This window comes from Myotis myotis, unplaced genomic scaffold (assembly GCF_014108235.1).
Source record: "Myotis myotis isolate mMyoMyo1 unplaced genomic scaffold, mMyoMyo1.p scaffold_m19_p_2, whole genome shotgun sequence".
Taxonomy (NCBI): Eukaryota; Metazoa; Chordata; class Mammalia; order Chiroptera; family Vespertilionidae; genus Myotis; species Myotis myotis.
In genome coordinates this window covers 120,549,489-120,621,577 of record NW_023416324.1, presented here as the reverse complement: position 1 = coordinate 120,621,577, position 72,089 = coordinate 120,549,489, and the positions used below count along the sequence as shown (strand labels likewise).

Sequence of the window (72,089 nt, the reverse complement as noted above, 5' to 3'; positions counted from 1 at the left end):
TTAAGTAAGTTTATAATATGAACAAAATTATTTATTTTCCACAATGGATTTTTTTTAGGTTTTATAATTAAACTCCAAACTGAAAAAAGAAAAAGAAAAGATTCTTTCTTATTGAATATTTTAACAGATTGTTGTTGATGACCATGGCTATTTTCTCCCCTATCCATTAATTTTCACTGTAATTTTAGAGAAAGCCTATACCAATCATAGCTATTTTTTAAAACATTAGATAGTAAAGCACTTATCACCAAAATGACCTTTCAATGCCAAAAGTCTATATTACTAGTAACAAAAATATACACAATAAGCTGAACAGCCAGGCAGTAGTCATGAATGGATGGAATGGCTTTTTTGAGGAATTTCTGATCATTTGTAGTTGAAGTTTGTCCCTTGTCTTTTGAACCTATGATCTAATTATCTATCTCATTTTTATGAACATTCACCCATAGTGCCAATTTTATACTTTTCAGTACAAGATCAGGTTTGCTTGATGCAAGTAGAAGGGAATTACAATAAAACAAAATAGGCTATACCAGAAACAAAAGGGTATGAAATGTAGGGGCACAGTGCTTTTGCTCATAGATGACCACACTGACACTAAGCACAGCAATTCACTTTAGCTACACATGTATCCCAGGGGTAACTCGCTGAAGCCAGATACCACATACTGATTTCATAAATTGGACACTGGGAAGGCAATCTCAAACACTTTTCAATCTCTGTTATTGTTACAGTGAATTTCTTCAAATATGTCAAAGTCTCTTTTTTTACTTTATCACCAATCTGCTTCAAATATTTGTCAATAAACTATTTGAGGTACATTGAAAGGTCAAAAACCACTGGAGGTTTGGGTTTGTTTGTTTGAACTCTCTTGAAATGAATATCACCTTGTTTTAGTATGAAAACTTTAATGAAAATTTGGGAATATTAAATTACCTATTATTTTGAAAATAAAGAAAAATAAATTTGGCAAGTTAAGAATAACCAGTTTAGTAATCTGTTGAAACAGCATGTTGTTGTGCTGATTTTGGTTACATGTAATTACTATTTAATTCAACTGAGTCTTCATTGAGTTTTTGTGTTCCTTACCTCAGGAAAACATTTATCTAGAATTAAGTTTGTTGTCTTAGATGTATTATAACCTAACATTACTTGAACATTAAGAGAAAGTCACAGTATCCTTTGACAGATGATCTTTAAATGATCCACACAAAGAAATAATAGTATTCAATTTTTTTATGTTTTGACTGTGCCATTTCTTCTGTTTGGGGGAGTTGTGCATATATAAGTATGTGGAATGTTTGCCATATAAAATATGGAAATTATTTTAGGTAAAACAAAATAGCCAAGTTTTACTTCTAGTTAAGTGATATCTTATGACAATAGTGCATGATATAATTCATAGACTACCATATTCAGAACATTTCCGCCTCTGACCTTTGTCATTGAACATCCTGACAAGAAGTAGCCCTTTGTCAATGGCTAAAGATTAATTGCTGAGTTTATCTATGGAGGCCACATGTATAAAGCTTTAGATTGGGAAGTAAAGAAGTAAATCCAGTTGTCACCTAGGGGTTATTAATTCTAATCATGCGGAAATGATGTCTGTCCTCAGGAGATCAACAAATAACCCTGAGATGATAAGAGTCATTTTTGTGCTTTCTCTCTCAGCTCTTTCTTCTCACCTCAGGCATCTTATGTCTAAAACAGTAGAGTTACTTCTAAACCCAAGAATTTTATCATGCTGCCTCACTGCAGTCTTCACTTAGCTATTGTTGAATATAATGACTATATGTCCAAATCTTTTTGTCCACAGTGCTGTTGATTTGCTATGGTCTTCCATCATTTCTTACTTGGAATGTGCAGCAACCCACTAGTCATCTTGCTTAACTTCAACCTATTTTCCAAACAACATCTCAGGTAGTCTTTTAAAATGTAAATCTGATCAAGTTACTTTCCTGTTTACTGGTAAAAGTGCCTACTGGCATCTCAGAACCTTAGGGATGCAATCTAGAATCCATAACATGGTTTACAACGTCCTTTATGATCAGAGCCATATTTAAACCTACATCCTTACTCTTTACTCTTCCCTTCAATCTAAGCTCAAACAGTTGGTGAAAGCCCTCAACTTTCTATCTTCTTACAACTTTGTTTCTTACCAAGTATATGCTTATATGTTGCCTAGAAAATTTGCTTATGCCCACAATGTCACAGGACTCAGCCCAAACATCTTTTACTGTAGGATACCTTACTTCTAGCTTTATCTCTCCTTTTAAGAGGCCCACTATTCTTTTTTTAAAATATATTTTTATTGATTTCAGAAAGGAAGGGTGAGGGAGAGAGAAAAATAAACATCAATGATAAGAGAGAATCATTGATCAGCTGCCTCCTGCATGTCCCACTCTGGGGATGGAGCTCACAGCCCAGACATGTGCCCTGACCTGGAATCAAACTGCCACCTCCCGGTTCGTAGGTTGACATTCAACCACTGAGTAACACTGGCCAGGCTAGCAGACCCACTATCTATCAAAAGTCTGCTTTTCTCTTCTTTATGGAGATATAATTGACATATAAGATTGTGTATATTTAATATGTTTATTGATACATTTATACATTGCATACATGATTATTACCTTAGCATTAGGTGACAATATCATGTCATAATTATATATTTTTTATTTGTGGTGAGAACATTTTACATCTACTCTCTTAGCAATTTTACATATATTATACAGAATTATTAACTATAACCACATTCAAAACTTCTTGAGAGCAAGGATCATTTTTCACTTCTCAGTAACGTAGTAAGTACTTCAGTGGAAAAGCTGAGGAGAAATTAAAAGGCAGAGTCAAGAAATGGGTGGGGAAAACATTGTTTCCTTTCCTAGTGGAGAAATCTTATGAACTCTGGCAAGAGGACTATGGCCACATTGCAAAATCTAACAGTCACCCGAGGAGAAAACAACAACAACAAACACACACACATCAGATTGGCTAATTGTGAACTCCTGCTTTATCACAAAATACCCGGATATCAGTCAAATATCAGTTCGAAAAAATGTAGATGAAAAGTAATTGCTGAACAATGTTGAAAGCATTTGGAAGCACAAAGCAGAGACATCGTCTGATACATACAGGTCATAGCAATTGTTGACATTTTTCCTTGCATGGCAATTGAGACCACAGGCTAATATTCATTTCTAGAGTCCACAGGATACAAATAAATTTCTTCAAAATGTGTTTCTTCAAAAAGACACATTGGAGACATGATATTCTTTGCTATATTTCTTGCTCATGATATAGGCAATATGTGATTTTACAGTGCTCAGCCCTAACTTTGTGCAATCGTGGTGTGAGGATGAGGGGGGCCACTAGTACCAGAATAACTGATTGAGGGCCACTCTCTACTGGTGTAACTGTGCCAAACATCTCTGAGTCTTTTCCTATTGCTCCAGGAAGCAGTAGGAATCACCTGACATTAGCAGTAAAGATAGAAGCTGCTTGCTATTTCCAAAAAGACTAGTTGCATTCTATTTGACATAAATATATATGTTATATATGAAAGTATATTCTTATCTGAGTATCTTAGAGTATGTTAATATCAGTGTGCATTTTTGACCTATTGAACAATTAATGTGAGATTTTATGTTAATTATGTCAGCAAATTTTTTTTAAAAAACTTGCAGTGTACAAGGGGGTCTAATGGGAAATATGTTTATACTAAAAAAACATAGCTCTTGACTTTTGATTTTCACAAGACACTATAATAGGAAGAAAAAATGTTTCTATCACAAATAACTGATTACAGACTGTAGTACAGTGAGAATTGACTTAGGTCCTCTGAATCCTAATCTGAAAGTATTTTAATTCAAATTCTTTCTACCATGTAGCAAGTTTTTACACAAGATTTATTAAATTCTTTGGAATGCTAATATTTATAATATAATATGACCAACAGGTATATTGATGGTCCATGATTAGATATAAAATTCCTGTGTTAGCTGACAAACAAATGTTTCACTAAAGGGGGAAATTTTTCAATATATATTATTTAGTTGTACTAAGAAATTGCTATGTGTTATGTTCTTCTGAAGATGCTATGCTAATGTAATCACATTTTATCTTAAAATTATACTTAAGTAACTATATTTTAGAGTTTTAATTTAACCCAAGACAATGTAACAAAAAAGCTAGGTTATGTAATTCAAAGCAATATTATTTTAATATACTTAATGCAGTTCACATCTTAAAATCTAACATTATCGACAAGTACCAGTTTACTTAGAGATAACACTGAAATACATTAGTTACAAATTTACTAAAATATTTTACAAATTAACAGGCCTCTCTATTCAGGCTTATTATTTCACAATAATTAAATAACAATGAATCAAACATTGGTTCCATGCTTGAATGCAGCATTTGAAGTCTGTTAAACTTTATGGATTCAAAGCATAAGCCCCATGGACTGCTTATCAGAGATGAGATTTAACAGACCTGTGTATCCTCCCCTCATTTGTCATGCTGTCACTGGCTTGAAGGCTCTGGAAAGCAACTTTTCATAGAAAAAAAGAAAATACCACTGTCTCTCCAAGCCTCATGGGAAATATAGAAAAAGTAACAAAAATAATTCTTTTTTATAGTCTTTAACTCATCCTATATAATAAAACCCTAATATGCAAATTGACCAAACAGCAAAACTACTGGTTGCTGATACACGCTGACCACCAGAGGGCAGACATTCAACACAGGAGCTGCCCCCTGGTGGTCAGTGCACTCCCACAAGGGGGAGTGCCGCTCAGCCAGAAGCCGGGCTCAAAGCTGGTGAGCTCAGTGGCAGTGGCGGGAGCCTCTCCTGCCTCTGCAGCAGTGCTAAGGAGCAGCAAGTCAAGTGGTAAGGAGCAGCAAGCAGGCAGGCAGTAAGGAGTGAGGGGTCCCGGACTGCGAAAGGGTGCGGGGCAGGCTGAGACCCACCCCCCGCCCGCCATGCACGAATTTCATGCACCAGGCCTCTAGTATCTGAATGAAAATATAAAGCTGAGGTGCATGAAGATGTGAGTGAATATTCACTTTTTAAATCTACATGGTTTTCTCTTTGTATCCACAGATAATCAAATTGCTTTATAAATTTGTTTTTAAAAGCGCCGCTTGAAAATTAATGTTATTTATTTAATTAAATATCTTCTGACATTAAAGCCTAAGTACTCTCATTTCAGAATTTAAAATTTTCAGAATAAAAATTATTTTTCATTTCTTTGGATAAAAATTACTATTTAAATCTGTGTTTCTCTTTTTAATTGTTGAAACTTAAAGTTGAATGAAGCTGAAATTCCTTGACCAAAGTTATTAATATCATAGAGATATAATAACATGTTTCAAGGCAGGCAAAAACTCTACAGAGTTTTAAATTCTTTTTATGGAATAAAATAGCTTTAATTCAAATATACAAACTGCACACATTCTCTAAAAGTACATAGGAAATATATCATTGGAACACTTTAAGTTAAAGGTCATAAACAGTGATGAAAAACTTATGGGCATGGCTAAGTAAAAAAAAATATATTTTTATAATAAAGATAAATTCTCTATAAAAGACAATGATAACAAAAAGCCCATGGTAACACAAAAATGAGCTAATGATATCCTAGATTATTTAGTTTTCTAAGGTAGATATTAGAGTGAAACTAATTTTCAAATTCATTGGTAGAAAATGAGATAACCATTATTATTTATCTATGCATCTAAAAGTGCTAGGAGATACTGAGTTTATGTTTTTAGCACTAATCAATTCACTATTTATTAGCTCCACATAAAATTTTATAAGAAATGATGTGGAATCAATCCTTTTTTTTTTTTTTTTTTTTGCTTTGTAATTTTATGCAGTAAGAACTAATTTATATTAAAATAGCCAAAAAGCAACATTCTTTGTCTTTCTCAACACAGAGAAAGAACAATAATTAGTAATCTATTTCATATGTAAGTCCTGCATTGTTTGAGATCTTTATTGGAAGTAAAATTATAATATATAAAATTATGTTAAGTATATAATATATTACCATGAGGGTATAGTTCTTTAATGTTTTTTTTCCTTTTTATTGAATTTATTGGGGTGACACTGGCTAATAAAATTATACAAGATTCAGATGCACAGTTCTTTAGCACATCATCTGTACACTGTATTGTGTGTTCACCACCCCAAGTCAAGTATCCATCCATCACCACTTATCCCCTGTATGCCCTTCTCCACTCCTCCCACCCCCTGCAATGACTACATTTTTGCTCTTGTCCATGAGTTTTTTCTTTCTTTCTTTTTCTTTTTTGCTTAATCTCCCCTCAGAGAGAAATTATATGAAATTATAAACCTGTTGCTTTGTATTTATGTGGCATTATATACATTTATTATCCGTGATCAAAATGTGAAAATGTGATCAAAGAGTATAATTATTAAAAGATGGTGTTTTAGAAGTGGGACTTTTGTTATGACACGTCTAGACATGACTGAAATGATCCTCACATGCTGTGGAATAAGCCCAGTTAGAGTTTGTTCACATTTAAAACCCACTCCATGACAACAAATAAATGGAGGTGTCCAAACTCATTTCTATCACATTCAGTAATGACCTTGAGTGCATGCAAATGTGAGATTTTCTCCATGGGGCTCTGTGACAACTCTTAAGATTCAACTGTGAAATTAGAGTAGCTTGTACCTAAAGTGGAATTTCACACATACTGAACGAGCAGTATGTTTCTTTAGTTCTGGTGGTTAAAAAAATAAAGCAGAGACTTGTATTTCCATTTGTTTATGTGAGCCATATCGTTGGAAGTAACAAATGTTCAATATATGTGTTTAAATCCCAAATCAGTTATTATGTCCTAATAACTATGTATGGACTGAAGTAGTAATAAATACCTGAGCCCGTAGGAACTGCAATAATATGAAAGCCATATATATATATATATATATATATATATATATATATTTATTTATTTATTTATTTATTTTTCTGTTACATTATATAACACTGCTCCATATTCTTGAGATTTAACTCTTCCAGGCAGGAACTGAAATCTAACAAACAGAAATAATCTCCCTCTTATTCCCTCTATAAACTTCCAACTATCTTCCAATGCCAAGCTAATGATTGGGTAACTTTAACTATTAAATTGGTAAATAATTTTTATTGGTTCAGAGAATTCAATTAGGAATCAGCATAGGAGTGTTTCACTTGGTTCTACTTTACATATTTGAAATGCATGCATGCTTTTTTATTTCTTAAATTTGTGACTTTACCATTCTGTAAGAGAATTGAGGTGACTTCTATAAAACTCTGTATCATAATAGTTCTTTTTTATGTCCACATTCAATTTAAAATGATAAAGTGTATTAGAACTACTCTCAGAGTAAGGAGATGAATGCTTTTATTGCACAAGTCATAGGAAGGAAAAACCCCTACCTTAATCTACACGAATGCTGCATTGATGTTGCACATGAAACTGAAAATATCTTAAATAAAGTAAGAAAATATTTGCATATTTTTGCATCGTTACCATGTTAATTTTCACAATGCATATTCATGAAACAGTATGTATTGCTGTTCAAGTATAATTGTCTAGAGTCTAGTGTATGTATGGGTATGGGATTCTTGTTCTGCAGAACATGTTTTGAGCAATGCTGTCTAATAACTTTTATTGCAGCAGGTTGCCTTTGAAGTCAGAGTACAGTTTTAAGATGAAAGAAAGCTCTTTATCACCACTCTTAGTCTATGGAGTGATCACAAGACATAGGATAAAGAGATCCTCCGTTATCCTATATTGCGGTCTTAAAGTAACATGAGTGCAAAAATAAGACAAAAAAAATTCCTGAGTTCTTTCAATGTATTCACCTATAATATGGAGTGATTCCATCTTATGTCCCTGAAGAGAGAAGCTTGAGGAAATCATCCTTTGAAAGGTCTTATTCCTAGTTCACATATAATTCTACATTTATTTTGTCCCACAGATGACATGATGTTGAAGTTTAGTTCTGGTAGTTAAAAAAATAAAGCAGAGATTTGTATTTCCAAGGATGCCATAGTGACCAGGAACTGGCTGTTCTGCCCATAGCTTGGAACCACAAGAATGGGGGCATACATTTTGTATAGCTAAGCGCTTTGCTTTGCCTAAATTAATGTATTTATTTTTTATTTTTATTTTATTTTTTAAATGTATTTTTATTGATTTCAGAGAGAAAGGGAGAGGGAGGGAGAGAGAGAGAGAAACATCAATGATGACAGAGAATCATTGAATGGCTGCCTCCTGCACGCCCCCTACTGGGGATCGAGCCTACAACCTGGGCATGTTCCCTTGACTGGAATCAAACTTGGGACCCTTCAGTCCACAGGTGGACACTCTATCCACTGAGGCAAACCAGGTAGGGCTAATGCTTTTATTTTTACATAACTAATAATAGTATGCTAGTAAACCCAAGAATAGCCTTTACTCTTTAATTACAAAGTGAATCCACTTCTTATTAAGTGGATTTCCTTTTTGCCACCTTATCTCCAAATTTCAGTTCCTGGATATAAGTTACTTGTATACTGTCAACATATTTGGAAAGATTTTCTTGTGTTACATTAATTCTTATTCTAAAAGTCATTGTTCCTTTCTTTATTGATACTGGGAACTATTTATCCCGAATATTTCAGCATTGTTTAAGAAACTATTTAAACTTTCTAAACATAACCTAAGTCATAATATTAGGAATAAGGTGGTTTCCACTCACTATTTTTTTTTTTTTTAAAGCATCTGTTTATAAGGTGTGGATTCAACTCGGCTATTGAAAGGAAGTTGTTTTGTGTTCTGAATGGCATCATATGGCTTTCCTGGATCCATTAACTAAAGTGCTTATCAATCGCTTCAGATTGTGGGAGAGCTCTGTAAAAGCCATGCTTAGTATACACTTTGACTTAATAACCCTGCTGATTCAGAGACCAGTGGCTTTTCAGTGAGTTAGGTCACCATTAAAAGGATGTTAGTGTTAACAGAGGACTGAGGAATAGTACTTATTATACATAAAAGGCAAGGAGGAAAAATGCTCCCACTTCTTAACTTTGAGATCCTGTATTTATAAAGATAAAGAATGAGGAAACTAAAGAAGTTGCATGTTTCCTGGGGAACTACTTCCCAGCTCTCCATGGTATGTGTTGGATGTGTTTTGAAAGTGTTTTCATTCCATACCGTTCTCTCATTTATATATGTCTTATTGTGTGTTCATCATACATCATACATCAGATTTCAAAAAATTACATAGGACAGATCGCAGGCTTCTTGATGGAAATATGATTTGCCTATTACACCTCCACTTTTAATGTCTCATGTATAAATGGTGCTCAGTAAATGTTCAATGAATTCATGAATTTAATACTAGTAAAATTACTCTGCTCAAAATTACTTTGCTTGAAATATAGATTTCTTTGCCCCTGAACATTTATTTTGATAGAACCTGATTGTTTTTATAGGATCTCTCAGCCAATGCAAGAACTAATCCTTTCTTAAGCAAACTACCCCTTGAAGGACAAATTCAGTCACTAGCACTGAAGACAAAAAGCCTGTCTCTTCATCCACTGGCAATGCCCCCAGATGCTCTACCAAACAGAGAAGGAGAGACTCACAAGAGCCCTTCACAGACATTTCCTTCCACTCATACCGGTGCTCTCAATGTGCTGATTGCTTGACTCTAAGAGTGGAAGCAGCAAAAATCCAAAACCCTGCTGTTGCCAAGAGTATTGGCATCTAACTCGACTCACTAATTCCAGAGAGTAACACAAAATGATACTTAGGAATGACCACATTGGAATTGGAAAGTATACCTTTCCTTTTCACAGAATCCACTGCCAATAGGTGCATCTGTATATAACACAGTCCTGGCTGCATCAAATGAATCTTGAACCTGGGCCAACTGTAAAGTTTGACTTATATCTCTTTCTTTTATTGTGTATACACACTATGTCAAAGGGAATACCTATTTTGATGTGCTGTTACTAGATGGATATGCCCATGTTTATAACCAAAAAGTTTTGTTCTACTCAGATCAGTGCTATGATCCTCGCCTTTAAAGTCCACTTCACAGTGCGGGTCCACCTTAATCTTCTGATGTTATGTAAACCATATTGGTGGATTTCTTTGACCCATGGCAACTCTTATTTTAAATTTAAATTATTTAATGTTTAAAGTATTACATATGTCTTCTTCCCCCGCCCCCACTTGACCTTTCCCCAGCTGTTCGCACCTCTCAGCACATTCCCTCACCCCCCCTAGTGTCTGTGTTCATGGGTTGTGCTTATATGCAGGCATACAAGTCCTTTGGTTGATATTTTACCTCTTCCCTCCCCTATATTCCCTCTGAGGTTGGACAGTTTGTTCTATGCTATTATGTCTTTGGATCTATTTTTGTTCAACAGTTTATGTTGTTCATTGTGGAGAGCGGCTACACTGTTTGGACAGGATCAAGCCTCGGTCTGACTTGTGCAAAGCCACATACAAGTCCCAGCTTGGAGGGCAAAGCCCTCCCAGCATAATTATAGCCAAAAGGCTATGGTTTAAGCTTGACGTTATAATCTGACCCTGCAGTCCTAGGTAGCTAAGGGATGTGGGCTGCAGGGGGGTGATGCAAGTGCTGCCTAAACAAAGCTTTATAGAGTTCAGAGAATGGCAACAACAGGAAAGAAGCAGATTTGAAACTGGCAAAAACATTGTAAACATCTTGCCCTTCTTTTGCTGTGTGATCTGACTATAAAATAAAGCTTCAGCTTACAGGCTGTGTCACTGTTTCCTCATCCAGGCACAGTGATCCACCTGGTCCTAACTGTATTCTCTTGTCTGTCTTCCTTAATCCTTCACCACCCCTCAGCAGGTTCACCCCTGGCCATGCTGGATGTGGTTCAGTTCATTATATTCCACAATCTAGTGAGATAATGTGATATTTATCTTTCTCTGACTGGCTTATTTCGCTTAGGCTAATGCTCCCCAGATCCATTCATGCTGTTGCAAATGGTAAGCGTTCCTACTTTTTTTTACAGCCGTGTAGTATTCCATGATGTAGATGTACCACCATTTTTTAATCCACTCATCTGTTGATGGGCACTTAGGCTGTTTCTAAATTTTAGCTATTGTAAATTGTGCTGCTATGAACATAGATGTTCGTATATCCTTTCTGATCGGTGTTTTTGATTTCTTGAGATATATTCCTAGAAGTGGAATTACTGGGTCAAATTGAAGTTCCATTTTTAATTTTTTGAGGAAACTTCATACTGTCTTCCACAGTGGCTGCACCAGTTTGCATTCCCACCAGCAGTGCAAGAGGGTTCCTTTTGCTTTGTTTTGACATTTGTTGATTTGTTGATGATATCCATTCTGACAGGTGTGAGATGGTACCACATTGTCGTTTTGATTTGCATCTCTCATGGATAATTAGTGACTTTAAGCATGTTTTCATATGTCTCTTGGCCTTCTGCATGTCTTCTTTTGAAAAGTCTATGTAGGTCCTTTGCCCAATTTTCATTGGATTGTTTATCTTCCTTTTGTTAATTTGTATGAGTTCCCTATAAATGTTGGAGATTAAACCCTATCAGAGATAACATTGGCAAATATGTTCTCCCATGCAGTGGGTTTTTTGTTGTTTTGTTGAAGGTTTCCTTTTGCTGTGCAGAAGTTTTTATTTTGATGTAGTCCCATTTGTTTATTTTCTCCTTGGTCTCCATGGCCTTAGGAGCTGTATCAGTAAAGATATTGATATGACATATGTCTGATATTTGCTGCCTGTGTATTCTTCTAAGATTTTTATGGTTTCCCATTTTACGTTTAAGTCCTTCATTTTGATTTTATTTTTGTGTGTGGTGTAAGTTGGTGGTCTAATTTCATTTTTTTTGCATGTATCTGTCCAATTTTCCCAACACCATTTATTGAAGAGCCTATATTGACTCCATTGAATGCTCTTGCCTTCTTTGTCAAATATTAATTGAGCATAATGGCTTGGGTCAATTTCTGGGCTCTGTGTTCTGTTCCATTGGTCTATATGTCTGTTCTTGTGCCAGTACCAGGCAGTTTTGAGAATAGTGAATTTGTAATATAGCTTGATATCTAGTATTGTGATCTCTCCAACTTTGTTCCTCTTTCTCAGGATTGCTGAGGCTTTTTTTATTCAATATGAATTTTTTGGAGAGTTTGTTCTAAGTTTATGAAATATGCCATTGTTATTTTAATGGGGATTGCATTGAATCTATAGATTGCTTTTGGTAATATGGACATTTTAATGATATTGATTCTACCAATCCATGAACAGGGTATATTCTTCCATTTGTTTATGTCTTCCAATATATCTTTTTATAAGGTACTATAGTTTTCTGAGTACAGGTCTTTTACTTCCTTAGTTAAGTTTACTCCTAGGTATCTTAGTTATTTTTGGTGCAATGGGATTTTTTTTTTAAGTTTCTCTTCCTGTGAGTTCATTATTGATGTATAAAAAGCAATAGATTTATGGGTGTTATTTTGTATCCTGGTATATTACAGAATTAATTTATTAAGTTTAGTAGTATTTTATGGATTCTTAGGGCTTTCTATGTACAATATCATGTCATCTGCAAATAATGACAATTTTACCTCTTCTTTTCCAATTTGGATGCTTTTTATTTGTTCTTCTTGTCTGATCGCTATGGCTAGTACTTCCAGTACTATGTTGAACAGGAGTGGTGAGAGTGGGCATCCCTGTCTTGTTCCTGTTCTTAGAGGAAATGAATTTAATTTTTCCCATTGAGTATGATGCTGGCTGTCAGTTTGTCATATAAGGCTTTTATTATGTTGAGGTATGATCCCTCTATTCCCACTTTGCTGAGAGGTTTTGTCAAGAAAGGGTTTTGGATTTTGTCAAATGCTTTTTCTGCATCAATTGATATGATTATGTGATTTTTGTCTCTCAGTTTGTTTATGTGATGTATCACATGTATTGATTTGTGGATATTATTCCAGCCTTGCATTCCCGGAATAAATCCCACTTGCTCGTGGTGTATGATTCTTTCTAATGTAATACTGGATCTGATTTGATAGAATTTTGTTGAGGATTTTAGCATCTATGTTCATCAGGGATACTGACCTGTAATTTTCTTCTGTATAGTGTTTTTATATGTTTTGGGGATTAGGGTAATGCTGGCTTCATAGAAAGAAGATGGAAGTGTGCCTTCCTCTTGAATTTTTTGGAATAGTCTGAGGAGTATAGGTTTTAGTTCTTCTTTGAATGTTTGGCAAAACTTTCCTGTGAAGCTGTCTGGACCAGGGGTTTTATTTGCTAGAAATTCTTATTATTTATTTATTTATTTATTTATTTATTTATTTATTTATTTTTCTGATTCAATTTCATTAATAGTGACCGGCCTATTCAGGTTCTTTTTTTTTCTTCCTAATTGAATTTTGGAAGGCTGTATATTTCTGGGAATATGTCCTTTTCGTCGAGATTGTCCAGTTTGTTGGAGTAGCGTTGTTCATAGTATTTTTTATAATCCTTTGCATGTCTGTAGGGTCAGTAGTTACTTCACCTCTTTGATTTCTGACTTTGTTTATTTGGGTCCTCTCTCTTTGTTTCTTGCTGAGCCTGGCTAGAGGTTCATCAACCTTATTTATCCTTTCAAAGAACCAGATCTTGGTTTCATTGATCTTTAGTGTTTTTTGTTGTTGTTGTTTTTTGTGTTGTTTTTTTTTTCTCTTCTAGTCTTTAGTATTTCCTTCATTCTGCTTACTCTGGATTTTTCTTATTGTTCTCTTTCTAATCCTTTAAGTTGTACAGTTAGATAATTTATTACCATTTTTTCCTGTTTTTTTTTAGCTATGAAGTTCCCTGTCAGGACTGCTTTCATTGTGTCTCATAGATTTTGGATTGTTGTGTTTTCATTGTCATTTGTTTTCAAGATGCTTTTTATTTCTTTTTTGATCTGATTGGTAACCCAGTAATTGTTTAATAGCATGCTATTTAGCCTCTAAGTGCTTGATTTTTTTCATTGTTTTTATTGTAATTGATTTCTAATTTTATGCCACTGTAATCTGAGAAGAAGTTTGATATGATTTTTGTCTTCCTGAATTTGAGTACCCATGGCAACTCTTCATTATTCATTTATTTATTTATTTATTTGATATATTTTATTGATTTTTTACAGACAGGAAGGGAGAGGGATAGAGAGGTAGAAACATCGATGAGAGAGAAACATAGATCAGCTGTCTCCTGCACACCTCCTACTGGGAATGTGCCCACAACCAAGGTACATGCTCTTGACCGGAATCAAACCTGGGACCTTTCAGTTTGCAGGCCGATGCTCTATCCACTGAGCCAAACCGATTAGGGCCACGGCAACTCTTTAACACTTGCTCTAAGATGAGTATTCACACTTCATGGGGCATGGAGACCCATAGTACATTGCCTGTCTTCTTTCTTATAACTGCTCAGCCCAGCAATTGCTAAAGAACTTTAATGAAAGGAAAATAGATGAACAACAACAAAAATAGATCAGTGGTGGACCTGACAACTGAGTCTCACTTTCAGCATGACAGGCTCGTGGACTTGTATAATGAAGACCAGCACAGAGAAGACAGGCAAATCTTTTTCTTCATGAGCGAGAAATCTATCTGCTACTATCTCTTCCTGAGCGCTTTTCTCTAAGATGATTTGTTGGACAACTTTGGGCATTTTGCTAGTTATTCAACTAAGAGTGGCAATGAGTATTTGAAACTGTTCCTATGTACACCCTAAACCCGAGATGAGGCAGCCTCACCCATACGTCCTCAACATTTATGAATTCACTATACTTTTTTCTCTAGAAATCTCCATCACACTGTGAAAGCACATGCTAAGAAATATGTTGCACCATGGAGAATTTATTTTCCTGAACTTTAGGTATTAGTCCTTCATACTGAATTCCACCTCCATTAAAACAGCTGTGCATTCTGGGCATTCCATATTCATTTAAAAGCATTCATTTTGGGAAGAGAGCAAAAAGACAAATTTTGGTTTCCTTGGACCCCACCATGCTCAAATGGACTTCTTTTCTAGAAATTTTAATAAGATCATGGAGTATTCCAGGATCCTCCAAAGTCATTAAGGATTATATGATGTCTTCAATATGTGCCATCCTCTCTATACCCAGGTCTGAAGAAATACCATGTACTTTCCCTCATCTAAATATCTTATCATATTTAACTTAGCACGAGCTTATAAATAGCACAGTATAGAAAAAGATATCCGCTGTCTGGCTACATTATCTCTACCTGGAAAATTCCTAACACTTTGTCATTTCACTTTCACTTTTACTTTACATTTGCAAAGTAAAATTAAACATTACTACGTCAGAATTAAAAGAAATTAAATATGAGACTCTGTAGAAGAATCTAGATTGAGGCTCAATAAACTTAGTTCTTATTTTCCTCCGCATGTTTTTATAAACTCTGCGAAGTCCTCTATATGCAGTCCAAATTTTATATCACTGCTTGTTCACAGCTTTTTGAAAATACATTAGTATCTTCCATCATTAACTGCTTGTGTTTCTTACCTTAAATTCTAACTAAACAGCTTTAGTGTTAGTCATAATCAATTTAGTATTTTCTGCCTTGCGCAATAAAATCTTGCCAAGGTTACAGTTAGTTCAATTATTTTGCTTTAAGAATCAGCACTTTCCTGTTTTAATTGCCCTTGATAAGTATTTCCAAACACAATTGTTCTAAATAGAGCATAACTTGTTCACCTGATCAAGGCCACCACTAAATGGCCTGCTACAGTGATCTGCTACCGATAAGAGTGGGGCAGCCTGCTGAGTGGACATGTTCTGTAATGCTTGTCTTCGGACTTCCTTTCAGAGAAACGTTCCCAAATATCAGCAAGATTTTTAGTCACCTTTTCCTTCCTGAGAAAAGTGTGGTGTGCCCTGTGCAGCCACAAAAATCCTGTTCTGTATCCATAAATTATATAAATGTTAAAAATAATAACCACACATTGAATTCTACAAAGCATGGGGCTTAAAATTCATTAAGACAGTCCCCAAGATAAACCTCCATTTCACATATGAAGACATTTCCTCAGGAAGATTAAGTGACACCCAGTCACACAGCTGGCAAATGGCTGAGCTGGGACTGAAGCCTGTGCCTCTGGGCTTCGGAGCCATAATCCCTCCCTGGTGTCTTGTGGCTTCTTCTGCTCAGGGCAGCAAGAGTGGCCTCGTTGAGGTGCAGGGACTAAGCCATCTGCCACCTTCCTCCCAGTCCAAGGGGTTAATCTTTGTCACTCACTTTTTTCTTCTCAGGTGGGAGAGCCTTCAGTCCAGACCAATCCATGCTAATCATTCCAGCACCAAGAGAGTGGTCCTTCATCCCTCCATTTTCAGTTTATTTTTCTTTACTACATGTCACATATCACTTCTCTCATTCTTTTCAACTTTCACAAAAAAAAAATGCTTAATTTAAAAGTATCTACTAACAAAAGTAGATTTCCTTTTGCCTAGTGAATAAGCTCTCACAGTTTACTGGATGTAATTTTATTATTTTTAAACCTTTTTCTTTTATTGCCATGATTGCTGAGGCTGAGCGCATAGGAGCTGCTGTATCATTACTTTTTTTTTTTTTTAAGAGGAGATGGAAGAGAAATTACTTTTAATTCTGGGGTCAATTTAAAATTCTGAGATCCAGGACATTGTTACTGTTTCTTTTTTTAATTCATAAGCCTATTATTCACTTATTAACTCACTCAGTAAATATTGAATGGTTATTATATGCCAGACATTGGGGAAAAGCTGAGGACAAGGCAGATGAATAGATTGTTCTCATGGAATTTACATGCTGTGAGAGAAATAGACAGAAACTCAGTAAGCCATTGTACAAGCTAGCTAGTTTTAGATATCGGTAACTTCCATAAAGAAACCAAATCTGGCCCTAACCAGTTTGGCTCAGTGGATAGAGCATCGGCCTGCTCTAAGACTGAAGGGTCCTGGGTTTGATTCCAATCAAGGGCACAAGCCCAGGCTGCAGGCTCAATCCCCAGGGTGGAACGTGCAGGAGGCAGCTGATCAATGATTCTCTCTTGTTATTGATGGTTTTTTTTCTCTCTCCCTCTCCCTTCTCTGTAATAAATAAAAGTATATATATAAAAAGAAACCAAATCTGTACAGTATTGTATGAAAGAGGCTGGAGGATGCTGGGAGTCAGCAAATCTTACAGAGGAGGCTGTTTTCGTAGAGAACCAAATAAATGAAGAGGAAGGACCATTCAAACACAAGCCTGGGGGTGTTCAGGAATCAAAGACAGACCAATAAGGGGCTGGAATCTACTAACAAAAAGTGAGAGTAATGCATGAAGAGAAAGTTGGGTCCAAATCTTATAGGAGTACCATTGACTGAATTGTGCCCACCTCAAATTCATATGTGGAAACCCTAACCCACAATAGAATAGTGTTTGGAAAGGAAGTCTTCGGGTTCTAATTCAGTTCAGATGAGGTCATTAGGTTGGAGCCCTAGTGGTGGGCTTGTAAGAGAAGAGTAAATATCAGAGCCCCTTCTCTCTATATGAGGACACAGTGAGAAGATAGACATCTGCGAGCAAGGAAGAGGTCTATCCCCAAGTATGTTGGCAGCCTGATTTGGACTTCCCGCTTCTGGAATTGTGAAAAATAAATTTCTATTGATTAGGCCACCCAGTCTATAGAACCACAAGACAAGGGCCTTAGATATTATAATAATGTCATTTGTATTTTATTAAAAGTAGCAAAGAAGGCAGTGAATAGATTCTCCCTGAAAAGCTACAGACTTAATAACCTGCATACATTCTATCAGTTCTAAGCAAAGGGGAAGCATAGATGGAGACACAGACAAATCTAAGATTGAATCTCTACATTTTCAATCAAAGTTCAACAGCACATATCATCGTTGTGTTATTATTAATATTCTCAGATACTTGCTGGGAAAGTGTTTTAGTCTCATTCATAAAAAAATGCATCACTGTATTTGTTAAACTAAAGCAATATTACTTAGTGCTTAATTTACATTGCAAATTACAAACTATTCCAAAAGATATAATAATTGCAGAATATGAAAATGAACACTTTTGGAAATTTAGCATTATGCCATGAGTCCTTCTAAGCCAAGTATGCCACTCACAGTTCAGATTGAATTTTCTGTCCCTTAGTAATCAACCCCGTGGACTTGTGAGAAAGTTGTGTCGTTAAGCACATAAAAATAAAATAATTTAGTGGATACCTCGGCATTGTTTTGATTGTGAAAAAATATATAAGTATTTTCAAAGTCATGTGTGCTAGGAAAAAAATCATCATTGAATATAATTTTCATAAGTAGAACTTTTTATTAGTGCATTAAGCTTTATGAGTTCTCCTATTTCAAATCTAAAGCCTTATCTCTAACTACCAACTGGACATGTTTAGGTTATTTTCCCATTTTTACCTCATTCTCAGTATCTATAATTTAAAATCTTTTTTTTCTTCATTTATTTTCTTCTTCCTCCATCCCCCAAAGCTAGGGTGGCACTAGGGTATTCAAAAACCAGACAAATATTCATTGATTCCTATCTCAAATATAAAGTACTCATGAAATCAGGTTAAAGTTACATGATAAGGAGACTTGGAAGAAAAATACTAACAACAAGGGAAAAGGTAAGATGGCATCTATTCGATGCCCAATAGGTGCAGGCCAGGTATTCGTCGAGAAATAGCAAAAGGCATTTCCATGCAGACTGCTTCAGTGACTGAGAAGGTAGTTACAGACTGGGAGAGTATATGTATATGACTTTTAGGATCTGAGAACTTTTATTTGGTGAATGCTTCTCCCCATCCATCACTTTTTTTTTTCAGTTATCACTGAGGTACCAATAAGCTAAGTTTACACAAGCAATTTCTATGGGATTTTGTAGTTGTTTTTTTAAAAAATTTCTGGTCACATGCTGCTTATTGAGTAATACTTTCCTTACCCATTTCTACAGAGATGGTATTTAGATATCTATGTGAGGCAGGAAATGATTAAGTATCAATTTCTAATAAATTATTATTAAACAGCTTTTAGTGTTAGAAAATGCATTAACATGTATGATATCATTACTTTTGAGTTTCCTTTGTGTTTCAGAAAAAGCCTGTTAAGTAAATTGGACAGATATTATATCATTTTACAGGTAAAAAGAAACATAAATTTCATGCTAATTAACAGTATGAAGCCCAAGAATAAGTAATTAGGACATGATTCCCCCCTTAATGTTTATTCTGTACCTTGATGTGATTGGTTATCTAGATGAATGTTTTCTGATCAGTAAAATGTAACTTGCAGTATTCAAGAGATGAGCATTTTAGGTTAATATTTCCAAAAACTAAGAAAGTATATTTTATCAAAAAATACAAAAATTTAGCCGAAACCGGTTTGGCTCAGTGGATAGAGCGTCGGCCTGTGGACTGAACGGTCCCGGGTTCGATTCTGGTCAGGGGCATGTACCTGGGTTGCGGGCATATCCTCAGTGGGAGATGTGCAGGAAGCAGCTGATCGGTGTTTCTCTCTCATCGATGTTTCTGACTCTCTATCTCTTTCCCTTCCTCTCTGTAAAAAATCAATAAAATATACTTTTTTAAAAAAATACAAAAATTTAGAAAGCATATAGCCTATAATTTCTATCTAACATCAAGCAATGTATTGTATTTCAAAATTTACCCAGGACAGGTACTATAGGTTTGTGAATATGCACATCTCTGAACTTTTATTATCTGCAATATCATTCAAAAGTAAAATACTTTGTTACTTTAAACACCTCATCTAATTAATTAGTTTCAAATCAATTTTGAAATCATATTAATTCAGATGGATATACTAAAAATGGTCTAAATTTTAATAATTATTACCTATGGATTGAGTATTCAAATTATCACTGTAAATATTAAGACTTAATAAAGACTGCACTATCTAAATGACTAAACACATAAAAATAAAAAGTTATAGATTAAACCACAAAACAAGACACAAAATAGTCATCCAGAAAAATGTATAGTATTCATTTAGGTAAAGGGTTCTGAAAGAGAATATGATAAAACATTGCTTTATTCTTCATCACTTAAAAGTAGACTTTAAATAGGCTAAGAAAGTTTTTAGATAAATGTGAAAATCTTTGCTTTACTCTGTGAATTACTAATATTGCTTATATTTCAGTCTTCAGTTGGTAAGCCTAATACTGAGAACCCAGCTGAATACTGTGCCATGCTTATTTATTCTTCAATGCAGTCTTTCATCCAGGTGTCATTTATTGAGCGAAATTCCCAAGCTTTCTGGAATTGTTTCTTGTTCTTTCAGTCTACAAATTTTTGCTTATTCCTGCTTCCATGATGCTTAAGAGGCAAGACAACAGACATACAGAAGGAATAGGTTATGAAATTGTAAAATACACCAACACATTTGCATACACATGACTACCTGGAATCCTAGAATCTATTTCCACAAATGCATTTAGAAAATCTCATGAGGACACCAAAGGAACAGAATAGAAACTAGATGAGTTCTCTCTTTGAATCATGAATTGTTTACAGTGAAGGATTTCATAAGTCAGAGCTGAACAAAGCTAATAAAAAGGCTTGCTTCTGTTGGGGGACAAAATATATATGTGTGGGTTTGTATGGATTAAGTTCAGATTTATTATTCTGAACTATTCACCCAGCATTAATCATAAATCAATTTAGTGACAACTTTAAAATATGAGAAAATTTTGTATGCAGCTCAAATAATCCATTTAACAGGTTAAATCAATGTTTTTGCTCTGTGCTTTCTTTCAATTGGGTTCTCCAGTGAGGTACTTTCTCTGTGCCAATTTTATTCTCCCAGGCATTCAAGGGCAGTGGGTACTCCACATTAATTTGATGCCCCTGTGTCAGGGAAGGAAAATCAACTTGAAAGGAGGGGCATGTCTAGTTTCATGTCATATTTTATGCAGAACAAGAACAATGGCAATTCCTGAGACTAAAATTAAAGCCTTGAAAAATAGCCCCCTTTAGGATTGTTTAGTTGTTACATTGGTCTATTTTTCCCCTAGAAAAGTATTTCCCAGAGTGATTCCAAGCATTCTCTAGTTTATAATTATTTGGGAAGATGACAGCTAATGAACAGCTTCTCTGACTCCTGCAAGTGGGATGAGAAAATGCTTTTCAAGCAAGTCAGACACATTACTCAGCTCATTGTATGAAATAAATACACAGAGGTTGGCATTTTAATGGAAGAAATATCAAAAACTCTTTAATTCCATTTTACATCATTCTCATTTGCAATCTGTTATGAATTGCCATACTCTATAATGAAACAAGTTCCTTGAAATCCCATTAGGTTTAAATTATTTTATTTATTAAAGTATATTGATACTAGAGGCCTGGTGCACAAAATTCGTGAATGGGTAGGTTCCCTAGGCCTGGCCAGTGATCAGAGCCTTTTGGCGGCCTTCCGGCTGCCTGCTGGGGCCTTCCTTCATTCTGCGCCGCCCCCTGGTGGTCAGTGCACATCATAGTGGGCGATAGAACTCCCACTATGTCTCCCTGTCCAACTCCTGCCAGTACACTTTGCATATTAGCTTTTTATATATATAGATATTTAAGGAAAATATAGGGTGATGATTTGACAGGTAGTACTATCTAAACTCTTGCACCTGCCTGTCTTCTGCAAAATAAAGCAGAGATAAAGAGACAGCTGTAGAACTAGAACGATGTCTGAATCTTGGCTCATCAGTGGACTAGTTGAGTGATTAACAAGGCAATTACTTTAAATCTCAGTTACCTCACTCATTAAATGCAAGTAATAGAGGTTTTGTGAAGATTCAATGAGACATTCCATTTAATTGAGAAGTATCTTAATTTTATTATCATGCATTATTGCTACTAATGTTGTTTATTTCTAAAACAGGAACTCACTGCAAACCTCCAAATATATGCTACATGTTGAAGACGTGGGCAACTTTAAAATAATTTTTGTTAATATTAATTTGCTCTAGTTAGCTTAGAAATCATGTTTTAAAATTTCAGTGTTTTCTAGTGCATTTCTGATGAGAAGCTTTATTCACAAACTTACAGTGAGACTTGTTCTTGCTTAATTTTGTAACCTAAAAAAGCAGATTAAAAATATGTGATAGTACATTTGCCATGAAAATGAATAAATACTTCAAGTTTGGGTATATTTAAAACTTCAAAATTATGTAAATTTGTGAGCAAATATAATAGTACACACTCATACACTGAAGCAGAACATTTGAATCTGTGACTTTAGACACTTTAATAATAAATCCCATTAATTGCTACTAACAGTGCCTCAGAGATGAAAAATCATTGTATTTTCAGATTTGGCCTGATGGCTGTGGAAAAATATTATTCCTTACCAGTGGATAATCTAATTTAACTTTCCTTAAATTAATACTATATGTCTCTCTTGAAACTGAGAGGTAATTAATATGCTCTCATCCTTACCACCACCACCATTCCCAAATAAATCATCTTCTGAATTCCTACTCTGCTCTGCCAAAGACAACACTGGGTAGGAAATCATGTTAATATAGTGTCAAAGCATTGGTTGTAGTGGGTAATTTCAATCAAAATCAAGTAGGAGAAACAAGGTCAAGTCAGTTGGTTGAATTGACCTGTCACTTCACTTAAATTACAAGAGCAGTCCAATAACCCTATGAACCAAATAGTCAAGTGTGAGTCAATCTGCATGGATTAAAATTAGAATTTGTACCTGATGTAACTTTTAGAATTAGTATAATTTCCAAACATGTACTTTGATTTAAAGTGAGACTAATATATATATGATTATCTATGTATTTTTATAATCAATATAAAATTGGTACTGTTTCAGACTTTTATTTTAGCAATGATATTTAGATGAAAAATAATAACATTTATCAGAAATTTACTTAAATAAGGGTATATTTCATCCCTTACATGTAAAGGATAAATGTAGTAGAAAAATGTGATATATATATTATATGCAAATGTATTAAATACTGTATTATTAAAGATTTGTATTCATTCAAACACATTTGAGCTCTATGAGTTATTCACAAAATGTAAAAACATTAAAAAGATAATCTTCATGACCTTAACTAAGGGCTACCTAGGAAGAGTATGTAAGTTGATGCAAAAGTACATTCAAAAAATAATGGAAAACTTCAAAATGCTGTGGAGGCAGATTAAGAAAGAACTTGATTTTCAGGTCACACTTCTCAAAGAAGATAAAAGTGAAATAAGACTGTGAAGGAGTTGGCTGAGCTGTAAATAAAGAAATGAGATGTGAGAAGCACTTCGGGCAGGGAAATTAATGTGAGGAAAGGTTGATATGCATAACTTTATCAAAAGGAGAGCAAACTGCTATGCCTGGAGCATGGTGTGGGATGGAGTGGTAGATTATGAACTGATCCTCATTAATGGTGGGTGATGAATGCATGAGGGTTTATAGTATAGTCCTCTTAACTGTTTGACATTTTAATATTACAAACAAAACATACTCACACATTCAGAAGGACCAGGGAAATACAGTGGGTATTGTCTATGTTGTCTAGCTGATGCACAATTACTACAGTGACACATATTAGTAATAGACTCAGCTGAGAGACAAATCAGACACAAATACCTCATTGATAACTCAAACTACATTCACTCATGAAAAAGGTACATTCAAGAAATGCATTCAATAGTCATATCAACACACTGTTGCAGACCAGAACTTCCAAAAGTACAACTATCCCTCATACCCAAGCCAAAACTTATGTAGGCATGTCTGGATGTGTGCTGAGGCCCCTATATCCTGCATCAGGTGCAGCTCATCAGCATTGGTAAGGATCTTAAATGCAATGTGAACACAGAATTCAGTAGATTACAATTGGTGAGGAATGAATTCTTCATTGTTGACCCTCAGCCTTCTGAGGTCAACCTGGTCCAAGACCTAAGCAAACTAGCTAAGTCCAAAACCTAGCTGATTTTACTATTGAAGAACCAGAAAAAAAAAGAGTACTGACCTGACATGGATATTCTAGAAGTCATGCTGACAGGCATTTATATTATCAGTAGGGTCTGGAGCTGATATTGAAGTAAGAAAATGCAGACAATTACATAATCAGAAAGGATAGAAGATACCAAAGACTCTGAAAAACCTTTAGGGTCAAATAGTTCAAATGTAACCTGTAAACATAAAATTCAATTAATGGTTATTTTATCAATTGAACCTGTATGGCATTCTTTGGACCACTTTTTGAATTTATAGTCAGTGAGAATGTAACACTCTCTAAATTCTGGGATATAAACTAAGTGATGGACATGGACAATAGAGTGGACGAGGGTAGAACAATTCCAATTATAAAACTTGTGAAATGTGCAATTTTTTGAAAGATTGCATGATAGAAAATATATCGGTAGTCAGCTGTAACGGATGTTTCAGTTGATAAAGAATTTGGTTGCCCTGATTTACAAGTTACGCTAAACTATTTGCCAAATTATGGGGAGCAGGGGTTCTGAGGAAAATCGTTGCAGCCACAGACTATTGGAGCACACTCCTCACCAGCACGCCACCATTGTCATCTGGTAGGGTCTTTTTTCATTCTGATGAGTATGGTCTGTGCACAAACACTAGCCTTTGCTATTTGATATGCACAAAAATTCAATCAGATGTTTAATTACCTTTTAGCATGAGTAGCAAACAGCTGGCTAATTTCCTTGTTTCTGATAAAATAGTTTACCAATAAATAAAATTAAATGTGGCATTTACATACAAATGTAAAAAGAAACATTATTAATAAGTTTTAGGCATGTAAGAGGTGCAAGATATTTTATTTATTTTATTTTTTAGCACTGTAAAAACAGTTTCTAAAACAATGAGGCACTTTAATCAAATGTCTGGGAGAGGGACACAATCATTTGAAATGTTAGCAGTTTGAAAGGGCAGATCCTAGAAAACTCAGAAAAACACTTGCTAATACAGTGTATATATAGCCTTGTCACCTTGATGTGCCGGGGTCAGTAAGTACATTGTGGGCTGCAATGCACCAAAATGAACATTTGGGAAACATGGAGGCGGCTGCCCAAGTTGAGCATAGCTGACCCACCTTGATAATTTGGGAAATAATTTTTGTGATAGTATAAATTATAATGTGCCCTACATTTTCCATATAGACAAAATCATCTTTGGGTTTTTATTTTTGTACTGTCAAATTAAACATCAAAATTATTAATTTTTTTATTTAAGAATAGTTGATTTAAAGTATTTATATTAGTTATATTTCCTTCAAGTGTACAACATAGTGATTTGACATTTGTATATCTTTCAATGTGTGCACCCTACTAATTCTAGTAATCATTTGTAACCATGCAAACGTCTTTTCAAATCTCCTTATAATGTTTCAGTGAAGTATATTTTTATAGCTTTAAACTTTAACTTCTTCAAATTAAATGAATTCTTTGGAAAGTAAACCAGCCACTCTTGGTTAGTGTGCTGTATCTATCTTATGAATTAGATAGATACATTACATTTGTATTAACTCTTTCAGACACAAAGATGTTAAGTATAAGTGTCCAAAGGCTATCAAACAAAATGTAGAATGTGTAATCACTGAATCCTAGTTTTTGGTGATAATATTCATGGAACTTGCTCTATCAGAAACATTCTGTAAAGCTAAAGTGCATGGCACTGACCAAAGACTAGACAAATAGACAAATAAGACTTTTAGTGTGTGTTTGTGTATGTGTGTAGGGGTATGTTCATGGATATTTGTGTGTGTGTATATACAAACATTAATTTGGAAAGATCTCTGGAATATATAGCTAAAATATGAAAAGCATTTAAGAAAAATCCAGATAGAAAGAAATCTCTCACCTATAAGAAAGTTGTTTTCTTGCATATTTACATTTATTTCAAGTTATTTTGAAATATTTGGTAGCAATTGAATACATTTAGAAAGTGTGTGTGTGTGTGTGTGTGTGTGTGTGTGTGTGTGTGTGTTTGTGTGTGTGTGTGTGTGTGTAGATCGTCAGGGTATATTGTTAATGGGAAAAGCAAGGCAGAGAGCCAGGGTATGACAGGAGTTAATTTGATCTCAATATATTATACTAGAGGCCCAGTGCACGAATTTTCTTGCACTGGTAGGGTCCCTAGCCACTACTGGCTGCTGGCGGGGGCCTCCCTCCCTTCCCCAGCCACCTGCTGCCTCTGAGGCCTCCCTCCCTTCCCCCTGCTGGCCCTACCTCCTGGTCGAACTCCTAGATGAACTCTTGGTCCAGGGGACAATTTACACACTATGCTTTTATTATATAGGATTTCTACATACTATATAATATTGCATACAAATATGGACAAAAGCTAAGGGGGGAACTCTCTGTTTTAGATCACTATGGTTGTTATGGTTCTATAGTCTATAGAATATGTGACTTATAAAAAATGGAAATTTATTTCTCACATTTCCACTAGCTTGGCAGTCCAAGATCAAGTCTCTGGCAGATTTCTCTGCCTTGCCCACATCCTGGTTCATACACGGCCTTCTTCTCTCTGTGACTCTCGGGAGTCTCTTTTATAAAGGCTTTAATCTCATTCATCAGTGATTCATCCTTACGACCTAACATCTCCCAAAAGTCCCATATCCTAATACTATTTCTTTGGGGGTTAGGATTTCAATGTATAAATTTTGAGGGATGCAAACAGTCTGTAGCAGCTCCAAACTGGTAAAAGGAGTGGAATTGAGAGAAGAGAGGAAAGGAAGTCAAGGTCTGAGGATCTTCTTTGGCCTCATGACTTTCCTTCGAGGTCACAGATGACTGCTGTAGCTCCAGCTACCATCATTATGTCCTTACATGCCAACATACTTATTTTTAAAAAGACAGGGAATAAATATCTTGAATATCTCTCATTACAGGGAAAATGTATACATTTCTGAAACATCTTCACAATTTTCCTAAAATCTCATTGAATAGGGTTTGTATCATACCTGTGACTTTGCTGAAAATAAAGAATAGGAAGGCAAGTAACTAGGAATTTCAATCTCCATCACCACAGGCATCAAGAAAGGAGAAGTGAAGAATAGTGATCTCATAAGCCACCAGCGATGTCTGACACATCTTCATTACTATTTCCCACAAGTTGTGAGGAAGAAGTGCCACAATTACCTTTCCTCTGTATGACTGAACTCAGTAGCTCACACTGAATCACGGTGTTCTAAGTAACAGTGGTACATACACTATTAGTGGGGGTGGGATATCTTGTAGCTTACTGTATGAAATCTGACATAAAGATCTAAAATAGTATTCATTTTATTTCTCATAGGAAAGTGCTCTAAACTTCATAAATAGACTTCTAAAGTGGATAGCAAATAGGTTCCCACTGAATCCCTAAGAGTTTGGTTCCTGAAAGTGGGCATTTCCCTAAATATTCTGAAAGAGAATTGAAGACTTCTGGATAAACTTTCTTAAATTCTGGAAAATATTAGCGATCTTCATAAGTTAGGCGATTTGGGAGTTAGTCCTCCAAAGTGTTTCCCAGAAGAGATTGTTGTAAAAGATAATCTATCTTAACGTTGAAATAAAGAAAGCATAAACAACCATTGCAGTGGATCATAAGAACTGAAAAACAAATCAGGCGGAGAAGGTACTAAACCTGTACATCAGAGGTAAAGCTGCACTGATTAGTACGCATCCTTAGGGAGTCAAATGCAAGGAGAATAAGAAGGCCCTGATAGCAGTTCAAGGCAAGGTCAGGTGAATGCCTTCAGGATCAGATTCAAATTCAATTTGGAGGCAGGAAATCTAGGAGGCTTAATTTTTAGAATAGCCTTAATAAACCTGTCAATAGATGGATGGGCTGTTGGATGAGGGAACGGCAGCCCCCAAGGCTGAGGGCTGAACATTGAATGAGCTTCACATTAGGTCTTTTGAAAACCATCCAAAAGAAAAGCACGGGTGTTAAAAGAAAGATGAAAATATCCTATATTGGAGAAAAGCACCAAGAGGCAACATATATTATTCCTTTCTCTAAAACAGTTACAGAGACTTTCAGGCTCTACCCAAGGACAGAATGTAGCAACATACTCATTAGGACTCAGATCAGCTGATACTATTTGAGAAGTGGAGCAATTGCTGTTAGAACCATGAAAATCATAACCCAGAGAGAAAACTATGAAGGACATTTAGGAACAACTGCAATATACAGGCTAGTCGGTGACAGCTAAAGAAGACACTAGAATTCATTTAAGCATTACTTAGAGACTATGGCACATTAGTTTACTATTACTGCTGTCACAAATTACCAAAAACGCATTGGATTAGGGCAACACAAATTTATTATCTCACAGTTCTTTGGGTTGGAATCCAACAGGGCTCTCATTGGGCTAATATCAAGGTAATAGTAGAGCTGTATTCATTTCTGGACAATCCATTTTCTTGTCTTTTCCATCTTCCAGAGAATGTCCACAAGCCCAAATTTCATCTTTAAATCCAGTAATGCTTGTTTGAGTCTTTTTCACATCACATCACTCTACCATTCAGTTTTCTGCTTCCTTCCACATTTAAGGACCCTTGTGAATATATTGGACTCACCCTGATAATTCAGGTTAATAGCCCCTGTGTTAAAGTCAACTCAACATCAACCTTAATTCCATCTGATACTTTAATTCCCATTTGTCCTAGGTTTTAGGAATTAGGAGAAGGATGTATTTCTGCCTATGGTAGTGGAAAAACTCAAAATCTTGAAGGTATTTATGACAAACTATTTTGAAGCCTTAATAGAAGACAGTAAATTTAGTAAAGTCCTGACACTTAAAACACATTTCTGTATTTCAAAGGAGCTTCAAAGTGGATTAAAATATGTTAATTAGGCTCAGAGGCAAAATATATTAAGTTAATATATACTGAGGTCTACTGTATCTTTAGAATTATGCTATGTGCTTACTGGGAAGAAAGGAAGTTCAGATTTGACCCAATCCTTACCCTCACTTTCTGGAGCTTACAAAAGTATTATATGCTTCCAGTTATCTATTGCGATCCAATATAAATAGAGTAGTTACTATTAATTTGATATCATTTCAAGATACTAGTATACAAGAGAACATTTTTAAATAAGTAAATTAAATAATCTTATCCCACCAACTCATCATATTGAATTATGAATTATATGGAATGTGAAATAATTATAAGACAAATGTTTAAAAATATTTTTACAAAGCAAGGGAGAAAGATTCTACAATATGTTTATAACTAATGATGAAATGGATGGCATAGAAAATGTTTTAAGTATTCACAGGATAAATAATCACTGCAGTCCCTAAACACAGATTTAAATTTAGAGTTCATATTTTATTCCCTTTCCTTTCTTTTTTTTTATTTTATTTTATTTTTTTATTTTATTATTTTTTTAATTGCTTAAAGTATTACAAAGGGTATTACATATGTGTCTTTTTTTTTTTCCCTGCCCTTGACTATCCCCTGGCCTCCCCCACCCCCCAGCATCCCATGTCCATTGGTTATGCATATATGCATGCATACAAGTCCTTCAGTTGATCTCTTATACCCCTCCCTCCTGCCCCCCAACTTTCCCCGGCCTTCCCGCTGCAGTTTGACAATCTGTTTGAGGAAGCTCTGCCTCTGTATCTATTACTGTTCAAAAGTTTATAATGGTCTCTATTATCCATGAATGAGTGAGATCATGTGGTATTTTTCCTTCATTGACTGGCTTATTTCACTTAGCATAATGCTCTCCAGTTCCATCCATGCCGTTGCAAATGGTAGGAGTTCCTTCTTTTTTACAGCAGCATAGTATTCCATCGTGTAGATGTACCACAGTTTTCTAATCCATTCATCTACTGATGGGCACTTAGGCTGTTTCCAGATCTTAGCTATGGTGAATTGTGCTGCTATGAACATATGGGTGCATATATCCTTTCTGATTGGTGTTTCTGGTTTCCTGGGATATATTCCTAGAAGTGGGATCACAGGGTCAAATGGTAGTTCCATTTGTAGTTTTTTGAGGAAACTCCATACTGTCTTCCATAGTGGTTGCACCAGTCTTCAGTCCCACCAGCAGTGCACAAGTGTTCCTTTTTCTCCACATCCTCTCCAGCACTTGTCTGTTGATTTGTTGATGATAGCCAGTCTGACAGGTGTGAGATGATACCTCATTGTTGTTTTGATTTGCATCTCTCAGATGATTAGTGACTTTGAGCATGTTTTCATATGTCTCTTGGCTTTCTGAATGTCCTCTTTTGAAAGGTGTCTATTTAGGTCCTTTGCCCATTTTTTGATTGGATTGTTTATCTTCCTTTTGTTAAGTTGTATGAGTTCCCTATAAATTTTGGAGATTAGGCTCTTATCAGATATGACATTGGCAAATATGTTTTCCCACGCAGTGGGTTTTCTTGTTGTTTTGTTGATGGTTTCTTTTGCTGTGCAGAAGCTTTTTATTTTAAGTAGTCCCATTTGTTCATTTTCTCTTTAGTTTCAAGTGCCCTAGGAGCTGTGTCAGTGAAGAAATTGCTTCGGCATATGTCTGAGATTTTGTTGCCTTTGGATTCTTCTAGAATTTTTATGGTTTCCTGTCGTACATTTAAGTCCTTTATCCATTTTGAGTTTATTTTTGTGTATGGTGTAAGTTGGTGGTCTAGTTTCATTTTCTTGCATGTATCTGTCCAATTTTACCAACACCATTTATTGAAGAGACTATCCTGGCTCCATTGTATGTTCTTGCCTCCTTTGTCAAATATTAACTGAGCATATTGGTTCGGGCCAATTCCTGGGCTCTCTATTCTATTCCATTGATCTATATGTCTGTTCTTGTGCCAGTACCAGGCAGTTTTGAGAACAGTGGCTTTGTAATACAGCTTGATATCTGGTATTGAGATCCCACCTACTTTGTTCTTTCTCAGGATTGCTGCAGCTATTCGGGGTCTTTTTTTATTCCAGATGAATTTTTGGAGAGTTCGTTCTAGATCTGTGAAGTATGCCGTTGGTGTTTTAATGGGAAGTGCGTTGAATTTATAGATTGCTTTGGGTAGTATGGACATTTTAATGATGTTGATCCTTCCAATCCATGAACACGGAATGTTCTTCCATTTGTTTATGTCTTCCTCTATCTCTTTTTTCAAAGTCCTGTAGTTTTCTGAGTAGAGGTCTTTTACCTCTTTAGTTAAGTTTATTCCTAGGTAGCTTAATTTCTTTGGTGCGATGGTAAATGGGATTGTTTTTGTAATCTCTCTTTCTGAAAGTTCACTATTGGTGTATAGAAATGCCTCAGATTTCTTGGGGTTAATTTTGTATCCTGCTACATTGCCAAATTCATGTATTAAGTCTAGTAGTTTTTTGATGGAGTCTCTAGGGTTTTGTATGTATAATTTCATGTCGTCTGCAAATAAGGACAGTTTTACTTCCTCTTTTCCAATTTGGATGCCTTTTATTTCTTCCTCTTGCCTAATTGCAATGGCTAACACTTCCAGTACTATGTTGAACAGGAGTGGTGAGAGCGGGCATCCCTGTCTTGTTCCTGTTCTTAGGGGAAATGGTGTTAGTTTTTGTCCATTGAGTATGATGTTGGCTGTGGGCCTGACATATATGGCTTTTATTATGTTGAGGTATGATCCTTCTCCTCCCACCTTGCTGAGAGCTTTTATCAAAAATGGGTGTTGGATTTTGTCAAATGCTTTTTCTGCATCAATTGATATGACCATGTGGTTTTTTTCTTTCAATTTGTTTATGTGATGTATCACGTTTATTGATTTGCGGATATTGTACCATCCTTGCATCCCTGGGATGAATCCTATTTGGTCATGGTGTATGATCTTTCTGATGTACTGCTGGATCAGATTTGCTAAGATTTTTTTTTTTAAATATATTTTATTGATTTTTTACAGAGAGGAAGGGAGAGAGATAGAGAGCTAGAAACATCGATGAGAGAGAAACATCGATCAGCTGCCTCCTGCACATCTCCCACTGGGGATATGCCCGCAACCCAGGTACATGCCCTTGACCGGAATCGAACCCAGGACCTTTCAGTCCGCAGGCCGACGCTCTATCCACTGAGCCAAACCGGTTTTGGCAGATTTGCTAAGATTTTGTTGAGGATTTTGGCATCTATGTTCATGAGCGATATTGGCCTGTAATTCTCTTTCATTGTGTTGTCTTTACCGGGTTTTGGTATTAGGGTGATGCTGGCTTCATAGAATGAGCTTGGAAGTGTTCCTTCCTCCGGAATTTTTTGTAGCAGTCTGAGGAGCATAGATTTTAGTTCTTCCTTGAATGTTTGGTAAAATTCCCCTGTGAAGCCGTCTGGTCCTGGGCTTTTGTTTGCTGGAAGCTTTTTGATGACTGCTTCAATTTCTTCCATGGTTATTGGCCTATTGAGATTTTTAGATTCTTCCTGATTGAGTTTTGGAATGTTGTATTTTTCTAGGAATTTGTCCATTTCTTCCAGGTTGTCTAGTTTGTTGGAGTAGAGCTGTCCATAGTATTTTTTAACAATCATTTGTATTTCTGTGGGGTCTGTTGTTATTTCGCCCCTATCGTTTCTGATTTTGTTTATTTGGGTCCTCTCTCTTTGCTTCTTGGTGAGCATGGCTAGAGGTTTGTCAATCTTGTTTATCCTTTCGAAGAACCAGCTCTTGGTTTCATTGATTTTCTGTATTATTTTTTTGGTCTCTATGTCATTTATTTCTGCTTTAATCTTTATTATCTCCTTCCTTCTGCTCATTCTGCGGTTTCTTTGTTGCTCTCTTTCTAATTCTTTGAGTTGTAGAGTTAGATGATTTACTACCATTTTTTCTTGTTTGTTGAGATAGGCCTGTAGAGCTATAAACTTCCCTCTCAGGACTGCTTTCATTGTGTCCCATAGGTTTTGGATTGTTGTGTTTTCATTGTCATTAGTTTCCAGGATGTTTTTAATTTCTTCTTTGATCTCATTGGTAACCCAATCAATATTTAATAACATGCTTTTCAGCTTCCAAGTGTTTGAGTATTTTGGGTTGTTTTTATTGTAGTTTATTTCTAATATTATGCCATTGTGGTCTGAGAAGATGCTTGGTATGATTTCAATCTTCTTGAATTTGGGAAGACTTTGTTTGTGACCCAATATGTGGTCTATTTTTGAATCTGTCCTATGAGCACTTGAGAAGAATGTATATTCCGTGGCTGTGGGGTGAAGTGTTCTGAAGATGTCAATTAAGTCCATCTGATCTAGTGAGTCATTTAGGATTGCTGTTTCTTTGCTGATTGTTTGTCTAGAGGATTTATCCAGTGATGACAGTGGTGTATTAAAGTCCCCTACTATGATTGTATTGTTGTCGATCTCTCCTTGATATCTTCCAGGAGATTTTTTATGTATTTGGGTGCTCCTGCATTGGGTGCATATATGTTTATCAGGGTTATATCTTCTTGTTGTATTGATCCCTTTAGTATTATGAAGTGGCCCTCCGTATCTCTTGTTATGGCCTTCACTTTGAGGTCTATTTTGTCCGATATAAGTATTGCTACCCCAGCTTTCTTTTCTTTTCCATTAGCCTGAAAGATATTTTTCCATCCCTTCACTTTCAGTCTGTGTGAGTCCTTTCTAATGAGGTGGGTCTCTTGTAGACAGCAAAAGTATGGGTCATGATTTTTTATCCATTCAGCCACTCGATATCTTTTGGTTGGAGCATTTAGCCCTTTTACATTTAAAGTTATTATTGAAAGGTACTTGTTTGTAGCCATTTCTTTTTTTTGTGTGGCTGTTTTCTTTCTGGGATTTTTATTTCTTCTTTTTACACCAGTCCCTTTAGCATTTCTTGCATTGCTGGCTTGATGGTGATAAACTCCCTTAGCCTTTTTTTGTCTGTGAAGCTTCTTATTTCCCCTTCAATTTTGAATGATAGCCTTGCTGGATAGAGTATTCTTGGATTCAGTCCTTTGCTTTGCATCACTTTGTAAATTTCCGTCCATTCTTTTCTGGCCTGATGTGTTTCTGTTGAGAAATCATTTGATAATCTAATGGGAGATCCCTTGTATGTAACTTTCCATCTCTCTCTTACAGCCTGTAAGATTCTCTCTTTGTCCTGAATATTTGCCATGGTAATTATGATGTGTCTTGGTGTGGGTCTTTTCGGGTTCACCTTGCTTGGGACACCCTGGGCTTGTGTGACTTTTTTCTTCCCCACCTCAGGGAAGTTTTCTGATATTATTTCTTCCAATAGGTTTTCTAATCCTTGTTCCTCTTTCTGTTGTTCTGGCACCCCTATTATTCATATGTTGTTTCGTTTCATGTTGTTCCAAAGCTCCCTTAGGCTCTCCTCCTGTCTTTTAATTTTTTTCTGAAGTACAGTTTGGGTGTGTTTTGCTTCCCTGTCTTCTAATTCACTAATTCGGTCTTCCGCTTCTCCTAGTCTACTGTTGATACTTTCAGTGGTGTTCTTTATTGCAGCTATATCGCACTTCATTTCTTCTTGGGTCTTACTTAAGTTGTTGATTTTTTCATCTGTTTCTTCTTACTTCTTGGATAAGTTGTAGATTTTTTCCTCCATCCGGTGTATGCACTCTAGGACCCTTATTCTGAATTCTTTTTCTGTCATGTTGTATGCCTCTGTATCACTTAGCTGCTTTTCTGGTGAGTCCTCCTTTTCTTTCCTTTGGGGATTTCTTTGTCTACCCATGTTTGAGCTCACTGACGTATATAGATATTGAGTCGTTCAGTGGCTGCTCCCTAGGTGGCAGTGGCTCTTCGGGCTGTGGTTGCTCCTTTGGCAGTTGTGGTAGCAGCTGCTCCTCTGTTGGTAGCGGGTCTAGCAGCTGCTCCTCTGTTGGTAGCGGGTCTTCTGATGGGTGCTGTTCACAGCTGTTGTGGCTCTTCTGGCTGGTGGAGGGAGGCTTCACACACAGCAGCTGTTCCTCAGACAGAGCGTGTGGAGATCAGGAGGCCGCTGTTGCTTGGATCTGCTTTCTGTGGGGAGAAGCACGGTTCCTCTGAGTTCACGTAGTCGCGCTGCTTGAGAGCCATTGTTGCCGCTGGTCTCTGGATGCCGGTGACAGTCACCCAAGATGGCATGGTCTCCGCAGCTGTGCCGGCGCACCTGGAGAGGTTTCCTCCTTTCTTTTTATACACCCTTTATAATATTTCAATGACCACTTCCTAGGCCTCTTCTATAGCACAGGCCTACCCAACTACCAGTATATATATATATATATATATATATATATATATATATATATATATATATCCTATCTAATAAAAGAGAAACATGGTAATTGGCGTACGACCGCTACCCTTCCCATTGGCTAATCAGGGTGATATGCAAATTAACTGTCAGCCAAGATGGCGGCCGGCAGCCAGGCAGCTTGAAACTAACATGAGGCTTGCTTGCTTCAGTGACGGAGGACTCCAATGTTCCCCGCTTGCCGCTGCAGGCCTCTGAGCTGGCAGTTTGAAACATAGTTACAAAAATAGAAGCTAAACAAAACCCCAGAAACCAGCTTTCAACTAGCCGGGATTTCAGACCTGGAGTTGATACAGAGTTTCAATTGTAGAACCTAAACAAACCAGATACCTGCTTTCAGGAGCGGAGGCCTAAGAGCTGGAGCCTCAGAGCTAAAGCTGGCTCAGAATAAAAAAAAAGAAGAAAGGAGCGGTTGGGAGCTTCAGTCCCAGCCTGAAAACATCCCTCTGGCCCTCACCCAGACTGTTCAGGCACCCCAGGGGGACCCCCACCCTGATCTGGGACAACCTTCAGGGCAAACCATTTTTTTTTCAATTACCTACTAAACAGTTCTATTTGTATGCCTTGACATTTTATGATGCATCTATAATTGAATTTATCTTTCTTTCACTTTTATTTGAAAAAAGTATGGAAAGCATAAACTTTGGAGTCCACTTGTGTGTTAAGTGTTAAGTAAATATCAGTCTCTATTTTCCTATTGGTTCTAATAGCTTCTGATTATTTATTTTTCTTTACTTTTACACCTGTACTGTAACTACCATCATTTCACACTAAAGTATTGACAAAGTCTAATGTCTGTTTTTCTCTCATCTAATTTATACTATCCTAACCAAAAAATCCCCGAAAAACTCTCATTGCCTTTTGTACAAAGTCATATTATATTACTTAAACTCACTTCCAGAGTTACCCAATACCTCCTACCTTAGATTTGGTCAGACCCTCTATTCATATACCCACCACCTTGACTAAAATTTCAATGCTAATTGAACATCTTGATGTTTCTGAACATATCTCATATCCTTTCTCCAGCTTATTATATCTCCAAATTCTAGTACTTTCTATTTCTTCTCAGTTTTCCTTTTCCTATTGTCTGTACAATTTATCTGATAATTCAAATCTTCCCTAGTGATAACTTTTGATTTATGCTTTCAAACTCACACTATGATTAGAGTTTTATGCTTAAAGTTTGATTTTCCACGTTCAATATACCATACTAAAGGCAAATATCATGTTTGCTATACTGAATTTCATATTGAATAAATAAGTGTCTAATTCTTCCAAGCTTCTGAGCTAAGCACTAGGATTATAAATTTTTGTAGAAAATATAAAACAATAGTCAAAGATAAACTTGTTATATTCCCCAGAGTTTTTAGTACAGTTCCTTAACATTCATGCTGTGTTACATTAAAATATTTGTTACATTTAAATATTAGAACACAGAAAAAAAGGTTCACATTATTTCAATTTAATTATAATTTTGTGTTAAGCATTTACATAGCTAATAGATAATATTTCAATAATGTTATTCAATGTATTTATTGAGTACCTCTTATGACTACTACTGGTTACTGTTCTTAAAGAGCTTAGGACCTATGGGGGAAAATAGCCAATAAAAAGATCACACAAAGTAATGTCAAATGGAAGGATGATAAATACTATGAAGAAGAATGGCTTAGTCCATTCAAGCTGCTATAACAAAAGTACAATAGACTGAGTGGCTTAAAAACACACGAACATTTCCTTCTCATAGTTGTTAATACTGGGAGTCTAAGTCACTAGCAGATTTGATGTCTGATAAGGGCCTACTTTCTCGTTTACAAACAGTTGTCTACTTGCTATATCTCCTCACATGGGGAAAAAGAGAGCAAGAGAGCTCTCTGGGATCTCTTTTATAAGGAAGCAAATTCCATTCATGCGGGTTCCAACCTCAAGATCCAATCACCGTCCAAAGCTCAATCAGCTTCTCCTAATATCATCACATTGCAGAATTGGATTTCAACATATTGATTTTGGAAGATCACAGTCCTTTCAGTCCATTGCAGAGCACTGACATGCAGTGTACTGACATGCGAGTGAAAAGAGAAGGCACCACTTAAGTTGTAAAGGTCAAGGAAGCATTTGGTGAGTTCTGAGGGAAGAGTTTCCCAGCAAAGGAAGCAACATACAGAGGTAACATTTAGCTGGGGGAAGAATGATGAATTTGAACAAGTGAAAGTTGGCTAATGTGGCTGAGTTCAGAGTAAGGGGCTATGTCCTGCAAAGGAGGCGAGTGAGTAATTGAGGATATATTGTGAAAGATCTGGTAGGTCATGCAAAGGAATTCTGTCTTTATCCTAAGAAAATAGACATGAGTGTGGGTGAGTTAAACATGTGTAATTCAAAAAGTTTAGTAGAGGCCAAGTCACCTAGGAAACAATAGTCATGGTCCATTTTGGCTAAGGTAGTCATAACAGGGTTTATTAAGAGTGGATGGAGCCCTGGCTGGTTTGGCTCCGTGGTTAGAGTGTTGGCTTGTTTGGGTTTGATTCCCAGTCAGTGGTATGTACCTGGGTTGCGGTGTCTTTCTCACTTTGATGTTCTCTCTCTCTCTCTCTCTCTCTCGCTTTCTCTCTCCCCACCACCCCCCCCCCCCCCCCCGGCTACCCTTCCTTCCACTCTCTAAAAGAAATAATGGGAAAAATATCCTTGAGTGTGGATTAACAAAAAAAAAAAAAGAGTGGATGGATTTGCAACTTGGGTATGATTAGAAATGGGTGTGACAAAGCAGAAAGTGTTAGGATGACTTGAAGATTCCTGCCTGTGCTTTGGACAGATGGTGATGCTATTCTGTTTTCACAGGAGATCATAAGTTTGGTTTGGGGTATAATACAGTTCATAACATCATATCCAATTAGAAATGTGAAACAAGCAAATGGAAAAATAGTATATCTCTTTGGAACTCAGAAGAGAGCCATTTTCTGCTGATAGATACTTAAGGGTCATTGTTTGTAGGTGGCACCATGCCATACCTATTGTTGCAATGGGGCCTGGGAGAGAGTATTAAATAAGAAACACTATTAGTGATTGTCGAGTAAGACTCCCTCCACGTTCTGCGTGGAGTAGGGTTCGGTATCTGAAAGAGGAGCCATACAACAAATGAGAGAAAAAGACACGAGATAATTTTGCAATATTGGGGGACCAGGCTGCAAGTCCCAAAGGACTTCCTCCCGTGCTCAGGCCTCACCAAGCTTTTATTGATCTGGGATGCACCCATAGCATAGCCCTTAGGCAGGTGACCCCCTAGTAACAAGCAGACTAGCCCATCAGTGAGGATTTACATAATAATAAATGGGGGAGTAGTTTCAGCTACCACTGTCTGGACAAACAGAGGTGGCGCCTAGCTCCAAGCTTTGCTAGGGCTTCAAAGGCACCCAGCCTTCGGGGGGGTTTCGGGGAGTTCTCTGTCTATGCTTATCAGATAGTGAAGGCAATAAACAGTTTCCCACAAGTGATGTGAGTGCATTGGCAGTAATAAAATGCAACATTAAAATAGTTTTGTTTTAGAAAAAGTTCACAATTATGAATCAGAAAATATGTTATAGAATTTTACTACATATTATTATATTATCTTATGCTATTATGTTAAAGCAAACCTTACTGTGAGAGTTTTACCTTTTTATCAACAAAGCAATCTCTTCTGTTAGGTTGGAAAGGAAGGGAGGATTCTTCAAGTATCCGTCTCATGCCCTTAATTATTTTACCTTAAAATAGTGAACAATTACATTTTCTCTATGAATGCAAAGAAAAAGGTGAATCATAGATATCCTTATTAAAGTTTGTTATTGGAATATTTTAACACATTTACTTGTTACATTAAATCAAGTAATACATTTTTACTATTTTGACTTGAATACTGTAATAGAAATTTTGAAGGTTTACTGAACCTGGTTCATCTAATACTCAATTTTTAGTAAATCCTACCCAAATATTTTAACTCTTTCTTTATTCATAACATCCCTAATTAGAACTAGCTATTCCCAAGCCATCTTTAGGTAAGACATTGTTAAATTTAAAAAGCATACTTGTTGCTGTATATGAAATATAAAGACCATATAAGTTTAATTAAACAGTAAATAAAACTCCTATAAGGCAATGTCTAAAAACCAACAAAAGTGCCCGGCCAGTGAGGCTCAGTAATTGAGGATCAACTTATGAACCAGGAGGTCAAGGTTCAGTTCCCGGTCAGGGCACATGCTCAGGTTGTGGGCTCAATCCCCAGTGTGGGGCATGCAGGAGGCAGCCAATTAGCGATTCTTTATAATTATTGTTGTTTCTATCTCTCCCTCTCCCTTCTCTGTAATCAATAAAAAGATGTTTAAAAATAAAAACCAACAAAAAGTGTTATGAAATTGACATTACTGTCATTGGATTTGAGTATATGTTGCAAAAATAATTTTATGCATTCAATTATGCATAATGGAGGCATTATGTGTCTATAGATACCTAATGTGTAAGGAGGCTTATCATACATTGTTTTTTAAAATGAAATATTCCAGTAAAATAATTGAGTAGTTTCTTCTTTATGATATTAAAATATTTCTCCACATTTCTGTGGTTGGGTCATTCAACTGTATCACTGACAAGATTTCCAAAAGACATTGAGTTCTATCAGGAAAAAGTATGAGGCTTTTTTTCCTCTAACAATCTTTTAAATTACATGGTTATAAATGAGCATTACTTTATGTCTTGTCACATAGTCTAAAAAGCTATCTAGGAGCAGGAGCCTCGTTTATTTCAGCAGACCATAAATGTTACAATGGCACAAATATCATATGGGGACAAATAAATACTAATCTCAATTTCCCATTAAAAACATGAAAGATTTTCAATGTTGACACTGAAGGATTTAGCTGCTTTGTTGTAATAACCGAAGCAGTTTTAATGTGTAATATTTTTATAAAATCACATCTGTGTATGCATATTTGTTTTGTTATCTACCTATGGTATTCCAAACAGTGAAAAATGTAGCTGAAGCAAATACAATAACGTCTTATATTATCACGAACATGGATCAATACATTTTCCATTGAACTATTTTCATACAAATCTCACTGCAATGTTACCACACATAGCACTACAAAAGGTCACAAAGCTGGTGCCAGCCAATGATTTGAACCCGTGTAGGACTCTTCTCTGTGCCCTGTGGCCCTAGAGTATAGAAATTCTTAAAGGATATTTACTGCCTTTTCTGTTCAGTTATTTCTGCAACATGTATGCTAATAAAAATGTTAATTTTAAATATTTCATAATTCTTTTAAATTTAAGAAAATGACTCAAATACTTTAAAACATTTTGCACTTACATAAAGTTCTTCCAATTAGGAGATACAAATAGCTTTCTGGGTTAATGTTCTGGCATTTGAGTTTTAATAAATGTACTTTTCTAAATGTTTTAGGAGAGCTCATTAGGAATAATGCAAAAAAGGGGGGGTAATTTTATGATTAGTTTAAGAGAGAAAATTAGAGACTAAAAGCCTGAAGCGAAATTATATATATAGAGATATATAGATATATAGATATATAGATATATAGATATATAGATATATAGATATATAGATATATAGATATATAGATATAGATATATAGATATAGATATATAGATATAAAGATATAATATATATAGATATAAAGATATAATATATATATATAAAGATATTATATATATACATATATATATATATATATATATATATATATATTTCTAAGGAAACTAAATACACACCCAAAAATATTTTTAAGTAAAAGTAATTTGTTGGAGAACCAAGATGGTGGTGTAGGTAAATGCAGGTACTCACTGCCTCCCACAAGCCCATCAAGAGTACAACTAAAATACAGAACAACTATCATTCAGAACTGCCTGAAATCTGGCTGAATGGAAGTCCTACAACTAGAGAAGTAAAGAAGAAAACACATCAAAACTGATAGGAGGGGTGAAGACAAATAACAGGCAGATCTGAAACCCACATGCTTTTTTTTTAATTGGAAGGGATAGCTTAGCTGCAGAGGCCTCCTGTGAGGAGCAAGTGGTCCCAGACCCACACCAGACCCACAGCCCAGGGTTCCAGACCTGGAAAGAGAAGTGCCCATAACTCAACTCAGTGTTGTAAAAACCAAAGGGGATTGTGGCTGAGTGACCTGGAGGCTCTGGAGCCTTAGGCAATTCCTCTTAAAGGTCCAGCACACAAATTTACACAGTCTTCTTTATTCTTAGCTCCAGTGCAGACAGTAGATTTGGGGATCCCAAGAACATATGAGGAGGAATTGGATTGTCTGGCATTGGGGCAGGAACTCAGGAGCAGTTTTCTCCCAGAGTGGGGGTGCCCGCAAGGGTCACTATTTCTGTGCTGGGACCTTCCCTGTTGTGGAACTTACTGGCAGCCATATCTGAGTTTCCATCAGCATTACCTACACTGTTTATTCCTCCTTGGTTATTCCCTGAGACCCTGCCTCATCCAATTTGCAGCAGCTTTTCTATATAAATGGCCTGCCCAGCTCAGGCTTCAGACATTTCTAAAATCACTCAAACAAGCAGTGTCTGGCTCAGAATGCCCCAAAATTATCAATAAGAGGCCCTAGACCTGGCATTAGCACCAGCTTGCCTTGCTTCTTGGCTGGGCCTTTCCTGAGCACTTCTAAGCCCAATGCAAGTAGCATCCATTTGCAGATCTCTCTGTATCTCATGCTGGATGGACCCTGGCAGTGGCTGACTTTTTACCTCCTGGGAATTCCCAGAGCAAGTGCATCCAGTAGACAGGTTCAGATCATACCATATTACAGCTCTACACATCCATGAGTGACACACTCAAGGGGCAGACTCAGTGAGCTCCAAAGCCTCCACTGAAGCAAATCCTGCTCCATAGGGGTGTCTTCTGCATATCACCTCTTCCATTGTAGACACAGTTGGTTATCACAGCCAATTGGCCTGGAGGTCAGTTCCTCCCAGAGATGCCAACAGCAATCAAGCTTAACTACAATAAGACTGTGCACATAGCTCACACAGGAGTGCACCTAGAGTTCCCAGCTCAGGTGACTGGGGAGACTGAGCCACTGGGCTCTACAGGACACCTAATACACAAGGCCACTCTACCAATTCCAGGAGACATAAAAGCTCTATGTAGAGACAAACACAAGGAAGCAGCCAAAATGTAGAGACAAAGGAACATGTTACAAATGAAAGAAATAGAGGCAAGCAAACTACTAGATACAGAGTTCAAAACAGTGGTTATAAGATTACTCAAGGATATTAATGAGAGCTTCAAGGGTCTTAATGAGAGTGTCAAGGGACTTAGTTAGACTTGCAAGGATCTTAGTGAGCATGGCAAAGACATGAAAAAAGACCAGTCAGAAATTAAGCATACACTAACTGGAATATAGAATAATTTACTAACTGAAATAAAGAAGAATCCAATAGCAGTGTAGATGATTCCCAGAATCAAATCAACGATTTGGAATACGAGGAAACAAAAAACACCCAATCAAAAGAACAAAAAGAAAAATGAATCCAAAAATATGAAGATAGTGTAAGGAGCCTCTGGGACAACTTCAAGCATACCAAAATTCACATTATGGGGATGCCAGAAGGAGAAGAGAGAGAGCAAACTATTGAAAACCCATTTGAAGAAATAATGACAGAAAACTACCCCTACCTGGTGAAAGAAACAGACTTACAAGTCCAGGAAGCACAGAGAGCCCCAAACAAGTGAAACACAAAGTACATAATAATTAAAATGTCAAGAGCTAAAGACAAAACTGGCAAGAGAAAAAGCACTTAGTTACCTACAAGGGAATGCCCATATGACTGTCACCTAATTTTTCTACAGAAACTATGCAGGCCAGAAGGGAGTGGCAAGAAATATTCAAAGTGATGAATAGTAAGGACCTACAACCAAGATTATCCTACTCAGCAAAGCTATCATTTATAATTGAAAGTCAGATGAAGAACTTCATAGACACACAAAAAAAAGGCAGGGGGAGTTAAAGGAGTTCATCCCCATTAAACCAGTACATGAAATGTTGAAGGGTATTCTTGAAGAAGAAGAAAGGAGGAGGAGGAAAAAGAGGAGGAGGAGGAGGAGGAGGAGGAGGAGGAGGAGGAGGAGGAGGAGGAGGAGGAGGACAGGAGGAGGAGGAGGAGGAGGAGGAGGAGGAGGAGGAGGAGAAGAAGAAGAAGAAGAAGAAGAAGAAGAAGAAGAAGAAGAAGAAGAAGAAGGAGAAATGAACAATAAAATGACAGTAAATACATATCTATCAACAATTGAATCTAAAATACAATCAATCAGGTTGCTGGGTCATATGTTAAGTCTGTTCTTAATTTTTTGAGGAACTTTCATACAGATTTTCATTGTAGCTGTAGCAATTTACATTCCCACATGCAATGTATCAGTACTGTATTCTTTTTTCTAAAGAATATCTCCAACACTTATTACTTGTCTTGTTGCTAATGGCCATTCTAACAGGTGTAAGTGGTATCTCATTTGGTTTGCATTTCCCTAATTGCTAGTGAAGTTGAGCATCTTTTCTTTCTTTTTTGAAAATATTCAATGGCATTATATTTCTGAGTTTATTATTGCTTTAGTCTTGCTTGATGTGGTTAGCTGCAAGTTTAACAATCAGAAAGCAGAATTAATAGTTGAGATGTTAGAATGACCACAGAAGTATTATTAGTTCACAATTGTGTTTTTTTTTTTCTATTCAATACTAATCATTACCAACCAGAATTGTTACAGTGTAAAAGTAATGAAAATAACGTCCATTTATCTGCTGGTCTTTGTATGCCTTCTTGGGAGAAATGTCTGGTTAGAGCTCCTGACCATTTAGTAGTTGGATTGCTCATTTTTTTGGTGTTGAGTTTTATGAGTTCTTTATGTATTTTGGATATTAACCCCTGTTGAAACTGTTTGAAAATATCTTCTCATATTCTGTTGTTTGCCTTTTGTTTTGTTGGTTTCTTTTGCTGTGTGAAAGCTTTTTAGTTTCATATATTCCCATTCACTTATTTTTGCCTTTAATTTCCTTGCCTTTTGGATAGAACTCATATAATCTTCTCTAATGCCAAGGTCCATAAGCTTAGTACCTGTGTTTTCTTCTATGTAATTCGCTGTTTCAGATCTTTTATTTAGGCCCGATCCATGTTGAATTAATTTTTGTACACGGGGACAAATTGTAGTCTACTTTCATTCTTTTGCATCTGGATTGCCAACTTTCTCAGCACCATTTATTGAAGAGGCTTTCTTTTCTTCATTGTGTGTTTTTTGGTTTCTTTGTCAAAAATTACTTACACAGATATAAGTGGTTTTATTTCTGGGCACTCAATTCTGATCCACTGATCTGTATGTCTGCTTTCTACTAAAATCATGCTGCTTTGATTATCATTGCTCTGTAGTGTTATTTGAAGTCATGCAGTGTGATAACTCTAATTTTATTGTTTTTCCTCGGGATTGCTTTGGCAATTCCTGGTCTTTTTCGGTATTTTTGCCCTGCTTCTTTTAAAATTGTCATTGGAATTTTGATGGGAATTGCTTCAGTTAGGACTTCCAGAATTATGTTCAATAATAGTGGTGAGAGTTGATATCCTTGTCCTCTTCCTGATTCTGGAGGAAATGCTTTCAGTTTTTTACCACTGAGTACAATACTAGCTTAGATTTTGTCATATATGGCCTCTATTATGTTGAGGTGCTTTCCTTTTATACCATCTTATTTTAATCATAGATGGGTGTGGTATCTTACCAAATGATTTTCTACATCTAATGATAAGATCACATGGGTTTTGTGTTGTGTTGTTGTTGTTTTTTAGTCAGTCAAAGGGTGTGTTTAATAGACTATCCAGGCAGATGTCCCACCTGCCTGTCTCCCCACTCCCCAAATTGGGTTTGTCTGAGATTTCATTTCACCAAGAAGCAGCAGATGAAATACCTTAAAAGATACAGCACAGTTAATGTTGAAGTCTAAGGACCCTCCTCTTACTTTAAGAGTATTAGGCCTTGGATTTCCCTGCCCCATGCAATAAAGAAAGTTTTATATACACTCCCCATATCTTTTTCTAACATTTTCTTATATAAATTATATATTTTACAAAAAAGGTTTTTTCCTCCAAACATATAAATTTTAGTGACACATATATCCCCCACCTGTGAACTTGTTTTTTCACTAAAATAGAAATGCTATCTGACATGAGGGTACATGTCTTCGACCACTGGAGATCACTGAAGTCTGAACTGCACTGTGGAGAAGACACTGTGTTTTCTCTGAGGTCTCCGGCCAGTAGCTCAGTGAGCACTCAGAATCGCTGTCCTCCAACACCCGGGTGGAGGCCTCCAAGTGCCCAGTCATTGAGGCAGCTGTGGCAAATGGTGCGTAAACTTGATGCTAAAATTACAGAAATAAAAAACAAAAAAAACAAAATAAAAATAGCATGGACCAGTTCTTAGTCTAGAATTAAACTACAAACAAAATCCAAAGTGTTCATTCATGAAGATTCAAACCTATTTCATTCTCTCATAAATTATAAAATACAAAGGTGGCTGTATTAATGACAAAACTCAAACAGCACGGAGAGGGGTTTGTCAATGGGCAGAAGTCAGTCCCTCTGGTGGGGCCCAGAACTCCCAGGTGGATGGTGGCCTCCCTATTGCTGGGCCAGAAGTGCTGTCCTGTTGACCTTCATCTTCTCCAGCCGCTTGGCCAGGTGGCTGTTGGTCATCCCCACTTCCTCCTCTTGTCCAGTGCTGTTCCTAACTCTCCTTGTAGCTTCCTTTTTTCTGCTTTCAGTTCATCTTCCACTTTCTCAGCATTCTCAGCAGTAGTTTTATATCTCGGCACCTGTCCCTCAAGACAGCTAATACTTTGCTCCAAGGTGGGGATATCCTGTTCTGCTTTTGAAAGCTTAAACTTGTATTTACTAATTTGTCTATTAGCACCTGTCTGCATTTCGATGAACTGGAAGCCGGAGCCGTCTGCAGCTGGGCCAGGTCACCAGTCGCTGTGCTTTCGCCCCTGGAGCACTTCTGCTGCTCCTCCTCTAACTGCAGCTTCTGTTTTCTAACCTGTGATAGTAGCTCTTCCTTCTCTCCAGTAAGCTTCCGTAGCCTTACATCTGGAGGATCCTCTCCTGCGGACTCCAAGGCCTGAGCAGCTTCCCGAGACACCACAGTGATGCCTCCAACCACTGGTTCATGGTTGACATCACCATTGGGAGTGCTATCGGGGAGTATAACTAAGCCATGCTTCTCAATAAGCTCATCTCTGTCGGAGGCCTTCTGTAAGTTCATCCATTGTATGCTGCAGCACACATATGGTTCTGCCTTTCTAACTCCTTTGATTTTTCTTCATTTTCTCTATGAAATTCTGCCATCTGTTCCTCTTGTTCTTCAATAACATCCTTGAGGGTATCTACCTGGTAGATCAAATTGTTCTTCTCATTGTCTAACTGTGCATTAGAAACCCTGGCTTTCTTGAATTTTTATTCCACTTCAGAGAAAGACTCCCGCAATTCGCAATTCGCCGTAATGAGGTATCTGGACCTATTAGCTGCTGGCGTCCCCGCTTCCTCCTCTGGATGAGTTTCCACTTGGAGGGGTTGTTGCTGAGGCAGAATTTTGAGATGAAGGTCTTGTGTAATGTTCAGCACACTGTTTGTCAGATTTCTCATCCAACCCTTTTTGCCGTGGTTCCATTTCTCTCCTGCATGTATCTCTTGCTTCTGCCCGGGCAGCCCGTTTCGCTGCCAGCCTTGCCTCTGCCTCTCTGGCGATGTTACTCAGAGCCTCATTTCTGCAGAAAATCGGTCTCTCACCGGTGTACTTTTCCTTCCAGAGCCAGGAGTCCCCATCTTGTCTTGATTGTCTTTTAACTCTGAAAAGTAACTCGGTCTGTTTTCAGCCCTGTCCCTGGGCGCGGGCAGAGGCTGCGGTGTCACCGGGGAAGGGTTGGAGTGAGCTCCCCGCCAGGAGTCCCGGGAGCGAAGAGCAGGGAGCAAAGGGTGAGGGGCGAGGAGGGCGACCTCAGTCGTAGGTCCTGGGCCAGGCGGCCAGGCGGCCAGGCGGACCTGGCTGGACACGGAAGCACCAGGCGGCTGGTCAGCCAGTTACGCCCAGTCACGCCGGTGTCCCCTGGTCGCCGGGACTAAGGCAGCAGGAACCAGCTCCCGGGGGCGGGCAGCCGCAGCCCCGAGAGGCGGGCCAGGATCTCATGGTTTTGATGCTTTCTTGTATGATTGTGTGTACAACACTGATGAATTTGCATGTTGAACCATGGTATGTGCAACACTTCATCATTTTTTAATGTATTGTTGTATTTGACTTGTTAGTATTTCGTTTAGGATTTTTGCACTTGTATTCATCAGACATATTGGTCTGTACTTTTCTATTTTGTGTTATCCTTGCCAGGTTTTTGGTATGCAGATTATGTTGACCTCATAAAATGTGTTAGGAAGGATGCTTCTTCTTCAATTTTTTGGAAGAGTTTGAGAAGGATATGTATCAAATCTTCTTTGAAAGTTTGCTAGAATTCACTAGTGAAGCCATTTGGTCCAGGACTTTTATTTTTGGGGAGGTTTTTGATTGTTGTTTCAAATTCCTGAATATTTATTAGTCTACTTAGAGATTTTCCAGTTCTCAATGATTTAGTCTAGAAAGATTATATATTCCTAGGAATGTATCCATTTCATCTAGGTTATTGCATTTTGTGGTGAAAAGTCTTTTATAGTGTTCTAGTGTGATCCTATGTATTTTTGTGATGTTTGTGGTAACTTATCTTTGATTTTTGATTTTGTTTATCTGAGTATTTTCTTTTTCTTTTTTTTCTTTTTTTCCCCTTACTGAATCTAGCCAGGGGTTGTAAATTTTATTAATCTTTTCAAAGCACTAGCTCTTTGTTGTATTTTGTGTGTGTGTGTGTGTGTGTGTGTGTGTGTGTATTCTTTCTGTTCTCTATTCTAGTTTGTTTATTTATTTATTTATTTATTTATTTCCTTTCTTCTAATGCTGTGCACTGTTTTTGATCTTTATCTAATTCTGTAAGTTGTACCTGTCAGGTTGTTTACTTGTGATTTGTTGTTTTGTTCTGTTTTGTTTCTTGAGATAGTCTTTAATGATATAAATTGCCCTCTTATTATTGCTTTCACTGCATCCCAAAAGTTTTGATATGTCCTATTGTCATTCTTATTTTTATACTAGATGTCTGGTGCATGAATTTGTGCACAGGTAGGGGGGAGTCCCTCGGCCTGGCTGGTGATCGGGGCTGATTGGGGCCATCTCACCCAGTCCTGAATGGGTCCGGCTGGCTGGGGGGAGGGACCAAGGGAGGATGGTTGGCAGGGGGAGGTTGGCTATGGAAGTACACTGACCACCAGGGGGCAGCTACTATGTTGAGCATCTTCCCCCTGGTGGTCAATGCATGTCATAGCTACCAACCGGTCATCTGGTCGTAATTGCTGCTTAGGCTTTTATATATATAGACTAGAGGCCCTGTGCATTCTTGCTCCTGTTGGGTCCCTCAGCCTGGCCTGTGGGGATCGGGCCAAGGGGTCTCGGATTGTGAGAGGGCACAGGCTAGGCTGAGGGACCTTGCTGGTGCATGATCGGGGCCAGGGAGGCACCACAGGAAGGCTCCAGGGCATGTCCGGCCCATCTCACCCAGTCCTGATTGGCCAGACCCCAGCAGCAAGCTAACCTACTGGTCAGAGCATCTGACCCCTGGTGATTAGTGCAGATCATAGCAACTGGTTGAACAAATGGTTGGACACTTAGCATATTAGGCTTTTATTATATAGGATATCTTTTGATCTCACCTCTTCTTCTTTGACCCAGTCATTTTTTAGTAGCATGTTGTTTAATATCCATATGTTTGTGAGTTTCTTTACTTTGTTTCTGCAGTGGATTTCTAATTTCAATGCATTGTGGTCAGAAAATGTGCTTGTTATAATTTCAGTCTTCTTGAATTTGTTGAGGCTAGTTTTGTTACCCATAGTAGTACCATTTTTTGGGTTTGCAGATAATGTGCTTTCCAACTGGATATGAAGGGTGAGGGGAGAGGAGCTCTTGGAAATTAGGAAGGCAGCCAGGTGCCTTAGCTTGGAATGCCAATTGCCTGACAACATTGGCCACACCCCTGTGCTTCGACCCTGCCAAGGTCACTGGGCTCAGCTGCAGCTCCTACTGCCCACTCCTGCAGGAATGCTTACTTAATCTCTTTGTTCCTCCTGGCTGAAGGGAGTGCCAGTCACAACCTAGTCCTCCCCTCTCCAGACTGAGCATCCTTGGCTCCTTTGAATTCTCCTCCCTTCTCACCTTCTGACTTTACTCCCACTTGCCCACCTTTAAACGTTTCAGTGAGCAGATCTCTCAGATATATTTGTGTATTGACTGGGGAATTCTTTGTTGAATTATAGCTGTTAAATTATTGGAACTTCAAGCTGAGAGGCTAAAGGGATCTCTCACACCATCATTCCTCTGATATCATTGAAGTATGCTTTCGAAATGGAGTTTAAACATTTCAAAAAACCCTTGGAATTGTTACCTGAACAGTTATGTTTTCCAAGTGTAACATAGCAATAATTCACTTTCAACACATAACTATTCAGATTTTCCACATTTATGATAATAGCTCATGCAATTCAAGTAGAAACCATCAACTCTACTTCTTTCAATATATACTCAATTGACAATTAAATATTAAAGAAGAGCTAATTTACTACTCTTTAGATGTTTATATGTGTAGTATTAAATTTTATGCAAAAAGTATACTTTCTAAATGGAGTTCTAAAGTTTTTTTTAAGAAGTTTGTAGTTCACATTCAATTATTACATTTTTATTTATTGTAGGAATGAAAGTCTAAATAATGATTGATTCACACAAACACACATGTACACACACAGAGATGCACACACATGTTAAATGAAGGATAGTAAATGGAAGTATTTAAAACTTCTCTGGCTACGCTTCTTATACTAATCCCAAACTCATATATTCTTAGGTGACTTTTGGTATCTTTCCTTTCTTGACATAAAAAATTCCTTTCTGGAAAATGGTTGATATTATTGTTGATATAGATTACTTTGCCAAAATATTAAATGCCCCTACCCCAAGCAAAAAATTAAATATCAGACCACATATCCCCAAACACAGCAATAAGCTTATGAGACTCAAGTTTCTTTGGCAGTACAGTCTGCTCCCTGGTTCTGAAGGAATACTAAATGATTTTCTGTTTGCATAATGTCAGAGTTCTACCATTATTTTGGTAGTCTCTGCTGGGTGCATTTTACATGAAAAATGCAAGGTCTTTCTTTCCAGTTATCTTAGAATAGATGCTATTGTGGCTTTCTGTTTTGACTACAGGACTGATAATCCTATCAGGTGTACCCATTTATTTGTGTATGTATAATCTGATAACTACTTATAATGCTATATTATATAAATATACTATGTATTTGCCCTTAATTACCTTTTATGAAATCCCTCATAATGGTCGAGCTAAGCTGTTGTTTTAAGTGAATAAATAACCATCAGATAATTTGGTTTTAGAACAACTAGATCAGGTCTACTGTCCATGAAATAAAGATAAAACGTTTTGTACTGTAAGATACACCAGTCAAATCACTGTTAACATTTTATACATTTAATATATGTTTGTTTATTGGAAATATTAAGGAAATATTAAAGTTTTTACTTAGGAGCAAGAGTCTTCAAAGGATATTCTATTTAAATTTCAATTTTCATATGCTGAATCAATCATTTTATATTTATGACTTCCCAGAGAGTGTCAGGAGTTGAAAAATAACGGTCCCATAGTTAGTGCTTTATAATTTTAATACATATTAAAGATTTTTCTGAATTTAAAATTAAAATACATTAACTATAGGTAAACTCTAAAATCATAGTCATCTTTGAATATAAATGTCATCTTCAAATATAAATGATAATTAACCTACATCCTGCATGAGTTTATGGGTGTGTTGATTACTTCATTCTCCATTCAGGGCTTCTGTTTAAAGCACCCTAACAGGCCTTACAGATAGAAAGATCATGAAATGAGTTTCCTCTCCTTGGGTAGCCATAAATGTACCAAATCAGGTAGAATTAAATGATCAAAGTGATGAAAACAGGAACAATGATTCTAAGATTCAGAGAAGGAAACGATAATTTATGTTTTTAAGGCAGAATTCTGGAGAGATTTTAGAGAGATGACCCCTGAATCATTTCTTAAAGGAGAAGTGGTAGCTTGCCAGTTGCAGGAACAGAGAAATAACATTCTAGAAAGGAAGAGTCTTGGCAAAGGCAGTGGCATAAAAGGCCATGGTATATTTGGATAAATGTACAGAAGCATTGCAGAAGAACAGTGGATAATGAAAGAGTCTTGAATGGCATTTGAGGAAGTTTTAATTGCATTGTAGCCATACAATTACCAGAAAGTTATTAAAATACAGAAATCGGTACTTACACCAATACAATTATTCAATTACAATTTCTTCAGAGAAACATTGCCTTGCATGAACTGAATTATATTGCTAGTAGATGGCATCTTGAAGATTTTTGTTGTTATTGTTTATTTCATATATATGGCCATATTGTCGTTATGATAACTATAGTCTTTTTTATTATCTTAATATGGCAATGTTACTTCCTTTGAATTAGTGTCCAAAGGTAAGTGTATGCTTTATGTTTTCAGAAACATTATCAGGTTGGGTAGGAGGAAGGAGGAAGATAATCACCTCTCTACCGGCACAGATGTTCATAGCACATTCAAGGAGCTATTCTTTCGTTAGTGGCAGCTCCTCGGGCATCTGGGTGTGATCAGAGGAACAACTGTGCAGAGAAAAAGCCGCTGGGTTCACAGTGCAGAACACCAAATATGACCATGTGTTTTCTGTGGTTTTTTTTTCTTTTTAATCTGCTAAGAGAGTATTTATTTGATCCACTCAAATATTTACTAGAAACCAACTTTGAAAAAAACCTTTTGAATGGGGTTTATATTGAGGATATAAAAAAAAAATATTTAGTTGTTTAACTTCTTCCCTTCACTGTTGTTCTATAGTCACTTATCTTACACGTGCATCTGCTTTAACAAAGGCACATAGTACATTTTTTCCCCAGCACCTTTTATCTGAATTTGATAAAACTAAATGTCTGAAACAACTTGAGTGATTTGGAAAAGGCACATGGAGTACCTAGCTTCTTCTGCCACCTTGTGGTTAAAATACACATTTTCATTATGACAATAATTTAACATACGTATTTACCTTAGGGAAATAATGCCCAATGTTTCAGAAATAGGAATCCCTAAGAACACTTGTTTTTAAAAATAGATTATAGACAATAATTCAGATATTTAGGGAAATACATTAAATTCTTCGGATTGCTTAACTTTTGTTAAAAGTAAGTGACAGCAAAACAATTAAAAACTTACAGTCCTAGGGACTGATATAATTAACTACTGCAATTAGTAAAACATCAATTGTGGGCAGAGGGGTAATGCTTTTCAAGGCACCCATAGCTCTATTCATTTAGGCATGTTCTTTGGATGGGGCCAAAAAAATGACACTGTTGCAGTTAAGATCAAAAGTTTGCTTCATTCAATATCAATAGCTGATGCCATGAGAATATCTGAAATGCATATTTTCTCTTTAAAACTATGAATTATGGTCTTGATAAATTAATTTAATAGTAAGTGTCTCTTCTTTAAAGTCAAGTCCTGCACTTTAAATGAAAAATTTTGATTGTAATTTTCTCATTCAAAATTATTCCTTCTCACAAATGGTACTCTTTTTAAAAAGTGGTTCAAAGTTGCCTTAGCCAGTTTGTCTCAGTAGATAGCGTGTTGGCCTGCAAACTGAGGGTCCTGGTTTTGATTCGGGTGAAGGGCACTTACCTTGGTTTCAGGCATGATCCCTGGCCCTGGTTAGGGTTCATGTGGGAGGAACCAATCAGTGTATCTCTCTCACATCTATATTTCTCTCTCTGTGTCTCTCTTCCTCCCTTCTGCTCTCTCTAAAATTCAACAGAAAAATATCCTCAGGTGAGAATTAACCAAAAATAAATAAATAACAAATAAAATAAAATGTTCAGACTACATTTTGGTTTTCTATATTTTTTCTTAATTCTCTAATCCATCTTAAACATAACCTACTCCAGTTTCCCTCTTTGGGAGATACCATTGGATAAGCCTTTGTTTATATATTAGACACTTGCAATCACTGAACAGCACAGGATCTTCTCTTTCCTCTGATCTCTCTATTCCTACTAATGCCTGAGTCCAGGGAATGTGATTCAATCACCGAGGCCAGAGAAAGGGCATTACTTACTTATCACTACTTACCTTTTTTAATGCAGGGCATCATTCAAATCAAACCACACTTAGTTCACTGTCCTTTGTCTTGATTTGTATTTCAGAAGAGGTCTCACAGCCTGCAGCTGTCTGACTTCCTGACCCACCTTCTTCCCTGTTTTTCCTTGTTTCCCTCAACATGGGTGTATGCATCCCTGTGTGTATGCCTGATCTCTCAATTGATCAACTCATTTGATTAGGATCAACTCAATTATTCTCAATATTCTGCTCCTCATGTCTTTCCTATTAGAGGAAGGTGACAATATATCTAAGTATGCCAGGAAAATTTCAGTTTACACCTGTTGTCTTGGCTTAATTATTAAAAAAACACTTTTACTCTCAACATCGTTCTGGTTTAGACAATACATTATGTTAAACTTAGTATACACCTTAGTACATTGCATCTAAGTGCCAATTCTTTTTTGTTTCCTTTATTGATTAAGGTATTACAAATGTGTCCTTATCCCCCCCAATGTCCCCCCGTTCCCCACTCATGCCCTCACCCCCAGTGTCTGTGTCCTTTGGTTAGGCTTATATGCATGCATACAAGTCCTTTGGTTGATCTCTCCCCCTTAGCCCCACCCTCCCCTGCCTTCCCTCTTTGGTTTGAGCATCTGATCAATGCTTCTCTGTCTCTAGATCTATTTTTATCCATCGGTTTATGTTGTTCATTATAATCCACAAATGAGTGAGATTGTGTGATATTTATCTTTCTCTGACTGACTTATTTCACTTAGTATAATGCTCTCCAGCTCCATCCAAGCTGTTGCAGATGGTAGGAGTTCCTTTCTTTTTATAGCAGTGTAGTATTCCATTGTGTAGATGTGCCAAAGTTTTTTAATCCACTCATCTGCTGATGGGCACTTAGGCTGATTCCAGATCTTAGCTATTATAAATTGTGCTGCTATGAACATAGGGGTGCATATATCCTTTCTGATTGGTGTTTCTGGTTTCTTGGGATATATTTCTAGAAGTAGAATAAGTGCCAATTCTTACAATGAAAGTATATTCAAACAATATTGTGTTTGGCCATGTGACATGCTTTGTCCAATGAAATATGAGGGAAAGAGACCAATGTTAGCTCTGAACAGAAACTTTAAGAGCCTATGAGAGTTTCTTCAAGATCTCTTCATCTTTTTCCTTTGCTGCAAGAATAGCACAGTTCATAGCAGGGCTGTCCCTTCAGCCTGGGTTCTGGTTTGTGAAGCATTCCACTCTGGAATAGAGCAAAGTCACAGCCCACTAACCACGGCAAAAGCTGTTTCTCCTCCCACTCCTCCTCCTCCTCTTCCCACTCCTTCTCCTCCTCCTCCTTCTCTTCCTCCTCTTCCTCTTCCTCCTCTTCCTCCTCCTCCTCCTCCTCCTCCTCCTCCTCCTCCTCCTCCTCCTCCTCCTCCTCTTCTTCCTCTTCCTCCTCCTTCTCCTCCTCCTCCTCCTCCTCCTCCTCCTTCTCCTTCTCTCTCCTCCCCCATCTTAAATTTTAAAAGCAATTCTCTTCAGTCTTCTGACTCACTGTAGTTTCATGTACAATCCTGAGCCTATTTCTTGCATATACCCAGAAGCAGCCTGTTTTTAACTAGTAATAACCCTGAAACCAAGTCAGAGAGTGGAAAAAGGGAAGGAAGGGAGGGAGTCTTGTAGTGGCAGCAAGTGTCATTGTTGGCCCCATCACTGCCCCTCTAATTATATAAGCTCAACTCGTGTTTTTTTTTCTGTTTTCTTTTGTTTTGTTAAGCTTTGTCTTTACATACCTCGCTTCTATGCATTCCTTGAACCAAATCTGAGTAGATAGGTTGATAAAATAAAGAAACCCATAAGAATATAAGTATATATTTTTTCTGCAAATGTGTAAGGGAAGTCAAGTAGGCTGGGGCAACACAGTTATAAGAATAGAATCCTGTATGAGGTCTAGGCAGATTCTAATAGTTTGGCCCTAATCTGTAGGTAAACTAGAATGCCCCCATGTGATGGGATTTTAGACTCAGTGAAAACTCCACCTTTGCTCACATGTTCTTACCACCAGGTGGCTCTCCAAGCCAATCTGTTCAGTGAATCCCACAAGAGATCTTTTCAGAATATATATTTCCACAAGATCATCCTTTCAGCTTTCTGGAAGACTTTAAATGACCTTTCCCTAGAATACTAAATATTCAGCCATGTTTTCCTCATTCACTTCTAAGCAGTTATAAGCTGGAATGAGGCTCTGTTCTATACTTCATAGTCTACTCACAAAATCTCTCTAACATACAGTATTTTAATCCTTGCCGTGGGCCAAGCAGCGTTTCCTATTATTAATAATGTATACAACCTGTATTTCACTGATTTAAATCCTAGCATAATATTTTTTTCTTTCTTACCCTCTGTATTATACAAATACACTATGTGGGCGTACATGCATGCGTAGACGGGTTGAAGAGAAGCATTTGGGCACATTAATGCTATCAGATTGGTACATTGGAAGCCATGGGTATAAAGAAAGCGGGCCAGGAGAAGTTTTAAAATAAGAGAAAAACAAAGAATAACTCCTGGGGCCTACTTAATTATAAAGGTCAGTGAGATTTTAAAAGTCTACCAAAGAGATTGATGCAGTTTGTAGATGAGAAGAAACAGGTTTCCCCAAAAGCTAACCTAAAAGCCAATGAGAAAATGTTTCCAGGGGGTAGAATATGATGGTCAGTGGCAAATGCTCCAGAAAAATGACTCAAACTATGTACAGAACGTGTTCGCTGTATATGTAAACTTGGAGGTTATTGGTAAACTTCTATAGGCATCAATAGAGTGATGAAGTGCTTATCAGATTGAATGGACTCAAGAATGACTGTGTGGAAGTGAAGAAAAACGACAAAGAAAGTGAACACTAGAGAGAGAAATGAGGCTAAGACATATTTCCTGTGCTTTAAATAGGGAAAGACCGAGTGTGATTTTAAAGTAAAGGAAACAAATAAAAGGAGGATGAAGGTCTTAGAGAGAGGGTATTAGACACTGTGAGGCAGTTTTTCACTCATTGGACTGATAAAAAAACTAAGTTTGATTGCACTTTCTCTTGACAAAATTGTGGGGAAATAACTGCTCTCTTAAAACTTTCCCACATTGCTCATGGGAGTGTAAATGTGTTAGAGCGTCATTGGAGAATGGTGGTGTGGAGGGTGTGTAGCGATTGGACTAGTGGAGAGCAGGGTATATGAGAGATTTCCCACTGTATTACCGTTTATTCTTTTTAAAAATTATGTAACTGCCCTGGTTAGTGCGGCTCAGTTGGTTGAGAATCATCTCAGGCACCAAAAGTTCACAGGTTTGATTCCTGGTCAGAGCACATTGGCTTCCATCCCTGGTCAGTCAGAGTTTGTGCTGAAGGGACCTGATCTCTCTCTCTCTCTCCCTCTCTCTCTCCCTCCCCCTCTCTCTAAAATTGATAAAACATATTTTAAATTATGTGAATTTGTTTCCTATTCAAATTTTTGAGAAAAAACATTTTTAAACATAATTGTAGGTGAGTTGAGAGTTTTAAGGCAGAAATGAAAGAGAATATGAGATCACATGTAAAAAAGTATTACATTTAGTTAAAGGAGATGAAGAGCTATCTGACAAGTGGCATTTATGCTAAGGCTTGAAGTGCAAGTTGCAGTGGACCAGGTGCAGAGGAGGGCAGGACTGTGCCCAGCAAGTCACTTACTAAGGAAAGAGAGAGGCAAGCAGAGGAAACAGAGAGGAGAGGAGGGGGAGATGGTGTGTTGCTGAAGAGGGAGAGTGAAGGAAAAAAGAAGAAAGGGCAGAAGGAGAAGAGGGTGGTCAGAGAGCTAGGGGGAGTGCTAAACAGAGGTAAAGGAGGATAGAGAGGAGACCAAGGGAACATCTGCCTGTGGGTACAGAGATGCACTGAGGGTGAGAAAGGAGTGTGTGCAGGGAGACGGGAAGAGGGAACACAGACACAGAGAGGGGGAAAGGGAAGGAGGCAGAGAGGAGGCCAGTGAGATGACCTAAGAACCCCAGCATGCTGGCACATCATGAGGTTGCCAGGTTCTTTGGAAAAGACAATAATGCTCAGGAAAACGAAAGGCTGTAGGAAAAGAGGAAGACCAAATATGAGGCGGATTGATTTCATAAATTAGCCATAAGCATGAGTCCAGCAGCTGAGTTGGACAGTTGAGGACAGGACACTATGGACATCATTCATTCACAGGGTCACCAGGAGTTGGAGGTGACTCAAAGGCACGTAAACACACATGCTAAATATCAAGCTACTCATGTCTTCTCTGGCTCTGAGGTCTATAATGGCAGAAGTTGCACTTCAGAAAGGTTTGGCAGAATCCTGTGCCATAGTTGACAGGCAGCACATATTGTGGTCTTGAATGATCAGTGAGTTCAAGAACGAGAGAATAACCTTTCTGTAGCCACTGTATTCATATCTGTATATTGGCTTTTTATATAATGCTAAAATTCAGCAATCATGCTAATAGTAAATATAGTTGTCAACTTGATTATTAATTGTCATATTCAAAAGTGGTAGCAGTGAAAGGATGTCTGTAAACTGTGTATAGGCGTCAACAGTAATGTGACTATTTTTAAAATGTATATGCGTCGGATGTGTCTAGAATGAACTAAACTATATGCTAACACTGAGGGATTCACTTGGACGGTGAAAGTCAGGTGTGGGACAGATATTTTATTTTCCTTGTAAAAGTTTTGCGATTATTTTTACATCATATATGCACAGCATATGACTCTTTAAATAAATGAATTATACCTATAAGAAAAAAATATAGCCCTAACCGGTTTGGCTCAGTGGATAGAGCATCAGTCTGCGGACTGGAGGGTCCCAGGTTCGATTCTGGTCAAGGGCGTGTACCTTGGTTGCAGGCACATCCCCAGTAGGAGGTTTGTAGGAGGCAGCTGATCGATGTTTCTCTCCCACAGACATCTCTAACTCTCTATCCCTCTCCCTTCCTCTCTGTAACAAAAATCAATAATATATATATATATATATATATATATAACATAAACATTTGTAAACACATCAACCAAATTCCTTTCAAAAATGGTTATATACAACTGGTCAGAATGATTCATAGATATTTACTGATCCTTTTTGTGGAATCAAAGTGTGGGTCGGATCCAATGACGCTATTCAGTTTCACTAACCTAGAATTCCATTAAATAAACATTGAGTGGTAGACATCCTCAGATATGGTATTTTGAATATGTAAATAATACAACACTGAGGATATGAATTACGAATATTTGTAAATATGTTTCCATAGAGAATTCTGAGAAGATATTGTTATATCATCTCAAAATGGCATTGGAAATATTGAAAAGTAAGACACTGAGGACACACTGTTAACAGTTAAAGGAATGTCTGCTGAGCAGCCACAAACAGTGTTTCTGGTTGAGAGAAAATTTGCATCTTCATAATAAGAGTTATATGAAAAACAGAGCCCCTTTCCCATGCCAGCCTAGCTATTCAGGCTATTCTTATCTTCTATCTGGAATACTGCCTAGTAAGAATAGGAAATTCTTCATTCAGTTTGCCAATTATATCTGCCATGTGCAGGCAGCACAGAGCAACGGTGAACATTCAGAAGCTTGCGAATTGAATTCCTTGTTGGAGGATGGTCAGCTTTGTTCACGATCTAGAAGCGTTGCTGGCTTTAATAATACATGAGGAGGCAGGAGGGAAGACGGGCCTGTGCTGTTTTCAGCTCCTGTGCTGACAGCATGTGTGCTGCCATGAGCCAGGGAGTCTCCCATCCCCTGGCTCTGTTGAAAGGGAAAGTTAGAAAACAAGGTCTGGAGAATTTTACATTTCATGGAGTGGACCACTTTTGCAATAAACAAAATTATCAAGAAGGAATAATGACACTGTGGTGAAGCATTTCTTTTGAATTATACAGAAATATTTCTTTACCACAGTAAAATGCAGTTAAATATGTAATAGCATAGACTTAATATTGGCTAAATAATGAAACTTTTATATACAGAGAAGGAACTTTAGGAATAAATACATGTTTCTTTATATTCTATGAAAATTCATTGAGTAGTTCAAAATATTGTCTATTTATAATATGCATAATTTAGTCTCTGTACATGAATTTGCTCAGTATATGGATTAAGCCAAACATTTCAATTCTCATTCTCTATTACTATAGGAAATTTATGTAGGCTATTGTTTTTATATTTTTAAGACAAAACACCCAAAATATTACAATGGAAGTGACTACAGATCATAAACACACACACACACACACACACACACACACACTCATACAGGCTAAAGGGTCTTGCAGTGATAATAGTGTTCCTAGAGCTAACCCCCTCGAATACTAGACTCCTTGTCTTCTGCTCTGAAAAAAGGAATGAAGCCTCATATACCTCTACGCCCTCTGAAGAGGATTAAGCATGAGACAGCAGAGACTGCTGTGGACCCTGGATATCAGAGACTATATCCATTCCCAAATTATTACATTGTTTTTTAAAAAAAAGGTGAAACATGGTATTGGTCAAATTGAAATTTCCAATAGTTGATTATGTCCAATTTGCTATCAGAACACTCTGTAATCCATGCTATAAGAATATCAGAGGAGCTGACCTGACTCCTCCACCCTTATGGGTTTCAAAGTTAAATGTGCCTTTGGAAATAAGGCTGCTAATAAATGTTAAAACTCTTGTTTTTCCCTCCTCTTCAAACAGAGGAGTCGCCTCCATGAATGCAGGCCTCAGCCTTGATTTTATTCAATCCCCCAGCCTTCCCCTGCTGCCATTATACAATGCTGACCTTTTTCTGTGTCTCCAACATCCTCCAGGCCCACTTCCCTACAGGAACCACTGTCCCAAAAAACAAGGGGTAAGTGCATTGAATCATGATGAGAAGTGGTGATAAAGATTGTGACCTGTAAAAACAGAGGGTGTTTTGTTTGTTTTCACTTTGGGGAGAATCATTTTATTTTTTGAAATATAATTGGCATATAATGTTGTATTAGTTTCAGGTATGCACATGATTTAATATACTATATAATAAAAGGGTAATATGCAAATCAACCAAACAGCGGAATGACCAGTTGCTATGATGTGCACTGACCACCACAGGGCAGATGCTCAGCACAGGAGCTGCCCCCTGGTGGTCAGTGTGCTCCCACAGGGGGAGCTCCGCTAGGCCATAAGCTGGGCTGACAGCTGAGAGTGCAGCGGCAGTGGTGGGAGCCTCTCCCATCTCCGCAACAGTGCTAAGGATGTCTGATTGCAAAAGGGCACAGGCCGGGCTGAGGGACCCCACCCCAGTGCATGAATGTCGTTCACTGGGCCTCTAGTTTGTATTTATATTGCAAATGACCACTACAATAAGTCTACTTGACGTGTATCACCACACAATTACAATTTTTTATCTTGTGATGAGAACTTTAAAGATCTATATGCTTAGTAACTTTCAAATATACACTACAGTATTGTTAACTATAGTGACCATGCTGTAAATTGTATTCCCATGAGTTTTTTATTTTATAACTGAAAGTCTGTGCCTTTGACCTTGTCACCCACTTTCCCTACCCCACACCCCACCTCTGGCAAATAAATATCAAGGGAGAGAGAGCTAGAAACATCAATCATGAGAGAGAATCATTGATTGGCTGCCTCGTGCACACCCCCTACTGGGGATAGAGCCACAATCCTGGCATGTGCCCGTGATCAGAATCGAACCTGGAACCCTTCAGTCCACAGGCTAAAGGTAAGCTCCTTTTTGTGGTTGTTGCTGTTTTTGGATTCACCATAAAAGTGAGATTATAAGGTACATATTCACCTTTCTATGCCTGACGTCATTTAGCATAATACACGCTAGGTCAGTGATAGCGAACCTTTTGAGCTCGGCGTGTCAGCATTTTGGAAAAACCCTAACTTAACTCTGGTGCTGTGTCACATATAGAAATTTTTTTCATATTTGCAACCATAGTAAAACAAAGATTTACATTTTTGATGTTTATTTTATATATTTAAATGCCATTTAACAAAAAAAATCAACCAAAAAAATGAGATCGCCTGTCACCTCTGACACGCGTGTCATAGGTTCGCCATCACTGTGCTAGGTCCATTTATGTTGGTACGAATGGTGATAAAAAAGGTTTTGATGACAGTGATTTTTGTCAGTGAAGACACTGGTAAAAAGTTATCTGTGAGCCTGGTATCCAACGTTGTTCTATGAGGGATTATTTTCTCCTAAAGCTTCTGAAATACAACCCTAAAAGAAACTCATTTTTTGGGACTCTTTTAGCAATATAATTTTGCTGGAGAGGAATTCAAATTTGCTATTAAGTTTCACATAAATTAAACAATAGCAATGTCTCTTAAAAATCTCTACTTAAGTTGACAAACCAATAAGCCCAACAATAAGTGATCTACATACCCATAGAATAGGATATCTTTTTCTTATCATGTCCAATTCAGGTTACTCTCATTAAGGTTTTTTTTTCAATGTAAATGCTGACTCTGACAAGGCAGCATTCTCCTTGGCTTATGTAGGTCGAAAAGGAACTTAATTATTCTATAAAGATGTCATTATAAATTGAATTACTTCTCAATTGTGTAGTGAGTCTTGTGAATGTACTAGAAGGTGGAGGGGGAGACTTGCATGACAATAGTAAATTAATGACTTTTCCTGTAACTGAAGTTATGGTTTAAGTTCATGATAATCATCTCAGTGTAATGTTTCTGTTTTGTTTTTCTCTACTGATATTCCTTGAGTCTTAAAGATTATTTAAAATATGGCTGAACATTTTTGCAAAGCCAGCTCAGCCAAGGGTTCAAAAGCCTGAGTGAGGGTGGTGAAAGGATGAAGAAATGACAGACAAAGAGAATAAGCTGGTTCTAGGTCAGTGATGGCTAACCTTTTGAGCTCGGCGTGTCAGCATTTTGAAAAACCCTAACTTAACTCTGGTGCCATGTCACATAAAGAAATTTTTTGAAATTTGCAACCATAGTAAAACAAAGGCTTATATTTTTGATATTTATTTTATATATTTAAATGCCGTTTAACAAAGAAAAATCAACCAAAAAAATGAGTTCGCGTGTCACCTCTGACACTCGTGTCATAGGTTCGCCATCACTGGTCTAGGTGGATCTTCCTGTGCCTGGCTGAGGCCACAGAGAGAGATCCAGAGGTGAGCTGAGCCTTTATTTTATAGCCAGAGATAAACAAGGTAGTGGTCACCATTGTTACAATGTTCTTGTGAGTTTCACTTGTTTTGGCAGCACTTGCTGCACCTCCCACAGCCCATTAGCTACCCAGATAAGATCTAGGGGGCATCATAAGGTCAAGCCTAATTATGCTAAGAGGACTGTGCCCTCTAAGCTGGGACTTATTTGTGGCTTTGCCAACAGGTCAGTCCGAGGCTTAACCCTGTAGCTGCGCCCTACAAACATTACTATTTCTCCTTAAGAATATATATCAAAATACTTTATTTAAAAAGATATAGGTTTATTTTTATCTATTCTAGTTAATTTAAATCATCCACTAGTTTTCTATAATAGAATATAAAATATTTTATTACATTTTAAAAGTTTTTTATTATAAAACATGAGAGTTAAATTTCTGTAAATCAGTCATTATACTTAAAACCGTTTTCTTACTCTCCACTAAATATACCATCCGTTTGTTTGCTGATATTTCCTTTTGGTTATTTGTTATCTTCCATGGGATTTTCTAATGTCTCCTAGAATTTCACAGATCAGTAATCTGAAATGAGCTTTTGATGTTCAAAGCTTAAGTTGTCTGCTAGATATTACATATTCCATGTGAAGGTCAGGTTAGGGTTGATTCATAACACTTCATATAAACAGTGCTTTCAGTCCATTTAAATCAGACTTCTTTATTTTTTCTTTCTCTTTTTGTACATAAGGGGCACTTAGAAGATCTGTTTTGTGCATTATTGAAGACAGGCATATCATATTTTTCTAAGGAAAACTTTGAAAGGCTTAAATTAAAATCCTGTGCTGTGTCTTTTGTTTTTATGATCCTACTTAAGTTTAGGACTGTTTATCTCTGAATGTCTAATGCCAGGTTTTCCCTGTGAGCTCTCAGCCTTTTGTTTTTTTCTCTTTCTTCAGTGTGATGCCATTTTTTTTTTTTTGGAATATATTATCCTATTGTAATGATGGTAATTAAATATATGTGATAGAATATTTCCTGTTTCAGAACAGGAAATTATCATTTGTTTGGTTTATTCCCTTTTGTAAGGTCAGTTAACAATAACAACTCAAATTTGCAGAAATGAGTGAGATATAGCATAAAGAATTCTAGCAGCAGATGCCTTAATTGCCAATTATGAATGACCTCAGGCAAACCACCAAGATTCTCAGAACTTGTTTTTCTCAGCTTTGAACGTGGGACCATAGCATGTAGCTACCTCACAGATTTGAGAGAACCAAGTTAATTAATATATGTAAATCCCCTTGAAAAAATGTGAACTAAAATAAACTTGAAAGATATTCACATTTTAAAGGATAAGGTATAATCACAAAAACAGACAAATTGTAGATAGCAAAAGAATCATAATTGATTTTAAATCCAGGTTAATGTTTTGTTTTTTCACAGTTTACAAAATCTAGTTGGGATTTTTTTAGTTCATGTGAGCCGTGTGCATATGAAAGGTACTATCAGTTGGAGTCACCTCTTTTTGATAAATTAAAGTCTTCCCAACAATAATGTGATATAACCATATTGATTTCTCTGAGTGCCAGTGTCATCTCTAAAAAGTGGGGTGCATGAGATAATGGGTAAACTTGCTCTCAGTTTCTTTGGAACTCAGGGCTCATCTATGATCTTTGAGCCAGGTCTGCTCGCTGCATTGTGATCTGCTCTGGCCAATCCTGAAGCTCAAAAAATTCTTTTCCCTGGTCCAAAGCGGGGCACAGGGGGCGGGGAGGACTGCTCTGGCTGTTTGCTGTGTTTGGTGTCCTATCTGAGTGCCAAGTATGAATGGAGACAAATAAACTGAAAACAATTTCAGAGGGAACTAAAATAGACACCTGTTATTTGAAGGCAAGTAGCCTCAGAAAACAGTAGGAAATGGGAAGATCAATTGACTAGCTTATTCACTCAAAGGAAGATAAAGATATCTCTTTCCTTTTAGATGATTAGATTGTCTCACTTGATATGCAAAATGATGTCCTATGGTGGTTAAAATCATTCTCATGTTACAGATGGAAGATGTGAGGTTGTTGATTTCAGGCATGCAGACTTAGATCAAATCCCATCTGTGGTCTCCAATTTAATAGGCAAAGTCTTAAGGTTACCTATTCCTTCTAAGCATGACTATCCTTTTTAGTGTGTTTGTTTTTATTAGGGATTGTAATAATTCATACCTGAGAACTTTTGGGTTATGATGCAAGCTCTGCACAATATCTGATGTGATAAATATTCAATAAATGAGAAGACTATTATGACCCTGAGGTGTGCCTCCTACACTGAAAATCAGGTGATTTATGATTAATAATGAGCATATTACCAAAATATCATTGACTATTCAAGTGTGTTTTTTCACAGAAAAAAAAAACCAAACTGTGTTTCAGGGAGGAAGGCTGAGACCAAAAGAGAGTTTATTTAAAATTGCTTATTAAACTGCACAACTTTGGCAGAAACCACGATTACTGAGTACTTGTTATCTGTACAGCTTGTGCAAAGTGTTGGGCAATACTAAGCAAAAATGTGTATAGTCTGGTATAAGGAAGATAAACTGTACTCATTACATAAATGAATATATTAATAAATTTACATATGAAATAAATAAAAAAAGATGAACTAGTGGGTGATTTAAAAGTGTGTCTATAATTATACTTCATATGACCATGCAGGGATTAAACTTTCACAGTATTAAAATTCCGAGTTTCCTAAATTTCCCAGAGTAAATAAGCCCCAGATCTGAGCAGCTCCTTCAAGCTGGGACAGTCTGAAGACCAGCTTTGAAGTAAGTGGATCACAGTTTAAAACGAGCATAAACAAGAGCTTCAAAAGGAAGGTGTTTATACGGCAGAGAGTGGGATTTAATTCAGCCATAAAAGTGGTTAAGTACTAAAATCTGGCTGCCTTCCTGGAGAAAGGGTAAAACAACCAGCCTAACCACAGGGTATGTGGGACTAGGTCTTTCAGAAGAAAGAGACAAGTGTAGGTGACTGCTTTACGTTCAAGATGGCTCCCATTCAGTGAGAGAAGTGACCCCCAAATAGCATGTTTACCTTTTGGAAATAAGTTGGCTACGCGTCCCAACATTTCTAAAAGTTGCTTTTGCTAAGGACTTAATGTATGATTAAATATACTTATGCACATCCTATACCTTGGAGAGAAAAATAATACTCTTTTCTTCAAATATGGATTGTTTTCAACATGTCCTAGGACACTCATACTTTGGTTTATGAGTTCTTTCTAATGTTTCAGTTCTAAGAAAAGTAAACCAAACTATTATATGCCAATAAAGCACATTTGTTATGAATCACTGGCTATTTATAGAATAAAAGGAAGCTGTGTAATGCACTTGACCCGCCTCCAACAACAACCTGCCAACTGCAAACTCACTCATTTTGATGAGCAGAATCCAACTGCTTCATTGATAACTTTGATTTTTTTTTCTTAGAGATATTTATAAAACTGATAACAGATATTGCATTTTGTTTTGTTATATGAATACACGTTTTATGCAGAACATAAATTCTAAGAATTCTCTTTTGGAGTGATGGGAAACTGTAATGTATTTTTCATGAAAATTGCTTTTATTTAAACCATATAAAAGTGTTGGTCATATTGCTTGCATTCTATTGAGCAATGGCAGTTCAAAGGCGATCTCTGTTATCCTATGTATTAGCTTGCTAGTCTGCTCTATAAAGTACCAGAGTTTGGGTGGTTTTAACAGCAGAAATTATGTCCCACAATGCTGAGAGCTAGAACTCCAAGACCCATATGTCAGCAGGATTGCTTTCTTCTACGGTAAGGTCTTTCCCCTTCACATGGCCTCTCCTACCTGTGTCTCCACATGCTCATTCTTCCCTCTCTGTCTGTTTGTGTTCAAATTTACTCTTCTTATGAGGACACCAGGGCTCTGATAAATATCAGGTTCAACCGTAATGACCTCATTTTAACTTATTTACCTTTTTAAGGACCTTATCTCCAAATATTATCACATTTTGAGTTAATGGTGGTTTGGACATCAACATATAAATTTGGAGGGGACACAATTCAGCCCATAGTACCATGGATTTTGGCAAAGTAACTTCACGAGTTTTACTAAACAATGTATTTTAAAGAACAATTAAAGATTGGTAAATCTGTGATTCCACTAGCTTATACCACATGAGCTCACCCATACTGTTTCAATGTGACTAAAATGTAAATGTACATAGACCTGCAAAGTTAAGGAACTTAAGAGACTATGTTTTCTATGACAAACAGTACAATAAGCTCAGAAAATGTTTAAAAGAACCACCAAAAACTGTTCTATAACTCTAATTCTCAAAATACAAGAAATGCATCTTTGTAGAACTTGCTGAAAGGTTCTGAAAGCCTTCCCCACAATTTTAAATCCTCTTGTTCTGACCCTCCATTGTAGTATTCCTATCTGCTTGTCTATAATAGGCAAATCCATAGAGACAGAAAATAGATAAGTGGTTGCCAGGGATTTAAGAAGAGGAAAATGGGGGAGTAATTGTTAATGGGTTTGGGTTTTTTGGGAGGTGATGAAATGCTCTAAAATTAGATAGTTGTGATAGTTACATAACTCTGTGAATTTACTAAAAACCCACTGAATTTTACATTTTACACTGGTTACATGAAAGATGGCATTTATTGTATGTGATTTATATCTCATAAAGCAGTTGTTAAGAGAAATAAAAACAACATAGAAAAAGAAAAAAGTAATCTTTAATTAAAGAATCCAACTCTAGACAGACACCTGCATTTATTAAACTTAGTTTCATATTTTTATCCTTTTGATTTAATTTTCCTGTACTGTTCATATCATTTGCAGACTTCTAGCAAAGAAGAAAAAGGAGAGGAGGTTGTGAGGAGAAGAAAAGGAGAAAAAAGTAGAAGAAGCAGGAGGAAGAGAAGAAACAGGAAAGAGAGAGGGAGAAAGAGAAAGGATGGAGCTTTACCTTAGCACCCCAAAATTGGTGTCTTGTAAAAGTAAAACTGGCACAGCAAGATAATAAGAGCACAACCTTTTTCACAAACATAAAATGGCTGTTCTGCCATATTACTCCAATTGAAAGGGATATTTGTTGAAGAGATTGCGACAATTCCTGAGTTTTTACAGACAAATCCAAACTATGGCCTTTGGTAAATAGGATGGGGAAAAACATTCATTTGTCATGATTTTGTACAGCAGACTGAAAGCAGATTTTCCAGAGACAATCATGAAGCTCTAAACATGCTCTGGTAGTTGCTGCTTTTCCACTTATTCCTTCCTCTTACTCTATCATATCACTCCTCTACCCCCAAATCCTCCATCAGAGGGGCTGCACGATCTTGTTGTTTATAAAGAGGGTCATCCATGAAGACATGTTGAGGTAACTTGCCTGAAAGTTCTCAGTGTCACTTTACTTACGAGTTTTCTGGGAGCTTCTAGAGCACTGGATGACATCATGCTTCATTCCCCTGAGGCTTACTCCCTTCATGTCAGAGGAGGTAAGCAAAGGACTATGCTTTCTCTACGTGGCTATGTTACAGGTAGATTATCTGACTCAAATAGCTATGTTCAGTCTTACTTTTTAAACTCAGTATAGTGCTGTGATTACCTAAAAGGCCTGTACATACTTCCTAGACTCAACTAAAGGGAAAAGGGACATTGGTGCATGTAGTTAATACTGGTAATGGTCATTATTAGTAAATAGAAGTCGCAAGGTCTTGGAGACATATATGTTGAGAGACTAAATAAAAATAGAGATTAAGGTGCAAAAAAAAAAATTCTAGCTACAGTGATGGGATTAAGGATACTTCTTGCCTGACTAAACTGAAAATGATCTGGAAAAGAATTTAATGAGTATAGGCTAACAAACTGTTAACTGCGTTTGAAGGGTGTGCAAAAATATTTTCCTTGTTTATTTTAAAGGTTCTGATAGCAAGGAAGACAGCACAGTTGACTGCCTCTCTTTCCCCTCATTTGATCTGCAAGGTTGCTCTGTCCACTGCCAGAATGGATGAATTGGCATAGAGACACTCAATTCTAAGGGTCATCAGCATTATTAGTTTTAGTAGCCATAGTATCAGATTTGCAGTTTATACTATATTCCCTCAGAAGATATCAATGCCAGAAATTACCTTTCTTCTTTGCTCTCTTCTGCAAGATGAAAGGCCGATCCCTAGAACTGTGCTGGTCACTGAGAAAGGCTTATAGGGAGAGTTCAAGGGCTGGCTAAGAAAGCATTAGGGTGGTGAAGTCTTGAGGGTTAGGGGAGGGCAATGGGGAAAAAGGGGACATATGTAATACTTTCAACAATAAATATTTATTAAAAAATAAATTTCAATAAAGTACTGCAGAGAAGAGTGGAGCAAGTATTGCTTGTAAATCTTAGGTTTTGAGAGCCATACAACTACATTCACAGTATTTCAACCCTGCCACTGTCATAGGAATGTGGCTGCAGGCAATACATACACAAAAGAGTGTGGCCCATTCCAAACAAAATGTATTTCCCGAAGACGAAGGATTCTGTCATGTTTGTCAAACCTTGCATGCGGCATGGTGTCTCCAAAACTTGGATGGGGAATCCCAGCAACAACACAGCACTGGTAACTCTTACGCAGCCAGCTCTGGGCAGTGAACTTCCACTGGACAGAGAGGCCCTATAGCCTCAGAGGCCAACCCCAGAACACTGCCACCCAGAGGCTGACCCACAAACTGACTCTTTGCTAAACACAAAATAAGGCAGTCTGGGAAACAAATGCGGCTTGCTTTAAAATAAGGACTGTGGTTTACAACACAGAGGAACAGGGTATCGCAGGGAAACTCAACACTCTCCTGAATACCTGGCAGGTCTAAGGCGAGCCACACTGAAGAATAGAAGAACCAAAGGACCTTCACTACTGCAATATATTTTTTTTTTCTTTTTTCACCTTTTAACTAAGAAACCAATTTTTTTTCTTTTTTTTTTTTTTTTTTTTTTCTTCTCTTTTTTTTTTTTCCTCTTCTTTTTTCCATCACCTGATTTTACCCTTTTAATTACTACCTTCTTATTTTTAACCAACATTATTACTGCTACCATTTTATCATTTTTTTTAAAGTGCCATTTTATTTTCTCTTTATTTTATTTTGGGATTAGTGTTCTCCATTCTATTTTCATCGTTATATTATTGGTTGTTTCTAGTTTGCATTCATCTCCAGGGAGCTGTTGCTGGAATTTGTTGGGATTAATGGCTGTTCTATAGGAGTATTCTCCTCATATAAAAAAGTCTCTTCCCCTCTTCCACTTCATTCTCTCTTTTCGCTCTTTTTTTTTCTTTTCTTTTCTTTTCTCGCTTTTATTTTCCCCCCTCCTTTTTCCCAATTTCATTTTTGCACTCCTTTTTTTGGTCCCTAATTTTCTTTTCTTTTTTCTCTTTTCTCTTTTTCTCTTCCTTCTTCCTTATCCCCTAATTCTCTTAATTCAGGTGGTCACCTTTATTTGGGGTTATTAATATCGTGAATATATTTGTGTATAGTGCCTGGTACGTGGTGCCTTGTTGTGTTGTATTTTGTGCCTTTAAAACAACGCAGCAGACCCAAGCAACAGCAACCTCCTGAGCACCACACTCTCTGCTGAGGAACAGCAGCTGTACGTGAAACCTTGCCCCACCAGCCAGAAGAGCCACCAAAGCTGTGAACAGCACCCACCAGAGGAGCTGCTGCCAACTGAAGAGCAGCTGCTACCGCAACCGCCCGAAGAGCAACCACAGACCAAGGAGTCACTGCCACCAAGGGAGCAGCCACTGAACGACTCAACGTCTAGATATGTCAGCGAGATCAAACATGGGTAGACAAAGAAACCCCCAAAGGAAAGAGAAGGAGGACTCTCCAGAAAAACAGCTAAGTAATACAGAGGCATGCAACATGACAGAAAAAGAATTCAGAATAAGGGTCCTAGAGTGCATAAAACGGATGGAGGAAAAAATCGACAACCTCTCCAAGAAGCTAGAAGAAACAGATGAAAAAATCAACAACTTAAGTAAGACCCAAGAAGAAATGAAGAGTGATATAGCTGCAATGAAAAACTCCATTGAAAGTATCAACAGTAGACTAGGAGAAGCGGAGGACCGAATTAGTGATTTAGAAGACAAGGAAGCAAAACACACCCAAAACGTACTGCAATTGGAGAAAAAAATGAAAAGACAGGAGGAGAGCCTAAGGGAGCTTTGGGACAACATGAAACGAAACAACATACGAATAATAGGGGTACCAGAACAACAGAAGGATGAACAAGGATTAGAAATCCTATTAGAAGAAATAATATCAGAAAACTTCCCTGAGGTGGGGAAGAAAAAAGTCACACAAGCCCAGAGAGTCCCAAACAAGGTGAACCCAAAAAGACCCACACCAAGACACATCATAATTACCATGGCAAATGTTCAGGACAAAGAGAGAATCTTACAGGCTGCAAGAGAGAGACGGAAAGTTACATACAAGGGATCTCCCATTAGATTGTCAAATGATTTCTCAACAGAAACACATCAGGCCAGAAAAGAATGGACGGAAATTTACAAAGTGATGCAAAGCAAAGGACTGAATCCAAGAATACTCTATCCAGCAAGGCTATCATTCAAACTTGAAGGGGAAATAAGAAGCTTCACAGACAAAAAAAGGCTAAGGGAGTTTATCACCACCAAGCCAGCAATGCAAGGAATGCTAAAGGGACTGGTATAAAAAGAAGAAATAAAAAGCTCAGAAAGAAAACAGCCACACAAAAACAGAAATGCCTACAAACAAGTACCTTTCAATAATAACTTTAAACGTAAACGGACTAAATGCTCCAAACAAAAGACATCGAGTGGCTGAATGGATAAAAAAACATGACCCATACATCTGCTGTATACAAGAAACCCACCTCATTAGAAGAGACTCTCACAGACTGAAAGTGAAAGGATGGAAAAATATCTTTCAGGCAAATGGAAAGGAAAAGAAAGCTGGGGTAGCAATACTTATATCGGACAAAATAGACCTCAAAGTGAAGGCCATAACAAGAGATAAGGAAGGCCACTTCATAATACTAAAGGGATCAATACAACAAGAAGATATAATCCTGGTAAACATATACGCACCCAATGCAGGAGCACCCAAATTCATAAAAAAACTCCTGGAAGATATCAAAGGAGAGATCGACAACAATACAATCATAGTAGGGGACTTTAATACACCACTGACTGCACTGGATAAGTCCTCTAGACAAATAATCAGCAAAGATACAGCAATCCTAAATGACTCACTAGATCAGATGGACTTAATAGACATCTTCAGAACACTTCACCCGAAAGCCAGGGAATATACATTCTACTCAAATGCTCATAGGACATAT

At 37.1% G+C, this 72,089-nt stretch overlaps 1 pseudogene; it reads right to left on the bottom strand.

Annotated features, from left to right (window-relative positions):
- Nucleotides 1–45,882: 45,882 nt before the first annotated feature.
- On the bottom strand, nt 45,883–47,085 carry LOC118676026 (annotated as a pseudogene).
- Between the last annotated feature and the right edge of the window lie 25,004 nt (nt 47,086–72,089).